This window comes from Nannobrachium achirus (assembly GCF_963921795.1).
Source record: "Nannobrachium achirus genome assembly, contig: SCAFFOLD_44, whole genome shotgun sequence".
Classification (NCBI taxonomy): domain Eukaryota; kingdom Metazoa; phylum Chordata; class Actinopteri; order Myctophiformes; family Myctophidae; genus Nannobrachium; species Nannobrachium achirus.
In genome coordinates, this window is record NW_027664878.1 from 30,088 (window position 1) to 102,176 (window position 72,089).

At 42.0% G+C, this 72,089-nt stretch overlaps 1 protein-coding gene across 1 annotated transcript; it reads left to right on the plus strand.

Moving 5' to 3' along the window:
• Positions 1 to 27,672: 27,672 nt before the first annotated feature.
• Positions 27,673 to 37,211, plus strand: LOC308280757 (E3 SUMO-protein ligase ZBED1-like; the record flags this gene model as incomplete). The annotated part of the gene is made up of 4 exons (XM_080755070.1): positions 27,673 to 29,166; positions 29,568 to 29,676; positions 29,941 to 30,125; positions 37,158 to 37,211. The coding sequence occupies 4 exons, from the start codon at positions 27,673 to 27,675 to the stop codon at positions 37,209 to 37,211; spliced, it is 1,842 nt and encodes a 613-aa protein (XP_080611196.1).
• Between the last annotated feature and the right edge of the window lie 34,878 nt (positions 37,212 to 72,089).

A 72,089-nucleotide genomic window follows, 5' to 3' on the forward strand; every position in this document is an offset into this window, starting at 1 on the left:
AGACAGACAGACAGACAGACAGACAGACAGACAGACAGACAGACAGACAGACAATAAGTCACACTGATGAACAATAACATTCTATAAATCTGCTGAACAATAAGTCACACTGATGAACAATAACATTCTATAAATCTGCTGAACATGAATGACATCGAGCGCAGCATCTAGTAAATTGGATTGTCAATTGACTGTAAATAGTTTTTATTATTCTTCAAGTCGCTCTGAAATGTTCCAATTGATTTTGTTCACCACTGTCGTTATAGTTAATTTGCACAGGTCAATTTCTCATAGCTAAAGTGAAACTCAGGATTTTACCCACCCGTTCAGATGGATCCCTCCTCAGCCACAGAGAAACACAGCTGAATTCACCACGATCGGGCGTCTTCCCCACAGTCACCCACGAGCCTCTCTTGTCGTCGTACTGCTCAATGGGACGGTGACTCCTATATCAAGAGAGACAAAACGCCATGAGATGTGTAATGTGTGAACAAGCAGCCAAACGTTCACTTTCATGGAACATCAACCTACGTGATATTTGGCCTGTTTGACCCTCCTAGTACGTAGATCTTTTTATCCATCACGACCACGCTAGGAGAGACGCGCATCATTCGCATGGACGCACAGCTGTTCCACTGGTCGGTCTGTGGGTCGTAGACCGTCACATGCGGTGACGCGCCGCAATCCACTCCACATTCACCACCTGTAGATAAAAAGGAATTAACAGGATGGCAACTGTTCCCAAACCACAGTGAAGTTGAAGTGAGTCTATTATGGAACGAAGAGCCATTGAGAACAGTTATGATACCTATGACGTAGATCCGTCCTCTGAGTGCACAGGCAGCTGAATAACGAATGCGATGATAACACGGACGAGCAGTTTCTGTCCATGCAGATGTTTGAGGGTTGTACTTGAACTTCAGGACACTTTTCCCTGGGCATCTGGCCAGCTTTCTCATGTACGTATATTCCTTTGGGTCGTTGATATGACCTGTGATAGAGCCATCCCCCATAACAGCGACACCAAGGGACCAAGAGGACACATGACAAAATACACACACACACACACACACACACACACACACACACACACACACACACACACACACACACACACACACACACACACACCTCTTCTTCCTCCAGGTGCCTCTTGGAAGGACGTTGTGCCTGTCCAAGGAGGAAAAAAACAGATATGCATTAACAACATGGGAAAAAACAGGCAGGCAGGCAGGCAGGCAGGCAGGCAGGCAGACCTGTTGCATATTTTCCAAAAGGTTGTGAAGTCTATCTTTGTAGTATGCTTTTTTGGCCCTCTACTTTGCCAGCATCCCCCTGTAAACTTCACATTGGGTACATGGTACCGAACTTGAACTGGTCCGGCCGGTCTGGCCTCCCGACGGGGCCCCTGAAGGTCCGGGCTGTTCATGGTCTTCAGGGGGGGGACCATCCTCACCCTCATCCTCAATGTCAATTGAACTTATGAGCGAATAGGCTGTCTCTGTGGTTCTTAATTCGCTCATCTGCCTCCTCGCCTCCCGCCACTGAGCTATTATTTCGTAGCTTTGTCTGATCTGCTCCTGCCTCACAGGATCAGATGAGGCTTGGGCATGGACGTTCAGGTACCTTCTGAGTTTTTTGCCTCTGTCTCCACACACGGGACATGGGCATTGATCAATGTTGATACGGCCACAGGAGAGTTTGAGGAATATATCCCTCTCCCCGGGATTGGTCATTTTATGGACCGTGCTCAGGTGGTCCGGGAGGTACTTTCGACAACCAGAACGTCTATTTGACCATGGATTTTTGTGTCCATTAGGAGGGACTTCCCTTACCCGCCTTGTTCTAACATGCCAGAGGCTGTTCACCTTGGAGACATGCTGCGGATATGGGTACGGCCTGGCGCGAGATTTACACCTTCTGGCAGTTTGAGGGCCGGGGGTCCTCTCTGGGCCTCGCGAGAGCCTCGCTGATGAGGTGGCACCGTTTTGTGCCCCAGAGCCTTCCCCCAGGGTTGGCGAGGTCTCTGTTGTTGGCGGGGTCTCAATAGTTGGCTGGGGCACCAAGGCCAAACCCGAGGTGGAAGGCTCTCCCTGGACGCCGACACCCTCAGTGATGGTGGCCTGCCTCTCCGGGCCCTTCAGCTCAAGCGCCTGGAAAAAGCAGAAGAAAGCAAAACTGTGAAAAACTACAGATATCAAAAAATAGAATCAAATAAAACATAATTATTACAAGAATGGAAACAAGGGAAAAAATTTAAACAAAATCAGACATGTATTTACGAAGGTGTGGATGGAGGACCGTATGGTGCTAAAGGTGGGTCTGCCATTGAGTCCCATCTGTCGCCACATCTCCTGCATTAGACGATTCAGGTTTCCGCTAGGCAGTTCCCCCAGAGTTGAAGAAGAAGTACTCGTTCCTAATTAATGGCGGGAGCGATTTCTTTTTTTTATATAATTTTTATCCCACGATTTTGCAACCCATTTTCACCCAGTGCCAATGTAATCCTGGGCTCTGCTCTCCCTCTGCCGCGCCTGGGGAGATAACGGACTGACCTCATGCTTCCTTCAATGCATGAGTAGTCCAAGTTGTTTCTTTTCACCTGACAGGGGGGATTTCCCCGGGATGGACTTAGCACGTGGAAGGAACACGTTATTCCAACCAGTTCCTTTCCCCTCCATCAAGCGCCCCGGCTGGCCAGGGGGAGGCATTATTGAGACCAGGATTACTGCATGTTTTTGTGAGGGTATCAACCCTAGGAGACACGGGGAGAACATGCAAACTCCACACAGAAAGGCCCTATCGCCGACCCCACCTAGGGTGTGGGCGCTGATGACGCGGAGGGAGACACACGCCCCCAGCACCCACAGCGTCCCCCGGCGGGAATCGAACCCAGGACCTTCTAGCTGTGAAGCCAAGCGCTAACCACTGAGCCACCGTGCCCCGCAGGAGCGAATTCTTGATCGCCAGGAACCTTTTCACCCAGCCAAATTCCTCGTTTGTGCAGACAATTTTGGGAGGGCCGAACCTTTAAAACTTCATACTGCCGATGACCTATAAAGTCAGAGACAGCCAGGTGGAGAAAGGGGATATAGGGAGAGAAAGCAGACAACAAACAATCAATAAATGCTATAGCAAAAAGACACAAACTCTTTTAAGGTCTTTTTGGTCAGTGGTTATCAGTTAGTACTTACATGGATAATGTATCCTGTCTCGTCGCTGCCCAGCCTTTCTGCTTCTGCCACATCCCTGTCCAGTATGTTGGCGTGGACACCGCCTTTGTTGCCAAACAGATATGCCCAGTAGAGGTTGAGATAGCCAATGAAATCTGTCGTATTCTTCCTCCATAGATGCTGTAAACAGAAGTAGAAAATGCAAGGCCTGGATACCTGAAACTGAAGCCATATGGTCCCAGTGCCCAAAGTTGATATGTTCTCACATAACTGTATCGGGCCATAAGTCAAACACCCTCACTCCCATTCCTGAGCATTTTTCCCCTGACAGATCTGTGCTCCAATCTTTCAATATGTCGTTCCCACATCCCAATGTCCCACTGTGTCCTTTTTCAACTTCAGCTATCCAGTGCCCCAAGGTGGCACTGGGTCGCTGAAGTTGAAGCTCTGCCCTTCAAAATTGGGCATTTTTATGGACTGACCCTTTGTTTTACATGTACATTGACCCTTCAGCTATTCATGGGCACTAAATATTATTTGGTATTTATTCTGTTTTTTTCCTCCCAAATGATTTAATCCTCATTTTGAGGGGGCTCGTCCCCCACGGCCCCTCCTCCACTTTCTAAAAGTTGTAGCCATGCCAACATTTTTCGGTATCTCCTCCGCCCTAGACAGGCATAGACAGAGACACAATGCGCACTGTGAGCTTGTAGATCGGCTATTTTCACCACTTCTTAAATATGCCTATTTGTTTTCTAAGATCATTTGTATTTTATTTATTCGTGAAATTAGAAAAATCATTTACTTTTTTTAGTCATGAAATGTTTCGCTTTTTTTTGGGAGGGAATGTGTTTTGAAATAATAATAAAAAACGAAATGCAGGAAAACAAAAATTAAGGGACCCATAAAAATGTGTCCACGACCCACAAATGGGTCCCGACCCAGTGTTTGGGAAACAGTGTTGTAAATCAAAGATGATTTATTTAGTGGATTCTAGGGGTGGGGCGGTATCTTCATTTTGTTATCGCGGTTACTGTTTTTAAAATGTAAACAGTGCAAATAAAACAGATAAGGGACCAACAAGCACTTTTCAGTAGAAATATGTAAAAGTTACACAACACAACAATTCTTTTTTTATTATTCTAATCAGTGCAAATAAATCAGAAAATGGAACATAATAGCAACAATAACAGAATTGTCAAGTATAAATGTCACAACATTTTATTTTAAATGTCTAATCAATCAGTGCAAATAAAATAAAAAATGGAACATAATAGCAACAAGCAAACTTTTCAGTAAAAATGTGTAAAAGTCACACAACAATTCTTTGTTTAAATTCTAACCAGTGCAAATAAATCAGAAAAGGGAACATGATAGCAACAGTAACAGAATTGTCAAGTAGAAATGTCACAAAAAATGTTAAATGTCTAATCAATGCAAATACAATAAAAAAAAAAAGCAAACTGTAGTAGAAATGTCAAGTAGAAATGTGAGTCACAACAATTTAAAATGTGTTTAATCAGTGCAAACAAAACAAAATGGAATGGAACATAATAGCAGAATGTGTAGAAGTCACACAACACTTCTTCTTTTTTATTCTAATCAGTGCAAATAAAACAGAATATGGAACATAATAATAACAATAATAAGGAAATAGGCAAATAGAAATGTGCAAGAAAATATATCTGTCTATATCCTACTCCTATATATATCTAACTAGGTAGACAAGTTAAATGCTCTTTTCCTCACTTTCAGGCTCAGGCTCAGGAACACGTTCATTTTTTAGATTTCTTGCCAGAAAAACTAACATGCTGACCTTATGTGGCTTAAGTGAGGCCCTCATTGGTGACACAATAATGCCAGCAGCAATAAATACACGCTCAGAGGTAGTGCTTGTAGCTTGTATCGTCATGTACTTCCTGGCAACCTTGGACAAGAGAGGGTACCGACTGTGATTATTTTTCCACCAGGTAAGCGGATTAGATTTTGCACCGGGGGGAGTCTGCTGGAGGTACCTTGTGAGCTCTGTGTCTGCCCGGATTCTCTTGGGGACCGGAGTGGACAGTGGAGGTCTTTTTAGTCAGGTCCCTTATGTCATTTTGTTGGATTTCTTTGAAGATTTGCTAAACTATACATTTTTTGGAAAGGTTATTGTCTAAGGAATCAGAAAATCAATGTTTCCATTTACCCAGATGTGTTTATGGTGGCCATATTGGAATATACAATTTTTGCTTTGTATATATTGTATTTTGCTTTGTTTAACAATGACAGTGAGATACTTGTTGCACTAACTAGCATTGACTGCTACGGTCTCTTTTTGTAAGACACTTTATGTATATATACTTTTATTTGCCCCCTCTATTGATGCACCTTCTCTTTATTTGTATTGTACTGCTCTTGTTTTTTCCTCTTATCTATCTTTTTTCTTACTTCTCTGTAACTTTGTAAAAAACTGTATACTGCTGTGCTACAACAGGACAACTGAATTTCCCCCTTGGGATAATAAAGGTATCTATCTATCTATCTATCTATCTATCTATCTATCTATCTATCTATACAAAATGGCCACCATAAAATTACGTTTTGTAATATCTCGGCCTCTAAATAAGCTGGAACATTGATTTTAACTGCTAAACCTACATGTTCAGGGTCAAGGAATACAATGGTGGTAGTTATAAAGCTCAACTAATTACAACATTAACCCTTAGATGCATGACTGGGTCCAAAACGGCCTGGTGTGGTTGTTTTCTTGCAATATTAGATTCACTATGTAATGTTGTTGGATTGTTTTGAAGATTTGCAAAACTATACCTTTTTGGAAAGATTATCATCTAAGGAATCAGAAAAATCAATGTTTCCATTTGCCCAGATGTGTATATGGCGGCCATATTGGACAAAATGGCAGCTGTAAAATGTATGTTTTGTCATATCTTGGCTTATAAATGAGATGGAACATTGATTCTAATGGCTAACCCACATTTTCAGGGTCAAGGAATCCAATGGTCAAAGTTATCATTTCATTTTTTTGTATCATCAATCTTGCCTGGCTCCAGCCCATGGACCCGCCCACTCTCTGAGCAGACTGGTTCTCTTGGTCCGGTGTTGTCATATGACGCTTAACTTGATATGGTATCTTGGCGTACCAGCCAATGAAATCAATGCAAGACGGAGGAGGGGGTGGGTCTAACTTCAACAGAAACAGTGGAGGGGGGAGCTCCGGCGGGTGCCGCCTAGGCTCCCGAACGGGTTCTCAACGCTGGCTTTGACATGGTTGTCTCTCGCCCTATTCGCCAGGCCGGACCTGCCACGATAAAGGCGGCGCTTCGACAAGAATCGCAGCTCGGTCCTGCCTTAGGACCGAACCGCCTCTACACATATGTTTTGAGCGCTCCAAGTGGTGCGAGCGGCCCGTTGTCCCTGTTCACGATCTCCCACACACTCTGATGCACCACCCAGCCCTCCTCGATACCTAGGTACGACTTTAACTTCGTCCCGATTCTTCGCATCAAGTATGCGCCGGATTCCGGTAGAACACCTTCACCCGTATTTCGGTCGCCGGACCGGTGATGCCCTTCTGACCGCTGCCCCGCAGGTCTCCTGCCCGCTGTCAGGACTTTTATGTGTGTCATTTTTGCCTGCAGCCAGAGATCAACACCCAACCAGCTGGGCTCCCTCTGACTTGCCTATAAGGTTTTTATTTTAGCACAATGGAAACGGTTCCTTGCCTCTAATGCTCCTGCCTCCGCAAAGCCCGTCTTAGGGGCCCACTCGCCAAGTGATACTTGCTTTCGCCCTTCGATACCTTCAATCAGCGGGAGTTTCTCCCCAACGCATTTCATCAATTCCTGATGTTTCTATTCCCAGGTGCTATCGCCTTTAAACATATAAATACATATCTATATCGGAAAAGTTAGTAATAGAAACGTACTTTTCGTGTCTGTCTTTGGTGCGGGTTAGGGTTGGTGCGGGTTGAGGATGGGTTCCAATGCTTTGTATTTTTTCCTCTTTTCTTCATACGCTTTCCAGAGTATTGTGACGTCTACTACTCTTACTTTTCCCAGCTTATGGAATACCAGGTCTGGCCTCTTGGTTCGGCCTGAGGGGAGCGTGAAACATTGCTCCTTGTAGACTTTCCATTTCTTGATTTTGGCCAACCAGGCTAGCAGATTGCAGACCTTATTGTGTCTGGCGCATCTGCTGTTTGTGACTTTTCTGCACACTCCTAGGACGTGTTGGAGCGTCTCTACCTGGGTTTTACATCTTCTGCATCTTGTCTCCTCTAGCTAATGCAGATCTTGTAGGAATCACATTTGACCTCATTTTGAGGGCAGTTCTGAACTGTCCTTGTGTGATTCCTTTTTTCTCGGGCCCTTTGAGCCAATCATTACTTATCTTGTCGCTTTGGAACTGTTTTATTCCTATACCTTGTACTGGTTTTTCGCACCAGTTCTTGAATTCTTTGTGTCGCCATTGGCATGGCCTTGGCGTTTCCCCTAAGGTCGGATCGCCTCCTGGCGTCTTATGAATTCTTTTCCTCTCGCCCCATTTGGGGACTTCCTCAGCTTTTCCTCCAGCTAAGATCCATAATTGCTTCAGTCTAGCTTCGCCATAGCAGATTTTCATTATTTCCCTTGTGACTGCATCTGATGAAGCGCTAAGCCTGTGCAGTCTTCTCACTTGTATGGCCGGTATTACTTCACTCAATCTTTGGATGGCCAGTCCTCCATCTTTTTTCTTTGAGTACAAGAGCCCATCGCAGGTGTTTGGTGGTAGAGACAGCCACCTTTTGATGTTTCTCCTGACGCTTCTGTCTGCTGCGATGAGGTCACCTGCTGCGAGCTCTGTCAGGTCTGCATGATAGTATGTTTGCGGTATCGCGTAAACTGTGAGGAGCTCGGTCTTTAGCATCGCTTTCACCCATTTATCGATATTCCCTTCATAGTCTGGGGGTGTTGTTCCACCCCATGGATCTATTCTAATACCCAGGTATTTGACCGGGTCACCTTGTTCAATCAACTTCAGTTTCTCTCCGCAAAGTGTCCAATTAATGTCCTCATTCAGTACATAGGCGCCTCCTAGATACTCCAGGAAAAAGCCATTACACTTCCTGGGTTGTACTTTTAGTCCTGTTAGTTTGCAGAAGGACTCAAGAATCGCTATATTCTTTTCCATGCCCGCTTTTGTAGCACTCACGAGCACCAAGTCATCTGCGAAGGCCATGGTGATGACCTTTTGTTCCCCTATTCTTACCCCTTCTCCTTTGCTTTCCAGAGTCACCAGGAGGGGGTTTATGGCGGTATTAAATAATAGGGGCGACAGGGGGCATCCCTGTTTAACTCCTACTTTGAGAGGAATTTTTGGGGTCGCTGTGTCTCCGCTTTTCACAATCGTGTAACTGTCGTCATACATGCTTTGGATTAATTTGATGATGTGATCATCCACTTCCCTCCTTCTGAGCGCTTCCCATAGGTGCTTGTGTGACACGGAGTCAAAGGCTTTGGCGAAATCTATAAATATGACTCCCAAAGACCTCTTGTCTTTTTTGCAGATTTTAATGAGGCTATTCAATATCATTATATTTTCTGCGCACCCCTTCAGCCTCTATAAACCCTCTTTGTCTGACATTAATCTCGCATGCCTTTGCCAGACGTTTATGTAACGTTTTTGCAAATAAGCGTATGAACAGTGAGCCAATAGTTATTGGCCTCCAGTTGTTCACATCCTCTAGTTTACTCTTCTCGACTGTTTTTGGGATAAGAGTGGTTCGGTTTGCTATGAAGCATTCTGGGACAAAGCCTGACACCATCCAGGTGTTGAACATGGAGGTGTTGAACAGGAGGTCCAGACATGATGTTGTACCTCTATGAACATCTACCCTTGTGCCTTGTCCATCATTAAGACATTAGTGATCTTTCCTCCAATAGCTCTTCTATTGAGGTGCTGTTGTGCAGTCAGAGGTGCTGTTGGGCTGTCAGAGTGAGACGTTGACGCAGAGAATTCTGTCGAGTCGCTCTGAACTACTTCCAACCCGGCCACACTGCCGGCGGACCGGACCGGCTCCGGTGGTCCGCGGTCCACCACCGCTATACTGCCCTACAAAGGCAGAACGCAGTAACTACATTTTTGGAAAAAATTGAGTTAGAATAAAAAATGAACTCCTTGATGTCTGTTTTATCTTGTGATAAAGTTTCAGAGTGAAATTTTGTTTAGTTTTAGAGAAAAAACGTTATAAAAATTGCAGTAACTACAAAACATGCACCAAAACCAAGGCAGAACGCAGTAAGTGTAGTTACTGCGTTCTGCCTTGGGAATGGGAACACTTTTTTTTCTCCCCCATTTCGCGCCGTAGCCTGCATCCCCGCGAAAAACTTTTTTTTTCCCCATTTCGCGCTGTAGCCTATATCCCCGCGAAACTCTCCTTGAGCATAAATAACCTACTACACATCCATCAAGAAAGATGTCACTATCCAGGGGACAGATAATGGTGGAACTGGCATTAAAGAGAAAATATCCAGGTAGGTTTAACATGACATTACTTCATTTAGTTATATTTTAGAACCAATCATTCACATCACATGCTCGAATGGTGTTTTACAATACCTGTTAGTGATGATCTGCTCCATGAAAGCTGTGGCATAATCCTGTGTAGCCTTTAATGCAGTGGTTCCATTTGGTTCTATTTGTACACACTCTGAGTTACAGACCCAGGGTCCATTTGGTTCCTAACTATCATTTAGCTCGGGACCCCTGGAACTCCCTTAAGGACCCTGGGGGTCCCCCGACCCCACTTTGAGAAACAATGCTTTAACGTGATCATTGATCGGCCGATGCCGTCATCTTTGTTGTTTGTCCACTTGTTAATTAAGTTAATCCAACCGGTCTCGAAGGGTTTCATGTAATGATCACACAAAAAAGCAAGTAGCAAGAATGATCTCTGTTGGTCTGTTGATTTGTCTGCTGCTGTACAGAATGTCACTCTCCCCAGCTAGCAATAAGGCAGCGTTGCTACTGACGTGACGCTGGTGTTTAAAGACGTGAAGTGACATTCAAATGCCATTACAGAATTGGCAGGCCAACGATCTATTCTGTGAAAAATCCATTCGTTTAAATTCTTCCGGTTTCACCATACTTTGTCCGTCAGCTTTCTGAAGTTAGTCTTGAGGTATATTTTTCCCTTGAATTACTAGTTAGGCATAATGCATTTTCCTCATGGTACACCACGGGAAACACAGCACATGCCTAACAGTTTTACTGTAGGTAAAAATGTACCTTTGTCAAGACAACGAATGCAGTGTAGCTTTTCAAAATGTTAACCCTTCACTGACACATTCAGAAAACATAATGTTTCAGGCACAGTGGTGTAAAGTAACCAAGTAGATTTACTCAAAACATGTAATTGAGTAGTTTTGAGGTTAATGGTACTTGAAATTTCCAATACTTTTACCTCTACTCCTGTCCTACTCCTCTACTCCTCTAGACCATAACTAATCCTCTACTCCTGTCCTACTCTACTCCTAAACTAGATAATATATATATATATATATATTATCTAGAAGTAACTATGTCTCACTATGTCATCCTTGGATGAGTCATACAGCAACTTGAGAAAAAGGTTCAATTCAATTATATTAAGACTGAAATATGGCATCACTATTAAAATATACATTTGTCTAGACTTAAACAAATATGCACAATTCATAAGTATAGTTGATACATACTATTAAATATGATCAGAACAACACCAAAAACAACAATATTGTAGTTACTGCACTTTGCCTTTGCATTGGTATCAGAGCCATGTAGGCAATGCAAAGGCAGAGTGCAGTAACTACGTTTTGGGGGTCAAAGGTCAAATCAGCCATTTTGATTTTTGGCCATGAGAATTACCTCATGAATACATGCATAATTAAAGTAATATCACTTGTATACCTATAACCCATTTTGCTGGCCAGTTGAAAAACTTTGAAGTCAATTATCTCAGTTTCACCTTGAGCGTAGTTACTGCGTTCTGCCTTTGTAGGGCAGTATAGTTCCAAGGTTCCACCGAACGAACGCAAGCCAGAAACAGCGGCTCGTGGAGCAGCAAAGATCCGGTAGCACCGCAACAAACAATTGTGCTACCAGGCTAAGGCAACAGGGAGGAACAATAGCAGGGCCATAGTCTACTCTTGATCAAAGCCACTGTAACTACAACGGCATAAAAATGCCAAGACCAAAGAATGCAACAGAGGAGGATTTGGATGAGATACGGAATTCATTGAACTTCATGACTGAGGAGATAAGCACCGTGAAAGCACAGCAAACGAAGCTGCTGGCGCTTATGGGGGAGGTACGGCAGCTAAAAATCCAAAGCATGGAGAAAGACAAGAAGATTTGCGACTTAGAGCGGAGAGTCGACGATTTGGAACAATACTCACGTATTGAAGATGTGATCATCAGTGGGTTGGAAACTAAACACCAATCCTATTCTAGGGCCGTGTCGGGAGACAAGGACGGAGAGGATTCCCCACAAGAAGAACTGGAATCACTGGAAACCCAAGTCGTCCAATTCTTTGTGAAAAAAGGATTGAAACTAAAAAGTGAGGATATTGCAGCGTGCCACACGCTGCCACGAAAAGATGCCAAACTCAAGCCTGCAATCATAATTCGGTTTCAAAATCGAAAATCAAAAAATGCACTAATGAAGCAGGCCAAAATGCTGAAGGGGACGAACGTCTATCTAAATGAGCATCTCACTAATAGTCCAGTCATTATATGAAAAAACCTAAAACAAATTGCAATAGTAGCAAACTCAACTGATTCTGTATCCTCATTATGTCCTTAGTGAGGGAAAAAAAGTCCCAAGGAATCCCATCGGGACAAAGTTTTGAAAACGACCTACCTACCTTCACTTACTATACACTACACTATAAAGGAAAAATGATTCCCAAAAAAATCTGCTTTAAGTGGGATGTGAGGGGTCAAACTAGGGGTTTTTAATTATTCTGAATCCATTGCAAGCATTTGTTTTGCATGAAAAACATTCCTTGGGCTAAAAACGGACCCCAAAAGACTGTGAAAATTGATGACTCATCACTAAACCATCATTTTGAGGCAATGGTGGATGTGAATTATGAAGAAACAACACGAATATGGTGGAGAACGAATATAACAGAGACTGGATGACAGAACTAAGCAGTGACTATACATTCCCGTTTGGAAATGTGGAGGATGAGGAGTTTATAGTCAACACAAACCCCTATGAAGAGGGGGACAGTCTTTACAACTCTCTTCATGAAGGGGTGGACAAACAGCGCATATTACCAACATGTGAAAAGTTCAACTTTAAGTCTTGTGATCATTCAGAACACAATTTTTATGGGATGGAGAGCAATATTGATCCAGATAACCACTTCTATAATGACATCACTATTAACTGTGAGTTCTACACTGACGACCAGCTGCAGAGAAATGTGAAGCGAGAAAGAGCCTTATCATTAATACATTTTAATAGTAGAAGTCTCTACAGAAATTTTAGTAAGATTAAAGAATATGTGATGAATTTTGATACCAGATTTAATATAATCGCAATTACAGAGACGTGGCTCAACGAGACGAAAGAAGCCGAATTGGAAATGGAAGGGTATGAAATGTATTCAGTCAATAGGACCAATAGAAGAGCAGGCGGAGTTGCCCTTTATGTTGATATAAATCTTAAATGCAAAGTGTTACACAAGATGACAACAACAATAGAAAATGTAATGGAATGCCTAACTGTCGAAATTGATGTGAAAAGGGGTAAAAAATATAATTATAACCTGCATCTATAGAACACCGGGATCTGACATAAAACAGTTCAAGGATATTATAGCTGGGTTGTATGACAATCTAAATAATAGTAAGGCGGCCTTCCTGTGTGGTGATACCAACATTGATCTGCTAAATTCGCATGGAAATAATAAAATATCTGAATTTATTGACACAATGTTTGGAATAGGTCTGCATCCCATGATTACGAAACCAAGCAGAATAACGTCAAAAAGTGCAACTTTAATAGATAACATCTTTACAAATGGAAGCTGTTGGAAATTAATAGAACTAACATTAAAGGGACGTGGAAAGTGATAAATAGTATTATAAAAAAAAGAAAGGGAAATGTTGAACTTCCACACTATTTTGTAAATAACCAAGATGAAATTGTAAACAACAGAAAAGAGGTCACGGAGGAATTTAACAACTATTTTGTAAACGTAGGTCCCAATTTAGCTAAAGACATTAGTGAACCAAGTGATACGGGAGGTTTTGAGGTGGACAACAAGGATAGAAATGCATATTCCATGTTTTTAAACAAAGTAAGTGAGAAGGAGATTATTGACAATGTGAATGAATTTAAAAACAAAAAAATCAACTGATTATAATGAAATTGACATGTCCCTAATTAAGTCTGTAATTGAACATATTGCCAAACCCATAACACATATTTGCAATCAGTCTTTTCTGACAGGTATATTTCCAGATGGTACGAAGGTTGCCAAAGTCATTCCTATCTATAAGAATGGTGATAAACACTCATGTTCTAATTACAGACCCGTTTCCTTACTTCCCCAATTCTCCAAGATTTTAGAAAGGATATTTGTAAAAAGACTTGATAACTTCATTGAAACATATAGTCTATTAAGTGACCATCAGTATGGTTTCCGTGCCAAACGATCAACCTCACTAGCAGTCAACGAACTAGTAGAGAATATAGCAACTGCGGTGGAAAATAACGAGTATACAGTAGGGGTTTTTATTGATTTACGTAAGGCTTTTGACACAGTCCACCACAAAATATTATTAAAAAAACTAGAGAATTACGGAATTAGAGGTGTGGCATACAATTGGGTCAGAAGTTATCTTGAAAATAGATATCAGTATGTGAATGTCAACAATGCAAAATCAGAACTAGGGAGAGTCCCCCCCAAGGTTCAGTGGTGGGGCCTAAGCTTTTCATTCTCTATATCAATGACCTAGGTAGAGCACTGAATCAGTTACACTTTGTCAATTTTGCTGACGATACAACGTTATATTGCTCTGGAAAGAAATTGAGGGAACTTTTGGAAAAATGTAAAGAAATGGTTCGACATAAACAAACTTTCATTGAATGTAAGCAAAACAAAATGTATGGTGTTTGGAAACAAGAAGACAAACGAGGAAATTTCACTAAAGATTGATGAAGTAGAGATTGAGAAGGTGCTGCAAAATACATTTCTGGGAGTGATTATAGACAACAAATTAAATTGGAAATCTCATATAAACTATATAAAGTCAAAAATATCTAAATCTATTGCAATTCTTTACAAAACTAAAAACATCCTAGATCAAAAGTAATTATATCTATTGTATAGTTCACTTATAACGCCTTATCTGACATATTGTGCCGAAATTTGGGGAAATACATTTAAAACAACTACTAATTGTATAACTTTATTACAAAAAAAATGCCTTAAGGATTGTCTATGGAGTCGATTATGTACACCCAACCAATGGATTATTTATAACATGCCTTATAACGTGCCTTGAAATTTAGGGATTTGGTTGAACTAAAAACGCTAGAGATACTGTTCAGAGCTAAATGCAAATCACTTCCCGACTGTATCCAGGGGTTGTTCTAAATGCGAGAGAGCCGGTATTTACTGAGAGGAAAATTTATATTCAAACAAAAAAAGGAACGGATAAATGTCCGAAGTAGATGTGTTACGGTCAAGGGAGCCAAGTTGTGGAACAAATGTGATGATGAATTAAAAGAGTGTACAAATATGGCGAAGTTTAAGAAACTCTTTAAAAACAAAACCATAGATAGATATGCAGACTTGCAGAGTAAAAAGGACGATCCTATCTTAGTGGAGAGTCTTACATTTTAATTTGCTAGTGGTACTATTTTGTGATTACCAGATTTATGGATTTATGAAATTAGGGAGAAATAAAATGTTTATTTTTATTTTTTATACTTTTGTATCTTAATATTTTTTGAATGCTGTATTAATGAGTGGAATCATGTTATAATTGAATTTGTTATACTATAAATGATGTTTTACATGTTTTTTAAAAACAACTTTAGGGTAGACGTAATAAGCTTAGGCTTCAGTCTATTCCTTTTTTTTCCAGGGAAATGTATATGAAATGTGATTATGAAATGTGTTTATGAAATTAAATGTTTCTTTACATGGACAAAAATAAATAAATAAACTACACTACACTAAACTAAACATCTTGGCAACTAAGGTGCCATAATCGTCATATTCTTTCAATCGACTTAGGTCTACTCCATCTGGGCCTGGAGCGGAACTTTTCTTAATTGTCCTCCTCAGTTCCCAAATCTCTTCTGCGCTTATTAGCGTCTTGAAATGGCTGTTATCTGCTGGGGGACCACGCTTAAATCCTCTCAGTCCCTTATATTCCTCCATAGTGCTCCACTTTTTGCCATACACTTCCATTATATGGTTCGGAGATATGAGACAGTCCATTTCTTCCACATTGTCTAATACGAATTTTGCCAGTTTCTTTTACCCTTTTAGCAAGAGTCTTTTTACCATTCGCTTTAAGACTAATATCTTGCACGTCTCGTTTCTTTTTCTTTTCAAGGGGCGCTTTGCCACCCTCTTTTTTCTGACCTCTCCGGGTCTGATGTTCTTGTACATTTCTTGGATTTTGTGTAAGATACTCTCCTTATTGCAGTCGGAGAGTCTCAATCTTACATCCTTATCTCTTTTGTTCACGCACCAACCTCTGCGGCCCTTACTTATGATGGTTCGTCTCAGGGCTGTCTTCACTCCTTGCGAGGTGTTGACAGCTTTCTTCTCTCGTTTCTCGATATTCTCATTTCAGGGGTCTCATCTTGGAGGTGTTATTGGGTTCAAAAAGCGATGTCGTTTTTAAAGCTTTGTTGAGGAGGCGAGGCCGAAGTGCTACCTTTTTACCACCTCCCTCCTCTTCACTTGTTGACCTTGGTTTCGCGGTTAGCTGCTACTCACAGGGAACTCCTCTTGGCGGCGGTCAACTTGTTCCCCTGAGCTCCTAAGAGCCCTAATACCCCAAGAATGTCTCAGGATTGAAAATATTATACAGGTGTGTCCGTGATCACCCATATTTCTGATGTTCTTAGTTTGATTTTGTGAGTGCAGCATCTTTACTTGCTTCTTGTGTCCCCCTGTGAAGAAAAGAGGGGAGGGGCGACAAGGAGCGGTATGGTTAGCACAGCTCAACCTCTGGTAGCACTACACAATTCGAAATATGATTTCCTAGGTGTTTGTTTGCACCCCGGAGAAGGGATAATCCCTCTGTGCATTCTACCCCACTATCTCCGGGGGCATGCCCCCAACACCCGTCGAGGGCCATCGCGATGCTCTGTTTTAATTAAACAGTCGGATTCCCCTGGTCCGCACCAGTTCTTCCGGGGCGGCCGCCCCCCGAGGGGAGCGGGACCGCGGCGAGTACCGTAGCTGAGGAGATCCGCGGGTAGGGCCCGGCGCGCGTCCAGAGTCGCCGCCGGCTCGCGGCACCCGCCCCCGCCGACCGACGGCCTTCCCGGGCGAGTGAGGCCGGCCGGCGGCAGCCCGCCACGGCGGCGGCGCCCCGAGAGGCACTTCGCCCGGCGCCGGAGCGGCCGGGATCCCACCCGGGGCGGCGAGCGCCGCCTTTCACTTTCATTGCGCCACGGGGTTTCTGAGTACCCTCTGACTCGCGCGCGCGTTAGACTCCTTGGTCCCCGAGATCGTTTGGGGTGTGCAATAGGATGCTACAGATGTTCTACCAGTCTGTCATGGCAAGTGTCCTCTTTTTTGGTATAACATGCTGGGGTGGCAACAACAGAGCAGGTGACACGTTTAACCTAAACAGACTGGTGAGGAAAGCAGGCTCTGTCGTTGGGTCCTCTCTATAGGGGGTGGAGGAAGTAACCAGGGTGCGCACAGCGAGGAAGCTAGATTCCATCTTGGAGAACTCCTCCCACCCCCTCCATCTAGAGATCACCAGTTACTGGAGTAAGAGAGGAAACGACCGCTTTGCCTACCCAGGACGGAGATGTGAGAGATTAGGAAAATCTTTTGTACCGGCTGCCCTTAAGCTGTACAACGAGACACATAACGGATGCTTGAAAAGGTCTCCCTTCCTAACTTAGACTGACGGAACTATTGCTGTATTGACTTTGACCTCTAAGGAACTATTGCTGTATTGACTTTGACCTCTAAGGACCTTCCGGGGAGAGTGCTCATGTGCGTCTTGCGGTGACACGCTTCCTAGTTTCTTCTTCTCTGAGCTGTCTTTTTGTTTTTTGTTTCGCACTGATTTTTGACATTGCACTATTAGGTTGTGTTGGTAGTTTCTGAGTATTTTGCTTTGTTTAACAATGACAGTGAGATACTTGTTTGCACTAACTAGCATTGACTGCTATGGTCTCTTTTGTAAGACACTTTTTGTATATACTTATATAAAAATATATACAAATGCATGGAAGGCTGGCAAAGCCTTTGTTCTTTCTTTACCTAGAGCTCGCCACAGTGGTTCAGTCTACACCAGAGGCCATAGAAATGGATGTGTTCTTCAGCAAGAGGTTAGTTTGCTTTGACCTGCACTAAAATGTCCTTATCTGGGTAGGGAGATACCAACTGTGTATTAGGTGGGGTTTGCTGTGAAGCCAGCACAGCCTGGTGGATCAGCAGTGTGTCTGCTTCTTCGTGGTTATTGTCTTCAAAGACCAGGTCTTTGTTGCTCCAAATGTATCTAGAAGCAAATGTGATGATCAGCTTGGAAGATCCCCTGTTGTACTCTAGAGTTTTGGCAGCAAGATAGTCAGTCAGATCAGCCTTAGTCTGACACCAACATCAGACACATAACACATATGTGTTTGATGTTGGTGTCATCTCTGATACTTAATAGAAGTTTCTCCTTGTCTTTGTTCATCTCTGGTTGCACTCTTCAGATAATCTTTAATCATAATCTTGTGTTAGTTGCATCAGTCTGTCATTGAAGAAGCCACTCAGATCCTTGACTGTCACTACAGTTGCTGTTTTTTTTGCTCAGCTTCTGCACAAGCACCATGCCATCCACTAGTGCTGTCTAATGACTAATGTATCTGTTGCATCTTGGTGGGTAACATTTCCAGCTTGAGTTGGCTGGTCTTCATGGGGCATATCTTCTCTTGTCACACAGGGAGGTTCTCCTGTATAGGCAAGGCAACCTAGCTGCAGAGTCTACCTCAAAACAGATGAAGATGTTAACAATGCTCTGCAGATTGGATGAAGCTGAAATGCTGTCAACACTGGAGTCCTTTGTATGTGCATCAAGATAATCCAAGATAATTGTTCTGCAAACATAGGGCAGAAAGTGACAAGCCCCCTCCAACACCTGTAGCTCTGAAGCAGAACATCTTGAGAATCCATGTCCAAACAAAGGCATGGGTGTCGTATCCTGTGAAACCATACCCACCAAATATTACCATGAATTAGATATTGTTCTACAAGCTCATCAAATGTTTTACAGTCTGGAGTTGAGCTGCCGGCCTGTCTCATCCATTCAGGCATGGAGTGTTGCCATCATTAACATTCCCTTTGTTAAACTGGTATTTCTATTCTAGACTCTTTGTCTAGTGGGATATTTCATGGGCACAAGCAGCCATTGCTCTGAAGGATCGACAGCTGGATCCCCTACAATAAAAATAACTCAAGAGTTAGTATCTGTTAGGCTGACTGCCTGAGCTGTGCCATTTTTGGAGCGGTGAAAGCGCTCCCAATAGACAGGTATGTCCGTGGGTATGTGGCTGGGTGGCTGGCTGGGTGGCTGGCTGGGTGGCTGGCTGGCTGGCCGTGTCCGTAGCCTGGCAATACCTTGAGTGGCCACACACAACACACTAGTTAAAGGAGGGGCGCTGTTTTGTGCAGGCCAGGCACACTCACCACTCACTCACAGGCACAGTTTACTCACTCACTCACTCACTCACTCACATAGGGTACAGCTGCTCAAATTCACCGCTCCACTTCGAACCGAGGTTTGATTTTTTACCCATATGGTGGATTATGCATTTCAATGGGATGAAATTATAAATGAAATTATAACTTGAACCATTGGATTCCATTGAAATCAATGTTCTGTGTTATTCAGAAGTCAAGATATTACAAAACATACATTTTACGGTGGCCATTTTGTCAATTCCAATATTCGCCGCCACAGACATCTGGGCTAATGGGAAAATTGATTTTCTTATTCCTTAGACAATATCCTTTCCAAAATTGTATAGTTTTGCAAACCTTCAAAAAAAAAATCTAACAAAATGACATAGTGAAACTAATATTGCAAGAAAACAACCACACCAGGCCGTTTTGGACCCAGTCATGCATCTAAGCGTTAATGAAATATTTGAGCTTTATAACTGCCACCATTGGATTCCTTGACCCTGGAAATGTAGGTTTGGCAGTTCAAATCAACGTTCCAGCTTATTTAGAGGCAGAGATATTACAAAAAGCAATTTTATGGTGGCCATTTTGTACATTCAATATGGTCGCCATAAACACATCTGGGCAAATGGAAACATTGATTTTCTGATTCCTTAGACAATAACCTTTCCAAAAATGTATAGTTTTGCAAATCTTCACAAAAGTCCAACAAAAGTATAAATCAAAGCATAAGGGACCTGACTATTTCTTGGCATTTGCCCAGCATGTCAGCCAGATTCATCTTTTTTTTTTTGGGAGGAGGTGGTTGAGGTAGTGCACTTGCTGCTGCTGCTGATGCTCCTCCATCTTCCTCAGATGGTCCTGAGGCAGCACCATCATCATCACGCCTCTCATTCTCTTCAGGCAATGCCAGGATCTCCTCCAGTAGCACATTTCTTACTGCATCTACTGGGCTGCTGTTATTATACCCATGCATGTGTTTTACTGTGTAGATTAGCTCACCTTGTGGTTTTACAAAATTTCTGTTATATTTTAACACATATGGTGCCAATCCTGAGTTTCCCGAGTTTGTATTGGTACCACCGCTGTGCCAACCCCGAGTTTCCCGAGTTTGGGCCGTTTTTGAAGAAATTTTAAGTTTTTCTTTTTCAAAAATGTTTTTTGGACCTCCAGAAATGTGTTAGGCATGATCGCGATCGCGAAATTGCATGTTTAACCCCCATACCACCCCATTCTTTCAAACATGGCAGCCATGTTTGTTTACATCTGAAGAAAACATAATGGCTGATAAATCATGAATGCCTGAACGGATTTCCAAGCGGATTTTTTTGTTTGAAAGCTGTGAACAGTGGGCACACACGTGGTGCATCATCTAGGCATGGGCGTGCACGATCCGTGCACTATAAATTACATGGAAGTCTATGGAGACCATGGCATCGCGGGACATTGAAGAGAAAAATCACAACCAAACACAGACCAAATCAAACCTTTTTTCGTGAACGTTCTAACTCTGACTCTTCTCATCAGAGATATCTCCATTTAACCATGTTTCAGACACTGTGATAACATTAGGTTTGTGAAGCATGACCCAAGATTTTAACTAGGTTGTAATGTAAGTGCATGGAGGTCATTGCTTCTTGCCTAACAATGTGTTATAATTGTGACCAACTGTGCTGTATACAAATCATCTGTGCAGGAGTACTCCAGCTATCAGTAAGAACCAAATGGACCATTACAGGTCTGTAGCCTACAGTCAGTGTAAAAATAGAACTAGCCTTAATTGGGTGTTGTGAGTAAAATGGTTTAATAACACAAAACATATATAAAAACATCACAGCCAAACCAATGCAAATTACTTAAAATGGGTGCAATTCACAGCAAGTCCAGTGCAAAATATATAGACAAAAAATTACAATAAACTATGTAGCTGTTCTGAAGTCCTGTGTGTAGCAAATACAGTTTACATCAAACGGCTGCTTAAAACATTAGTCGCCTTTAAGATGATGCAAATGACTCCAGCATGTGTCACAAACGGTAAGACATTTGCCACAAAGTGTACAGGTATCTCTTCTGTATGAGTTCTCATATGTTTGTTTATGTTACTTGTGTCAATAAACCCTTTGCCAAAGGCTGTGCAAGTAATGTGTATTTTCATGTCACCCCTTTGACTGCAGCCTTTGCCACAAACCGTACAAGAAAATCACAATAAACTATGTAGCTGTTCTGAAGTCCTGTGTGTAGTAAATACAGTTTACTTCAAACAGCTGCTTAAAAATAAGTTGTCTTTAAGATGATGCAAATGACTACAGCATGTGTCACTGCCACAAAGTGTACAGTTATCTCTTCTGTATGAGTTCTCATATGTTTGTTTGTTACTTGTGTCACTAAACCCTTTGCCACAGACTGAAGTAGAGGGTGTTTCTGCTGTATGGGTCCTCATGTGTATTTTCACATCACCCCTCTGACTGCAGCCATTGCCACAAACCGTACAAGAAGACATGTTATCTCCTGTATGAATCATTATGTGTCTGTTTAGTTTACTTTCAATATTAAAGGTTTTATATTCAATTTTATATAACAATTCAAGTGTTGTTGTTTGGAGTGAAGTGTTATCTGCACATTTCTAAAGTAACAATGTAAGGACTTTTTACCTCTAAAATGCCAAATTAAACATTGGCCACATTGCCAAATATTAGAGGCAGAAATTGTGAAAATAGCCGATCTACATCCTCACAACGCGAGGTGTTGTGATCTGCTATTTTCACAATAGAACTGTGTTATTTAAAATGGAATGCCTCAACTCTTAGTGCTTGTCAGTGTGGTTGGGGAGCATTCCTTAAAATATGATTATTTTTTTTGTGGCCCTCACTGGTCGCGTCCCCTTGCTCGAGAGTCTGCTCTTCGCTAGGCCCGAGGGGGTGTCGTATTGCCCGCTGCACCGTCGTGCAGTACACTCGGATGTTGCCTTGCGTTCCCCGGCCGCTCTGGCGCGGTGCTACCCCTGTCTCGGGGGGTCAGAGTGTCAGCTGCGCCGTCGCTTCTTGCACTCCAGCTTTTGCCTTGCGCCTCTGCACGGTCTTTCTTGCCTGACCCTTGTCCTCAACATGGGGGAACCGGCCCGCTTCCCGGTTCTCTAGAGACGATCTATGCCCGGGTACCGACAGTCCGTGGTGCTGCCCAAGCGCTGGACGAGAGGGGCTGGGCCTTCGTGGCCTGGTCCCACTTTTCCAATTCTATGCTCTTCCTGTGGCTTATTACTCTACCATAAAGCCGGCCATAGTCATAGAAGGAGACTTTTTTAGCACCCATCAGGTAGCCTATTTCGAAGGTTAGTGGTTTATAGTAGTCCACCTTCTCTTTGGCTGCTTTTGCCAAAGTTTCCCCATCTCTGACGTTTTTCACTGTTACGTCAACGACCAGTGCTTCTTCTTCCTTGATAAAGATCAAGTCTGGCCTAAAGGGTCTTCCATCCCCGTCCGGTATGACCGGTTCTGAGAAGCATCTCCACTCCAACTTTTCAGCAATCTTTTTCAGCTCTATGCAGATTGCATTGTGCCTTTTGATCCTGCTCGACTTTATGCTCCAACAGGAACTGAGGATGTGTCCGATGGTTTCAGATCTCTTTCCATCCATGCATCTCCTGCATTCTTTGATAGCCAGTGGCCTGCCCCTGGACAGGGTTACCCTTGTTGGGTAGGTGTACGTCCTAAGTTGCAGGGCCGCTATGTACGTTTTTTCGTTAGAATTGGCTGCAGAGGGACTTCTGAGCCAGCTGTTGCTAATCTTGTCATCGTAGAGTACTTTGACTCCTTTCCCTTGGGCTCTTAATCTGGCCCATTTGTCAAATTCTCGTTTCCTCCAGTTTATTGGTGCTGGACATCTTATGGGATTCGGCTTGTCCGTCCCATTTCAATCCCTTTCTGTCCCAACTTCCCATGTAGGTGCCGCTCCCAATCTTCCGCCTGCTTTCAACCACATCTTCAGGAAGATTCTTCTATTGAATTTCCTGCTTATCACTTCACGAGTGATCTTGTCCGTGGAGTGTCTCGGTCGATAGATTCTTTGCAGTCTGAGCTGTTGAATCGTATCACTGAGTTTGGGTATTCCCAGTCCACCGTCCTTATGCCTAGAGTAGAAGAGGCCAAGGCTTGTACTATTGGCCAGGTGGAACCACGTTTTCACTGCATTCCTGACCAATTGGTCTATGTGCTTCAGGGCACCCAGGCTGGTGTCCGCCAGGTCTGCTTGGTAGTAGATCCTTGGCAGAGCCCATTTGGCAAGCAGTTCGAGCTTGAACTCCCCGCTAAGGGGAGTTGTATCAATGTCGTGAATCCATTTCACGACCTTCTCCGCCCATGGCACATCCACTATCCCTTTCCAAGGGTTAATGGGCATACCGAGGTATTGTGCCGTTTCGTCTCCTCCGATCAACTTTAGCGGTAGACCCCCCAGTTGCCAATTCACGTTGGCGTTTAGCGTCATGGTCTTCCTCGATCTGCTTAGGAAGAAGCCATTACACTTTTTGGGCTGGACACTTAGCCCTGTTACCCTGCAGAACTCCTCCAGAATCTGGAGGTTTAGCTGCATGCCTTCCGCTGAGTTGCTCAGCAGGGTTAGATCGTCTGCGAAGGCCATGCAGCAAAGTTCTGTGCCACCCACTCTGACTCCTTCGCCCTTGGCTTCCAGCGTTTGGAGTAGGGGGTCAATGGCGATGTTGAAGAGAAGCGGCGATAGTGGGCAACCCTGTTTCACGCCCACTTTCATTGCAATTGGTTCCGTAGAACCTTCTTTGCATTTCACCTTCGTTTCACATCCCTCATATAGGTTCTTGAGTAGGTGGATAATCCACTCATCTACTCCTCTTTGCACAAGCGCAGCCCATAAGTGTTCATGCGATACTGTATCAAACGCTTTCGCAAAGTCTATGAACACTACGCCCAGCGGTTGTTTCGCTGCAATCTTGTTTTGTATTATGGTATGTAATAGCGTGGTGTTCTCATGACACCCAGAGGCTTTTCCAATGAAGCCTCTTTGCCTTGGATTTATATCACATGCCAGCGCTAGCCTGTCCAAGGTTAGCTTCGAAAAAGTCCTCATGACTATTGACCCGATCGTTATGTGGAACAAAGCATAGTAAATAGTGGCCTACCTCTATCTAGCCTCGCGTAGCCAGGCTTACTCATCTCCGAAGAGAAAAGCCTGGTGACAATAGAAGGCAGAAAGCGTTCAACTTCCGCCGTAGGAATTTCACCGGAAGCGGTATTTTTTTCACGGTGCGGTGCTCCTGCAAACGTATTCCCTGCACGAAATTAACTGGTCTACGTCTCCTGCTCCGTCGGTTGTGCTCGCAATAAACAATATACAAACAAAACATTGATTCAAGGAACGTTACACCTATTTAAGAGTGAGTTAAGAGCTACAATCTATTTTAGTTTTTTCGCTGAGGAATGTAAACAGACCCGCACCGCATGACGTAACGTCCGTTAAACGCAGACTTCCGCTAGAAATCTTGGAACACACCGGAAGGCATATTGTCTACAGGGTGACCTCTATCTGTTTAGCCTGTCTTAAGCGTGTGGCCCTGGGGTAACTGGACTGGCTTGTTGCTTTTTATGGAGACACCAGTCTGTTGGTGCTGTAGGCATGGAGACGTACGTGGACCTTTTTGTGGATGCATGCGAACATGGCCCTAGCCGCGGAGGATCGTGGCGTGGACCGGAGGATGTGTCGCTGTGGAGGTCCGTAACATACGTGGGCCAAAACGGCGGAGGAGACGCTGTACTATCGAGGCTCGGAAGGACGATTGCAACGCGCACACAACTCCACTCCTGTATTGCAGAGGCATCTATCTGCGTTTTTTTCTTTTTCTTTGTTGTGACTCGAGACTTAGTCACTTCTTTTTTTGCACATACTTTTGGACACTTTTTTGGCTCTGCACTTTTTCTTTTATTTTAGGCTAAGCATTATTATTATTGTCTTGGTGCAAACACTTATGCATACTGTATATATGTGTATATTTTTTGTGTTGCACTACGTTGAGAAGTAGTTCCTAATGTTTGAATGAATGGACCATTGTAAGTTCTTTGAGTTTGCATTATGCTTAGAAAAGTCCCTTAAAATTGCAATCCTTTACAGAAACGTTGGTACTACTTTTTTGTTGTTGTGTTGTGTTCTGTCTCGACACTTAATGCAACTTAATTGCTCTTTATGGTTGATTCTCCTGTATTGTTGATTCTTCTTGTTTGCTTTTGTTGCTCGGCTGTACACAACAGTCCTTTTTTTATTTTCTTATTGTCCTGCCAATGACGTCTTTTGACGTTTTTTAAAGATGTCAAAATGACCTGAGATCAGAGAGATGCTTTTCTCTGTTTGTGTGTTGGCTCCCTCGTTTAGCTGATTGAGAAAATGTGTGTCCATTCTAGTGGATGGACCCTTTTTTTTATTTCAGTTCATTCAGCTCTATCTCTGGAACCATTTGCCTGATTGACAAAATTATTTTTGCCACTGAATCACAACAACTGTGTCTGTTTCTGTGGGGAGAAAAACAAAACAAGCACTGGTTTAGGGTCCTTGTCATGCCAAGGACCCTTGATTTAACATGAATTTGGCCGCAGACTTCCATCTGAAAATATGCTGTGCCAGGGACCCCATACAAGATTTCTAATAAAATAAAATAAATCATTTTCCTCGTTTTGCTGGGGACCCCCTGGAACCTCCTTTGAGAAACAACAGATTATTAGGCTTGTCCTTCAAAGTCAAATGGTGAACACATCTCAGGGAATGCCCACGGCACTTCTGCAATACAAGATGGAAAACTTGGTTGACTGTAGGCCACAACCATAAAGTTGTTTTATTTGTTCCCCAAATCACACATTGTTGATTTATATTTCATATATTCATGGTTCATCCAATGTTGACAACCCTGCTCATTGGCGAGGTGTCCTAGCAAGTTGATTTGGCGAGTTGGATTTTTGGCAAAGTGACTGGTATTCGTTTTAAGTACCCACCGAAAACGTCACGCGATGCGCGTGCACATTGAAGTGCGTGCACGTGCGTGCGTCAGTGCGTGCCCACACTTCCAAATGGAGCACTACAACACTGCTGAAAACCATACAAATGTTATGTTTTGGTGCCTTACATTGCTGTGTTTTTATAAGGAACACAGGTTTCCAATGCACTGAATCATTGAATGTTTTATGATGTACCTAATCAGACCTATTATCATTCACATGTATACTATTTCTATTGGGAACACAACCATGGCTCTTTAGCCTTTGTAAAGTGTCTTGAGATAACTTGTTATGATTTGACACTTTAATAAAATGGAATTGAATTGAATTGAACTGGCCTGTTAATGTAAATAACTACAGCTGGAAATACCCAGGGGGCAAAGGAAGGTGTGCTGCATTTGCCCCGACATAAAAGGTTGTCCACCAGAAATATTATCTATGACCCAGTAGGATCACAACCTATATGGACAACCCGGTCAATTTGTACGGCAAAGTTCCAATATGGCCGCCTCAATATTAGCCCCTATTAGTTTTAATGGGGGGTGAATAGGGAACATTTTTAAACTGAGGGATATTTCCACGAAACTTCACAGGTTGATCAATGGTATACATATGAACATTTTTTGTATTGCAAGTTTCCATGAAATCCAATATGGCCGCCACAATATGGCCGCCAGAATGTAAGGACCCAGAAAATAGGTTTTGCCTCTAACTTCTGTACCAGATGAGCTAGAAACGCAAACTTGGTGTCTATTTCATGGTGTCTGACCATGGGAGACTCAATGGAATAGCTAATTTTATTATTGGGTGTGTCTGGACCTTTATTGTGCATATTTGCAAGATGGTGGACTCCCAAAATAGAGCTTTAACATAATTTCTACCATGATTGTTGACTGCTTTTGCAAATACAAGCAATATGAATCCATTTGCTAAGATTTATGGCACAGAAGGGACTTATACCTGTATTATTCTTGAGTTTGCATGTTGTCAAAATGGCTGTAAACGAGATATTATATTTCCTGTCCGATTCTACTGTATGTAGTTGTAGCAATGACTTCAGATAAAATCAGAGACCAAAACAATGTATCTTAGAAATTATTTTTTTATTTAAAAAATTAATAAAAAAAGAGAGAGATTATCTCAATGAAATGAATGCAACTGCCTTTTTGGGTCTTTCACACATAGACATGCACATGCTTTCCAACAACTTCAGCTTCAGGGAAATTATAATGAACACATGATTAAAACAGGCTGCATTATAATGCAAATAATTGCTAGTCACTATCACTGTCATGTGTACCTATTAGGGATGCGAAGATATACCGGTACGGATCGTAAGCGCGATACAAACGTGCGCGATACGAGTGAATCGGTTCAGTCAGTCTGTACCGGTACAATAGCCGGCTGAAATCGTGATGGATCGTTCGCGGAGTGTCTGGATCGGTACATTTCACGATTGTATCGGTTTTTCATGTAATATTTTATTATATCATGTGTTTTCCGAGGCGTCTTGAACACATCATCATTCGCGGACGGAAGCCGTTAGGCGCATTTCCAACGCGAGATTACAACACAACAAAAATGGCGGCGGCCAGCAGCAACGCTGAGTTGGAGGAGATTTTTAACGCACCTACTAATAAGTTCAAATCTAGCGTTTGGAAACACTTCGGATTTTACAAGAAAGAAGATGGTAAACTTGACATGACGCAGGTCATTTGTAAAAAGTGCCGTGCTTCTAAACCTTACAATGGCAGCACGACAAACATGAGCGTTCACTTGAAAAGAAAACATGGCATCGATACAACCACAGCCGCTACACCCGTCTCTTCCTCGAATTCCACCGGAGCGGAGGCTAACCCGACTCCGAGTACCAGCAAAAGTGGTGAGATCACAAGTTATTATGGCAAAGGCTGTGTTCTGGCAGCAAACTCTACCCGTGCTAAAGCAATAACTGAGGCCATCTCCTATTTCATCTGTAAAGACATCCAGCCTTACAGTGTTGTAGCAAACGAGGGCTTCATGTATCTAATGGACACAATGGACCCCAGGTACAAAATACCAGATAGGGAGCTTTTCACCAACACGAAAATCCCTGCTCTGTACAATAAAGTGAAACGTGAGATAATTCTGACGCTGCGCATTACTGAAAGAGTTGCACTCACAGCGGATGGCTGGACGTCTTGCGCCACTCAATCGTACATCACAGTGACGGCACACTACATCGATGGGCAGTGGGTATTGCACAACCTTGTTCTACAGACCAGAGTGTTCCACGGTAGCCACACAGGAGCACATCTAGCCGAGTTACTGCACGATGTTTGCCGCGAGTGGCAGATTCTTGACAAGAACCCTGCGTTGGTCACAGACAATGCACGAAATATGATACTGGCTGGAACGGGTGCAGAAATGAAGCCGCATGTGAAGTGCATCGCGCACACACTGAATCTGTCCTCGAAGCAAGCTCTTACTGTGGATGCAGTGAAAACACTCCTGGTGAAAATAAGGAAAGTGGTAACCTTTTTTCACAAAAGCCCCAACGCCAATGATGCTCTCCATGAAAAGCAGACCGACTTGCGCCTGCCACAACACAAGCTAGAGCATGACGTTGCCACAAGGTGGAATAGTTCCCTGGAGATGCTGGAGCGTTACTATGAGCAGGAGCCTGCTGTGGAACTGGCAATAAGGAAAGTCAGACCAACCCGGGCACAGAGGGAGAGCCTGCCTTGCCTCACAGAGGAAGAAATGACACTGATCCCAGAAATCATCAAACTGATGAGCCCCCTGAAGCTGTGCACCGTGCTCCTCAGCGAGGCAAAAAAACCCACTCTCTCCATCATTGCCCCAATGCTGGCCAAACTGCGGGTGGATTTTAAGGCAGATGACAGCGATCTACCAGTCATTGCGGAGATGAAGGGGACATTCAGACAAGACTTTGAACCCCGCTACACCTATATCCAAGACCTCCTCCACATCGCCACAGCGCTTGATCCCCGCTTCAAAGACCTGGAATTCCTGGATGACAACAATGGGAGGGACATGGTATTCCTGACGATAACCGGAGAGGCGGTGGAAATGGTGAGTAATTGACAATGCTCATTCCTCAGTATATTGTTGTTAGTGTATCAGTCTCACTGTTATATTTTCTGTCTCACCTTTTAGTTTGAAAAAATGTTATGTTATGTATCTTTGTTTATTTTACACAACAATTACATTGGACAAACCAGATGTGTTGCTTAAAGCAGTGGTTCTCAAAGTGAATTTCAGGGACTGCATTTAACTCTGAGTGTAGAAATGGAACCAAATGAACCACATTTGTCTCCATTTGTACCCTGTCAGAGTTGACTTTGACATTTGAAGTTTGAGAAACACTGGCTTAAAGTTTAGGACAGGCCTATAGCAGGAGTGCTAGTTTTCAACACCTAAATACTAAAATAATGTACTAATAATTATACCTTATCTCTGCTGATAATTGTCAGGCAGAGGATGCCCCAGACCCACTGAATGAGGCACCTCAAGCAGAAGATGAGGGCCACCACAGAGAGGAGGGGGGAAATGAAGAGGAGGAGATGGAAGAAGAGGAGACAGGTTTGTTGTGATTCTGACTTAGAACTTAACTATAGTTTATAATAATGTGTTAATGTGGGTATGATATTATCATAGACATATTGTAATTATAGCTTACAATAGTGTGTTAATGTGGATGTGATATTATCATAGACATTGTAATTATAGCTTACAATATTGTGTTAATGTGGATGTGATATTATCAGACACATTGTAAGTTAATTCATGTCTCTTCCTTTGTCTTGTCTTGTCTTGTCTTGTCTTGTCTTATCTTGTCTACCCTAGATGACCTACATGACCCAGAGCCTCCCAAGAAGAGGTCAGCCTTGGACCAGCTGTTTGGAGGTTTCCTCAGTCCGAGAGCTCCAATCAAGACTCTGAGGGAGAAAGTTAAGGAGGAAATAGTGAAATACAGGGGGAGGGATACTCCAGGTCTAGAGGAAGATGTGTTGCAGTGGTGGAAAAAACAAGTAGATCTCCCATTGCTATCAAAATTGGCCAGGAGCTACTTATGCATCCCTGCAACAAGTGTGCCGTCTGAAAGAGTGTTCAGCACAGCCGGTGACATAGTCACAGCAGAGCGCAGCAGGCTGCTTCCTGAACACGTGGACCAACTACTCTTCCTGAAAATAAACCTGAAATTAAGCCATTTGAAATAAATCACTAGGTGATGTGTTGGCACTTGGCAGTGAGAGTGGCATTTACTATTTAGTTTGCTAAAGTATATTTTATTTTAAATGTTTTGTTTGTCTCATGGACACTGCACATAAGACACTCAGTCAGAGTGGTCTGTTTACAGCAGTTGACACTGCCAAATAATAGTTTACATTTTTCTTTTATGGGCATTGCAAAAAAAGTTTGCAGTTTGCAAAGTATATTCTATTTTAAATATATTTGTGTTTGTCTCATGGACATTGATTGCACTTAAGACACTCAGTGAGAGTGGTCTGTTACAGCAGCTGTCACTGCCAAATAATAGTTTAATTTCTTTACCAGGCAGTTGTGATTTGTGAAAAAACTAATTGTGAAAGGTTATTATTTGTAGTTCATATTAGTATTTGTCTGGCAGACAGGGATATTATGGACATTGAACATTTTCTTTTAAAAAAAAGTCACTCATTGAGAGTATTGTGTGAGTGAGATAGGATGGGAAATTCAGCATCTAGGATAATTCTGTTTCACAGAAACCAAGGGCTTTGGGGCTCCATCCCCCATTGTGCTGCTTGTCTGTCCTCAACATAAAACTGTCTCTCCTTTGGCTAACACTTGATTTGCTTGGAGCGTTCATAATCAACTAGTGTGGTGGTTTTTCAATTGAAAACGACAGGTGCTTTCCCCATTAGCTTCTTGTTCCAACAAGTTAAGTATTTTGAGATAAAATGGAGCTGTTTGTAAGCAGCATATAAAGCCTGATTAGTGTTACTGTACCGTTTACAGCAGCTGTGACAGCCAGTAATTGTTTACATTTTATTTTACTCTTTTATTGTTTCATGTTCATTTCATTCCAATGGTATTGTTATTGTATAGCAGATGTGAAGTCCACATACAAGTTCTGACAGTGTGATAAAATTGGTTCCAAATGTTAAGAGAGAGATTTCTTGTTCCTTTCTGCTTTATAAGGAATAAAACCAAATCTATTGTAAAATACTGAATTGCATCTTATTATTATTATTAATATATATATTTTAACATTTTTATTTGTATCATGTTGAATCGCATTGGGTAGAACTAAAGCTTAATTAAATCGCAATAAATTCGGGACCAGGAGTGTATCGCAAAGTATCGTGAATCGTATCGCATCGTAAGGACCAGGGGTGTATCGCAAAGTATCGTGAATCGTATCGTATCGCATCGGGGTCAGGGGTGAATCGTGATGTATCGTATCGGCAGGATTTCAATGTATCGCAATTATATCGTATCGCTGGTAGTGTATCGTGATGCGTATCGTATCGCCTCAGTGGCCGAGATTCGCATCCCTAGTACCTATCCTGCTGCATCTTGTCTCCAGTCCTTGGCAACGACACCCCAAGTAGCATGCAATTCCCTTCTTCGCACATGAACAGTTTTTCTGGCAGCCTTTGATACAGCTACATGATATTGCCTTGTCCATTGATATAGGCCAGGCTGGCTCTGTAGATGGACAGGGGACTGCCTTCCCATGGCGGCAGCATGATATAGGCATCTATATCATGCTGCCACCCACCTCCTAGACCTTCCAGAGCTGTGGGTGAGAACAGAGCAGGATGCATATCTTCCTATCCATCACATGGTCTCAGCCCTTGGACTCGCACAGTGTCGTGCCCTGCCCTTTATTCACAGCCTGAGTGGCAGAGATACCACCAGCTATCCCTTTTTCACTGGAAAGAAGGCTAGAGACCTCACAATAGCTGTATATGCATCAAAAGCTGACCATTCGGAGGACTTTGACCTGGCAAAGCTGAGAGTGTACAAGTTCCTAAATAACCGATCAACCCTGTTGAAGCTGCTGCCACCTACAGAAAATGCCTTTGGCCTGCACCTGAAAAGAGCTGCTCTTGCAGCCATAATAGATAAAACTGCACACATCGCGAAGCCAGACATCCCTTGCTTCACTGAATATGGATGGTCTCTCAGTGATGGGAAGGCAGTCCCCTGTCCATCTACAGAGCCAGCCTGGCCTATATCAATGGACAAGGCAATATCATGTAGCTGTATCAAAGGCTGCCAGAAAAACTGTTCATGTGCCATCCATCCATCCATCCATCTTCAACCGCTTATCCGGAATCGGGTCGCGGGGTAGCGGTTCCAACTGAGACTTCCAGATTTCCTTATCCTGCGTAACTTCCTCCACTCCCTCTGGGAGTATACCGAGGCGTTCCCAGGCCAGTCTGGAGATATAATCCTTCCATCTGGTCTTAGGTCTGCCACGGGGTCTCCTCCCAGTGGGACGTGCATCGAGGACCTTCCTAGGAAGGCGCTCGGGGGGCATCCGTACTAGATGCCCGAACCACCTAAGCTGACTCCTTTCCAAGTGAAGGAGCAGCGGTTCTACTCCAAGTCTCTCTCGGGTGATTGAACTTCATGTGCGAAGAAGGGAATTGCATGCTACTTGGGGTGTCGTTGCCAAGGACTGGAGACAAGATGCAGCAGGATAGGTACACATGACAGTGATAGTGACTAGCAATTATTTGCATTATAATGCAGCCTGTTTTAATCATGTGTTCATTATAATTTCCCTGAAGCTGAAGTTGTTGGAAAGCATGTGCATGTCTATGTGTGAAAGACCCAAAAAGGCAGTTGCATTCATTTCATTGAGATAATCTCTCTCTTTTTTCATTAATTTTTTTAATAAAAAAAAAATTCTAAGATACATTGTTTTGGTCTCTGATTTTATCTGAAGTCATTGCTACAACTACATACAGTAGAATCGGACAGGAAATATAATATCTCGTTTACAGCCATTTTGACAACATGCAAACTCAAGAATAATACAGGTATAAGTCCCTTCTGTGCCATAAATCTTAGCAAATGGATTCATATTGCTTGTATTTGCAAAAGCAGTCAACAATCATGGTAGAAATTATGTTAAAGCTCTATTTTGGGAATCCACCATCTTGCAAATATGCACAATAAAGGTCCAGACACACCCAATAATAAATTAGCTATTCCATTGAGTCTCCCATGGTCAGACACCATGAAATAGACACCAAGTTTGCGTTTCTAGCTCATCTGGTTCAGAAGTTAGAGGCAAAACCTATTTTCTGGGTCCTTACATTATGGCGGCCATATTGTGGCGGCCATATTGGATTTTGCAATACAAAAAATGTTCATATGTATACCATTGATCAACCTGTGAAGTTTCGTGGAAATATCAGTTTAACATTTTTCCCTATTCACCCCCCATTAAAACTAATAGGGGCTAATATTGAGGCGGCCATATTGGAACTTTGCCGTACAAATTGACCGGGTTGTCCATATAGGTTGTGATCCTACTGGGTCATAGATAATATTTCTGGTGGACAACCTTTTATGTCGGGGCAAATGCAGGTTTCCTAAAAAAAGGCTGGTTTGCCCCCTGGGTAAAAACTGTATTCATATTCATATCAAAAGATATATTTTCTCTAAATGATGTAATCAAGTCAAAATGAAAGAAAATAACTTGATCTGTATGACAATGACGTGCAAGAAATGTATAAAATAATGCAAACTGAGTGAACATCAACTTTATTTTGTATTAAGGTGCGTACCATAACAATCATTCAGTCGCTCAGTGGCTGAATCATTTAAGGCAGAACAACTTCAGACCACAATGAGATACAGTATTTACATAAACTCTTTTCTTAAAGTCTTTTTTTTTTATATATATTTTTTTTACACCTCGGGAAGTCAAAATTCGTCCCAGCAGTTGTCAAAGTCATTGGATTGGTTTAAAGATGGGGAGTTAAGATTTCAGAATCTCAACAAAAGACACTGGTGTATACGTGAAAAGAAAGAGTCACTAGTGTCTACTGTCCACATATTAATAACAAGAAAGAAACAAAGGAAGTATAATCAGCTGGGGCATTAAGGCCACACATTCCTGTGTGTGTGTGTGTGTGTGTGTGTGTGTGTGTGTGTGTGTGTGTGTGTGTGTGTGTGTGTGTGTGTGTGTGTTAGAGGGAGAGGAGTGTCCGTTCTCTTCATGCTGGTCTCAACCACCTCACTTTTTTAAGCGTTTCTTGATTCAAATATATTATTATTTTTTTGGTTGCCATGCCATCTCAACGACACCTTCCCGCGACCCCACTTTGGGACCCATAGTTTGAGCACCGCTGGGGGACATTAATGTGGACCTCCTTGCTGGATGTGATCCTGGTGGTCTGCGTCAATGATGCAATCCACTTTGATCAGGTCCCTGGGGGAGGCAACACACACACACACACACACACACACACACACACACACACACACACACACACACACCCACACACACACACACACACACACACACACACAAATGTATTCATTTATTTGTTTGTTTATTGTGATTTTCTTTAGTGTGGGGGTAAATTTACTAAAATCTTTTTGTCCTAGGAATGTCTCCATGGTGTGACTAATCAATAGGGAGAAAAAAAAAGTCATTTTGGGGGTGAACTACTCCTTTAATGTCTGACTGTACCTGTGTTTATTTGTGACTGATAAAGTATTGTGTTATCCCTTTAGCCTCAATGTCTGACTGTACCTCTGTTTACATTTATGACTGATAAAGTAGTGTGTTAACCTTTTAGCCTCAATGTCTGACTGTGCCTCTGTTTACATTTATGACTGATAAAGTATTGTGTTAGGCGCCGTACAGACATCTGCGTCACGCATCATCATCGTCTGAGAATGGCCACTGGGAGCGCCGTACTAATGCATTCTCAATGCAAGGTTGTTTGGTGTTTTGTCGTTGCCGTGTCTCTTCAAGAGCGTACAGGCTGCGGTTGAGCTAGAGACACGGCAACGACAAAAAACCAAACAACCTTCCATTGACAATGCATTAGTACGGCGCCCCCAGTGGCCATTCTCAGACGATAAGATGATGATGCGTGACACATATGTGTGAGCGCGGCCTTAACGTTTTAGCCTTAATGTCTGACTGTGCCTCTGTTTACATTTATGACTGATAAAGTATTTTGTTATCCTTTTAGCCTCAATGTCTGACTGTACCTCTGTTTACATTTATGACTGATAAAGTATTTTGTTATCCTCTTAGCCTCAATGTCTGACTGTACCTCTGTTTACATTTATGACTGATAAAGTATTTTGTTATCCTTTTAGCCTCAATGTCTGACTGTACCTCTGTTTACATTTATGACTGATATAGTATTGTGTTAACCTTTTAGCCTTAATGCAGGGCTGCCAAGTTCCAGAATTTTTTTAGAGTGAGACATTCTCGGGGGGGAGGTCGTGCCAACATTTTTTGGCCTTTTTAACGTCGATTTAGAGCGATTTCGTGGCGTGTGGGGCTTAAGTTGGTTGGCGCAGACAGGGTCACTACCTCATGCTTATAAAGCATTCAAACTGAGTGACCAGCACAAGTAGAAATAAACTTGTAACAAGAATGACCAATAAATATACATTAGTAAAATGTCAACCAATAGCACCTTATTCAGTTCAAGTTTCAAAATTATGACCAGAACAAAACAATACAAAAGAAAAGGTGCAAGGGAAATTGCAAGTGTGGTTGCACTGAGTCACAAGGAAGGAATCTACTGGGGACTGAATTCCACTTTACCATTTATTTTAGTGCAATGTCATGTGAATCCTGACCAAAATCTTCACTTGTTGTGCAAACAACAAACAACAGCCTTACAAACCAGATAACATTACACAGGTTCAATTTGCTGGCAAAACAATACATTCATAAAATGTCAACTATATACAGTAGCAGCTTTTTGCTTCAGTGCAATTTTCTTTTTTCAAAGAAAACAAAATTAGAGGTGCAATTCTGGGAAACTGCCAGTGTGGTTGCACCGAACCTAAAATTTTAGGCTACTCCTTCACATTTCAGTAGCAATTGCAGGGCTCTGTTACTTACAGTACATGACTGACTAAGACCTTTGACAAGAAATACAAAATTAACAGCGACATTTCTGATGCAAACATTGCAAAGGCTCTGGATAGGGTCCCTATAGGCTCATGGGCCCCAGGGCCTGGTAGACCTGTGCATTAATAAACCATGGCCCTTATTAGGGGGAACATCTGCAGAAAATAGCTGATCCACAAGTAAATTCACACATTAATAAACCGGTTGCAGAGGAAAACATGTACCAGGATCAACTGAGGCTCAGTGTTTCTCAAGGACTCTTCAACACTAACTCTGGGGGAGCCCGGGATCAAACTGGGAACCCTCCATGTTCTAATGATCGTTTCTCTACCCCTGAGCTACTGCCGCCTTGTGTGAACAGATAGAAACGTATTTTTCTCCTCCCTTCATATATTTACCACTTGACCATACCTTTACCATTACCATATTCTGAGAACTTTAGCCAAAAATAGCAGAACTACAAGCTCACAACACCTCGCAGCGCAAGGCGTACACAGGTTTGGTGTAGAGGGGAAAAAGATCAGATTAAGTACATAGTGAAAGGTCAAGTTTATTAAGTATTGACGGTTCAAGTGTTTAAATATCTGAAAACAAATTTACATGAATTCAAAATACACTGATGATTGTGCTGTCAAACGATGAAACTATATGGAATCTATGAAAAGGTTGTGGGGGCCCTGCTTCATCCCCCTCTCAACTAAGGGGTCCTTGGCCTGAACACGTTGAAGACCCCTGCAATAGTGCATGTCTGTGACAGTGACAAAGTCTGTGTCTTTTGCTTTACTACTGGATGTGTCTCTTGTTGTACAAGTTTGTGGCAGACTTCGATGCTTTGATGAGAGGTTGGGGGCTCCCACTTAAAACAGTCTGGCTCAAGGCTCGCCATCTTCACAGTCATGATGGAGGAGAGAGTTCCCTCAAGAGCCAAACTGTTTCTTGTTTTTGTTTTGTTCAGCCCCACTGCAGAGAACACTCGCTCAGCATCAGCATTGGAATGCGGAAGGACTAACACCAACTTGGCAATATGAGAGAGCCTCCCAAATCTGCTCATACCGGTCACCTTTGAAAAATGTACATAGGAAGCCAAATTACACTCAAGTATTTCTGTAGTATTACGTTTATTGCATCAATACTGTAGGTATTCCAAAGGGTGCAGAATAATTCTTACCTTATTCTTCGCTGATGCCATGTCCCCCCAAAACGTCTCAACGTTGAACATGGATGATCCTCGGGCATGGCAATGTCCATGGACTGGTAGTCCAGAAACTCCTCGCTGAGTTGGTCACGCTCCTCAGGTCCATTGTAAGGGAGAAGTTCAGGAAACCTGAAAAATACACAATGTGCATTGATGACTGTAATGAAGCTGAAACAGGGGTTGTATTAATCTATTAAGGAAGGAAAAGAGCCTGGTCTTAAACCTGCTCTACTTGTAAAGCATATTGAGATAATGTGTGTTGTGATCTGGCACTATAAATAATGTACTTGACTTGAATCCCTGACTAACCTGTCGACAAAGTACAAAGCATCCTCCACGTCACACGCTACCCTCTGCTGGACATCAAGAAACATGGCGTGTTTCAACAGGGGCTCTCCCATGGGCAGTTTTTTCATGGCGTATTCCACAGCATTCACCAGGAAAGCCACTGCTGCCTGCTGGAACCTCTGGACTTGATGTGGTGTTATGTCTCCAGCATCGAGTAGCCTATTCAGTGTAGCCCGAATCGTGAAGCCAATCACCAGCTTCTCTCCTACAAGAGTGACAATAAAATAAACAAAGTCAGGTCATTAAGGTGTTGTATGAGATTCTGGAGATAGATTGGGATTGGTGCAATGTTTTCTCATTCGCAACACCAACTCAACATGTCAGTATGGGACTGGGAATAGCAATATACAACAGCCAACTTAAAAGCACCTCTTTAAGTATTACTAGTGGTACTTTAGACAGAAATTCAAAATGTACAGTCACACATTTTGGCTTAAAAGGATAACAAAACAAAGTCCTGGGGACTTCCATTGTGGTCCTGTGTGATGAGATCAAACTCATAACTTGTCTGCAGCCCAACCGTCTGTTGTGCAAGATAAGATCAGTGAGTGGGGCGAATGGTGTATGTCCATCTGCTGATGTGAAACTTGAGAGAATTACCTGGTAGTTGGTTTGATGGCTCCTTGAAGAGGATTTCATGCAGTTGCTGTTGCTGCAGAGCTTCAGACTTCAGAAACTTTGCCAGCAACTTGCGGATGAAACTTCTTATCTAAAGTTTTTAGAAAAGATTTACAAAAACATTAACCTAGAAGTAGAGCTCAATTGAAAAAAAGGAACAAACATAGTACATTACAACATTATTACTAGCATAGGCCTACTGTATGTGGACGTTGACAATTTACCTCGTCGTGTAAAAGGAAGATCGACGGCTTCTCTCTCTGGAGGAGGAGGTTGAAGGTAGTGAAGGCTGGCAACGTTGCCTGATAGAAGAGAAGGTTCACCTCCGTCATCGGGTCAGAGAACGCTTCCAGCAGCCTCCTGAACCGTGGCTGCTTCTCATCTGTGAATAAATAAAAGGTTGTTCATATTACATACATATACGTTTCAGGCTGTTATAATAATCATGCATTTGGATCACTGAAATATCATGCCTACTTGATGACTTGAAGTAGCTGACTAGTGGCCCATACTGCTGCAGGATACGAGTCAAGTACTTCCATGTACTCACTTCCATGGAGATCGCAGAATTCTATGACAAGAATGGGACATCTTAATTTCTCTCTTTTTTCAATTTGATGAAACAGTTCAGGATTTAATTTGTACTAAAGCAGGACCTGCTCATACCTGTCAGATAACCTTTCCGGTTAGTGCTTCCCTTAAACCAGTATCCCACAGCCACAGTCAGATCCTCTGGATCGAATCCACACACCTGCAACACATGATTTATAATCACATGACATGTTTTACATTCATGACAGCACAGCCCAACAACCTGTTTGACTTTACATGAGGCATAACGGATATGGTAGGACAGGTAGTCATAGAAAGCAAACGTTATTCAACTCACCTCCAAGAAGCCCACGCCAGCCTGTTTGGCAGTGTTGTGGATGATGTGACAGGGACACCCATGGATGTAGATTCTGGCATGTTCTTTAAGTATTCTGGAAGCGATGGAATTCCTTGCTCCAGTATTGACAGGTGCATTGTCGACAGACAGACTCACACAGTTTCGCCATGGAATGCCATTCTTCTGCACGGCCTCATCCATCTTCCGATAGATGACTTCAGCTGTGCCGCAGCTCGGTCCACTGGTAGGGCACATGTCCAGGAACCTGTGGACAACCTTCTTGGTGTCACTGTCATAGACCCGCACAGTGAGTGGGTTCATCTTCTCTCTTCCTGCAATGATAAAGTACATATGTCACATTAAGGTACACATCTGTGTATGTGCGTTCTATGACAGAGAGAGAGTGTGTGTTATTTAATCAATATAAAATTTGTGGTGGAAGTGTGGAACATATATAATATATGACCTGTGTCATTTGATCCATCTGTGATCAATGTGAAAGGACCGTTCTTCATCTTCATGACGAGTTCCTTTTGAAAATGAGGGGCCACTGCTTCATTTATTATGCATGTTGACTTTGTGCGGGCACACTTGTAGTTCTGTGCTGTAGGGGAATCTTTGAAGCATTCCTTGAGCAATGGGCTGAAGTGATCAGCTACAGCAAATGGCACGTTGTGTTCCACCATTGACACTGCCACTTTCACCTCAGCTCTCCTTGTCTGCAACAGAAAGGGAGTCATTTGGTCTCAATAGTCCGACTTAGGGTTAGGTTTAGGCATAGTTTTACTGAGGTTAGGTTTAGGCATAGTTTTACTGATGTTAGGGTTGGGGTTAAGGTTAGGAAGTCTAACCAATGGGTTAGGGTTAACTTAAAGACCAACTCAGAAAACACAAATACATAAACTTCAAATAAAAACCATTCCATATGAGCATTACATCAGGCATGCAACATAAGTTCCCCAAGTTGACCAAATTCAGCTACTACCAGTGTTTATGGTATGATACTATGAACACTGGTAGTAGCTGAATTACATGTACCTTGGCTTCTTGTGCTGTCATGCCACCTACAGAGGCTGGGGCATAATATGGTGCAATCCTGCTTGTTGACTGTATGGCCTGCTCTTTGGTATGATGCGCTTTGCTTTTTGTATGCCTGACGACATCTGCCCTTCCTTGATGGGCGCAGCTGTTTTCTCGTCTGCATATGGAGCACCAAAAGTAGGCGATGGTGGTCCCTACAGTGATAAATGGCCATGTTGCTGTCCACTCCCTATTAAAAGTACACCTGTAGGAGGCTGCTCCTCTCTTAGCTCTGTGCTTTTTCCCTGTCTCTACCCTCATCTCCTCTTCCTCTGCTGTCTCATCCTCTGTGTCTTCTGGAGCCTCAATCTCTTCTACTACTGAAACTTCATCTTCTGTCTCCTCTGCTGTCTCATCTTCTGTGCCTGTCTCATCTTCTGTGCCATCTGGACTCTCATTTGCTTCCTCTCTGTCATTCACTGTGAGATCCAGAGCAGTCTCTTCCACCATCTCCTCCTCCTCCTCCTCCTCCTCCTCCACCACCACCGTTTCCTCTGACCTGGCACGTTTGGGAGGGGGTGCTTGACCCTTCACTGCCCAGAAGGACAGCAGATCTCTCTGCTGCTTCTTCCTACCAGACATCTTTTAAAAAATAGCTTCATGTTACTGTTTGAATACTTTAGAGTAAACCAGTGGTTCTAGGTTACTTTAGGGGGGTATAAATTGACCCATACAAATCTGTAACTCTGACAGTATACAAATGGAACCAAATGGACCTGTTTGGGTCCATTTGGCTCCATTTGTATGCTGTCAGAGTTAAGGAAAGACATTAACATTTTAAAGTTTGAGAACCACTGCTTTAGACAGAAATGCAAACAGCACAGGTCGAGTACTGCAAATCCCCTTAGCTCAAGTAAGCCTATCCATTAGCTCAAAGCCACACACATGCGAATACAATGTCATAGCACTGCTATTAGTCACGGTTGTTTGTTGTTAACCCACCACAGCAACCTGCCAAGCTGTTCACCAGCAGTGCCTGTGTAACGCCAAGTCTCATGTAGACAGACCCACGTCGACTTCTTAAAAAAAGGAAAATATTAGAATTTTGAATGATCAAAATTAGGTTGTTACCTTGGCACAGCCCACGTCCGCTGGATGCAGCTGGGTCCAGCAGCGGCTGATCGAGGCTCTTGTTGGACAGCTGGAGCGTTTCCCGTCTCGAGGGTTGGCCACAGGTCCACCAGAGAGTTCCAAGCTCTTAGGTGGAGAGTTCTCGGCTCTGAGTCTTCTGAACGGCGGCTCGTTAGACAGCTGGAGCGTTCCCCGTCTCGTGGGTCAGGTCAGCCACAGGTCCAACAGAGGGTTCCAAGCTCTTAGGTGGAGAGTTCTCGGCTCTGAGTCTCCTTAACCCTGCAATGGCCACTGTCGCTTTTTGGACACATTTATATTTAATTAAAAAAAAGAGAGGGGGGGGGGGGGGGGGGACGTTTAAATAATGTTCTTTTTTCACCTACACATCACCATTGGTCACGATATTTGCATATAATCCCCCCCCCACAGAGGCTGACATTCACACAACTTATCTCACTTTTTCACTGAAACTACCCCACAAATACATACAGGCATTTAATGCCTGTAATATTTTTTGTTGGTGATCATTGGAATGTCTAGAACAGTTGTCAACCTTTTCAAGCTGCGACCCCCAAAATAATTAACTGGGGACCACCCACCCTGATGAGCACTAGGAGCTGAGGCATTACATTTTGTATAACACGGTTCTATTGTGAAAATAGCAGATCTACATGCTTACAACACCTCGCAAAACAAGGCGTTGTGAGCATGTAGATCTGCTATTTTCACAAATTCTGCCTCTAATATTTGACCATTTGGCCAATGCTTAATTTGTCATCTTAGAAGTTGCATTTAGAGGTATTAAAAAGTCCTTAAATTGTCACTTTAGAAATGTGCATATACCCTCTACAGTCTACACACTTAAACTTTGCTGGTTTGCTTACTGTTGAGTGAGAAACCAATGTAGCATATTAAGTTAATCATCTGGAGACCCCCCAAAATAATGTGGGGACCCCCATGGGGTCCCGACCCACAGGTTGAGAACCACTGGTCTAGAACATGTACATAGCCTATGTTATTATTGTGAATAATATCCCCCAAATGTAAATTAGAGCATGATTTGTGGCTTTAAAAACGTACAAAAAACATTACATTTTCCTCTCCAAAGTATCCTACCATCTGAAAGGTTTTTTTGAGATTTGAAATGAATAATTCGGTCCTTGCTTACTGGGTTAACGGCGGCTCTTGTTGGACAGCAGGAGGGTTCCCCGTCTCGTGGGTCGGCCACAGGTCCCACAGAGGGTTCCAAGGTGAAGAATTCTCGGCTCTGTGTCTTCTTAAATGTTGGCGACCGCGGTAATTCAGCGGTTTTCATCCAGGCTGACCAAGCTCTGGACTAGTACAGCATGCAATGTTGTTAGCCTCCTTGCGTGCTAACGCTAAACCTGGGACAGTCACAGCGTGGCTTAAACTAAAAGGCTTGCCCGGCGCAGCAGGACAATACATTACAATACTCGACGTCCCGTATACTCCTGTCTAGTGACTAATACTACCTTGTCTTATAGCAATGGCATAAATACTACTAAAATGTACTAAAACACGAAGTTACAACTTAAGTTCAACTCGAACTGGTAAAAACAAACCGCTCAACCTCTGTTGCGCGACTCAGCTGCAGCACAGACACACCATACCACACCATCACAAGCCCTAACTTGCTTGTGATTGGTCTAAAATACATGGTGCCAGGCTTTCGTTGGTTAGATTTTCAGTCAATCAGGTCTAGAATAGGGTGACTGTTCCTGAATACGGCAAGCCGCAAACAACAAGAGACGTTATTGAAATTTCATAGGGGAGGGGAAAATATGCGTGAGAAATAGCAAGTGTGGCGTGTGGCGTGAGAAGAGGTTAAATTGCGTGACTCTCACGCTCAAAGCGTGAGACTTGGCAGCCCTGCTTAATGTCTGACTGTACCTCCATTTACGTTCATAACTAACACAGTATTGTATTATCCTTTTAGCCTTAAAGCAGTTATGACATGCTGTCTTTAAAAACACTTATAATGTTAAAACTGAAAACTCTACTCCAGTGAGCCATAGCAGTTCCAGCAAGAGCCGTTGGCCGCCGCGTCCACGTCCATGGACGCGGCCGTGGACGCGTCCATGGACGCGGCCGCGAAAAAAACGTCCGTGGACGCGAGGCCGCGTCCACGGACGCAAACGGCCGGCCGTCCCGGCCGTGGACGCGGCCGTGGACGCAGACGGCCGGGGACGCGGCCGTGGACGCGGCCGTGGACGAGGCCGCGGCCGTGGACGCAAACGGCCGGCCGTGGACGCAAACGGCCGGCCGTGGACGGGTCCATGGACGAGGCCGCGAAAAAAAGGCAGCGAAAAAGAAAAAAAAAGGTGGCTATTGTATGTATTTTTTGATGGAGATTTCAAATATGACCTTCTTTTTTGCATAGGACAACTCTAACCTGCATCAATTGGTATTTTATAATTGCCAATTGTACCCCATCCATCTAAAAAACAAATTGGATGTCTATTGTATGTATTTTTTGATGGAGAATTCAAATATTAATTTCTTTTTGGGATAGGACAACTCTAACCTGCATCAATTGGTATTTTATAATTGCCAATTGTACCCTATCCATCTCAAAAACAAATTGGATGTCTATTGTATGTATTTTTTGATGGGGAATTCAAATGTTACCTTCTTTTTTAGATATGACAACTCTAACCTAAATCAATTGGTGCATCAACCTACTTACTATCTATCTATCTATCTGTCTATCTATCTATCTATCTATCTATCTATCTATCTATCTATCTATCTATCTATCTATCTATCTATCTATCTATACTTCACCTTTAGTCCAGAAGAGAGTTCAGCCTCAGGAACTTGCACACATGGAACTGTGTCATGACTGTGTCATGGAGCTAAAACAGAGCTATGTTAAATACTCACAATGACTCTGATGGACCAATCAGGGTGGTGGTGGGGGGAGGGATCAACAATAGACAGAAACTGGATAATGCTTTGTTAACTGTCCCACCTAAGTCCCTGCTAGTCTGAACAAACATCACCTTCCCTCTCATAACACTACTACTACTACATTTATATAAAGCTGCTCTTGCATTTGAATTCAAGTCTGACACAAGTTAAGGTTAACTTAGGTAGTATTTCATTTCGCTGGCTTTTAGGGTCTGTGTGAGTGTGTAGGCTCACAAATTATTATAATTGTCATTAAGTGACTCTGAGATCTATCCATCCATCCATCCATCCATCCATCTATTTATTTATACTTACTGTTTACATTTTCTATAAATATTTATTTCTATATAAAACTCAGTTGTGTGGAGTTATTGTGTGCCCTTTCTTGTTGCTAAAGAGTCCATTTGTTCACTAGACATTAAGTCAAGGTTACTATTTTGAGTTGAAGCTAAGTGTTTTATTGCTTTGTGGTTTAACATGATTTAAAAGGCAAATTCATTGTTATGGTTACTTTAGAAGACTGCTTTTGCATTCATGAGTTAAGAGAGCCAAGCTAATTCAAAGAGTTAGGTTAAAGGAACACAAAACATGACCTAACTCACAGCTGCCATTGGACAGACAGTTACAACATACTCTTATCTTTCACAGAACAGACAATTATCATTTATTTTATCTACTTGAGACTATGTAGCTGCTCTAGGGGAAATAGAGCATTATATCAGCCTATTCAATTGATAATGACCAATGGGTGCCAGTTTCTAAGTAGTTAAAGCATATTAACATAACAATGTGGCCTAGACATGGATATTGCCCAATCAACTCGTAATCTACAGAAATGTCCACCACATCACACAGTATAAAACCTAGTAGGCTTAGTGGATTACCTATGTTAAATCATGTCAGGTTAGTTTGGTTCAAGGTTCAAGTATAATAATTTATGAGCCAAAAATGTGCACAAATGTACAATCACATCTAGGCTAGAATGATAACATAAAGTCCTGACTACTCCTTGTTATTGTGGTCCTAAATACTACAATGATTAGTTTGGATGCATTGCTTCTATCATGTCCAATTAAAAATAAATACATTACATATACAGAAATCTGCCTTCTCCTGTATTGTATTAGTGACATTCATTATAAATAGTAAAATAACAGGACAGAGCAAAAAAGGCCTCTGCAAAAAAGGCCTCTGCAACTAACCTAACCTAACACACACTATGTGTTAATGTTGATCAATATAATAATGTAAAAATACAAAGTTAAGTAGACCTAAGTAAGAAATAGTAAATACATTGTAATAATACATTGAAGGGGAAATGTAGGAAAACAAATGCAACTCAGCATTGAATTTATGGCAAACATTTTGCTACTCAACCCTTTCCAAATAATATACAATTAAGAAGTGGGATGTTCCACTTAGTAAGAGAAAGAATTAATGACATATATTTTTTTTTAAAGCTAGAAGACTCACCTATTATAGTAACCATGTGAATTGCTAATAATGTTATGGGTCAGATGTGTAAAGATCTATCACATTGTATTGTTCTTTTCAGACTCAACAATAATAATGATGATGTTACTTAAATGCTGATCAATGTGTGAATCTGGCTCTTATCAGGTGTGTGTTTTCTCTCCCTGTCCTGTGCTGTCCTCAGTTAAACCAAGACAGTACTGTTGTGACCAATGTGGAAAAAGCCTTCAGCTCAATTTATTATCTCAAAGTAGACCAGAGAATTCATACCGGAGTGAAGCCATTCAGCTGTGAACAATGTGGGAAGTATTTTGCTCGTCTGGACAATTAAAAGATCATAAGCGTTCACATACTGGAGAGAAACCTTATTGTTGTGACCAGTGTGGGAAAAGATTTGTTCAAAAGGGGATTTTAAAAGAACACCAGAGAATTCACACTAGAGAGAAGCCCTATTGCTGTGACCAGTGTGGGAAAAGCTTTACTCGATTGTCTTATCTCAAAATACATGAACGAATTCACACAGGAGAGAAACCGTACAGCTGTGTCCAATGTGGGGAAAAGTTCAGTTTAACGGCTGCTCTGAAAGTACACCAGAGATTTCACACCGAAGAAAAGCCTTACTGCTGTGAACACTGTGGCAAACGTTTCACTGTAAAATCTAGCCTCGTACAACACAAGAAGATTCACACTTGAGAGAGACCTTACTGCTGTCACCAATGTGGGAAAAGGTTCACTCTGAAGACGGCTCTGAAAAGACACCTGAAAATCCACACTGGTGAGAAGCCATATACTGCTGTGTCCAGTGTGAGAAAAGGTTCAGTGATATTCATCATCTCAAAGCACACCAGAAAAATCACACTGGAAAGAAACCTTATTGCTGTGACCAGTGTGGAAAGAGCTTTCCTAGACTGGAACATATCAAAATACACCAACAAATTCACACCGGAGAGAAACCTTATATCTGTAACCAATGTGGGGAAAACTCTGTCAGGTACATGTCTACCGTTAGAGGCCACTGGCATGAGTGCCTTTTTAGCTCTGTTGGGGCTTGGTGAATGTACTCTGTTGTTGTTTTTTTAATTATTATCTTTGTAATGTATGGTCTTCTTACCCTGTGGGCCTTGAGCCTGTAATAAAGTATTGCTGTGCAGTGTGAGTGTCTGATTGCATGTGATCAGATAAAGACACAACAGAGGCCTTTTTTGCTCTGTCCTGTTATTTTACTATTTATAATGAATGTCACTAATACAATACAGGAGAAGGCAGATTTCTGTATGTATGTAATGTATTTATTTTTAATTGGACATGATAGAAGCAATGCATCCAAACTAATCATTGTAGTATTTAGGACCACAATAACAAGGAGTAGTCAGGACTTTATGTTATCATTCTAGCCTAGATGTGATTGTACATTTGTGCTGTTTACATTTTTGTCTCATAAATTATTATACTTGAATCTTGAACCAAACTAACCTGACATGATTTAACATAGGTAATCCACTAAGCCTACTAGGTTTTATACTGTGTGATGTGGTGGACATTTCTGTAGATTACGAGTTGATTGGGCAATGTCCATGTCTAGGCCACATATATTGTTATGTTAATATGCTTTAACTACTTAGAAACTGGCACCCATTGGTCATTATCAATTGAATAGGCTGATATAATGCTCTATTTCCGCTAGAGCAGCTACATAGTCTCAAATAGATCAAATAAATGATAATTGTCTGTTCTGTGAAAGATAAGAGTATGTTGTAACTGTCTGTCCAATGGCAGCTGTGAGTTAGGTCATGTTTTGTGTTCCTTTAACCTAACTCTTTGAATTAGCTTGGCTCTCTTAACTCATGAATGCAAAAGCAGTCTTCTAAAGTAACCATAACAATGAATTTGCCTTTTAAATCATGTTAAACCACAAAGCAATAAAACACTTAGCTTCAACTCAAAATAGTAACCTTGACTTAATGTCTAGTGAACAAATGGACTCTTTAGCAACAAGAAAAGGCACACAATAAAGTTTTATATAGAAATAAATATTTATAGAAAATGTAAACAGTAAGTATAAATAAATGGATGGATGGATGGATGGATGGATGGATGGATGGATAGATCTCAGAGTCACTTAATGACAATTATAATAATTTGTGAGCCTACACACTCACACAGACCCTAAAAGCCAGCAAAATGAAATACTACCTAAGTTAACCTTAACTTGTGTCAGACTTGAATTCAAATGCAAGAGCAGCTTTATATAAATGTAGTTGTAGTAGTGTTATGAGAGGGAAGGTGATGTTTGTTCAGACTAGCAGGGACTTAGGTGGGACAGTTAACAAAGCATTATCCAGTTTCTGTCTATTGTTGATCCCTCCCCCCACCACCACCCTGATTGGTCCATCAGAGTCATTGTGAGTATTTAACATGGCTCTGTTTTAGCTCCATGACACAGTCATGACACAGTTCCATGTGTGCAAGTTCCTGAGGCTGAACTCTCTTCTGGACTAAAGGTGAAGTATAAATAAATAGATGGATAGATAGATGGATAGATGGATGGATTTTATAATTGCCAATTGTACCCCATCCATCTAAAAAACAAATTGGATGTCTATTGTATGTATTTTTTGATGGAGAATTCAAATATTAATTTCTTTTTGGGATAGGACAACTCTAACCTGCATCAATTGGTATTTTATAATTGCCAATTGTACCCTATCCATCTCAAAAACAAATTGGATGTCTATTGTATGTATTTTTTGATGGGGAATTCAAATGTTACCTTCTTTTTTAGATATGACAACTCTAACCTAAATCAATTGGTGCATCAACCTACTTACTATCTATCTATCTATCTGTCTATCTATCTATCTATCTATCTATCTATCTATCTATCTATCTATCTATCTATCTATACTTCACCTTTAGTCCAGAAGAGAGTTCAGCCTCAGGAACTTGCACACATGGAACTGTGTCATGACTGTGTCATGGAGCTAAAACAGAGCTATGTTAAATACTCACAATGACTCTGATGGACCAATCAGGGTGGTGGTGGGGGGAGGGATCAACAATAGACAGAAACTGGATAATGCTTTGTTAACTGTCCCACCTAAGTCCCTGCTAGTCTGAACAAACATCACCTTCCCTCTCATAACACTACTACTACTACATTTATATAAAGCTGCTCTTGCATTTGAATTCAAGTCTGACACAAGTTAAGGTTAACTTAGGTAGTATTTCATTTCGCTGGCTTTTAGGGTCTGTGTGAGTGTGTAGGCTCACAAATTATTATAATTGTCATTAAGTGACTCTGAGATCTATCCATCCATCCATCCATCCATCCATCTATTTATTTATACTTACTGTTTACATTTTCTATAAATATTTATTTCTATATAAAACTCAGTTGTGTGGAGTTATTGTGTGCCCTTTCTTGTTGCTAAAGAGTCCATTTGTTCACTAGACATTAAGTCAAGGTTACTATTTTGAGTTGAAGCTAAGTGTTTTATTGCTTTGTGGTTTAACATGATTTAAAAGGCAAATTCATTGTTATGGTTACTTTAGAAGACTGCTTTTGCATTCATGAGTTAAGAGAGCCAAGCTAATTCAAAGAGTTAGGTTAAAGGAACACAAAACATGACCTAACTCACAGCTGCCATTGGACAGACAGTTACAACATACTCTTATCTTTCACAGAACAGACAATTATCATTTATTTTATCTACTTGAGACTATGTAGCTGCTCTAGGGGAAATAGAGCATTATATCAGCCTATTCAATTGATAATGACCAATGGGTGCCAGTTTCTAAGTAGTTAAAGCATATTAACATAACAATGTGGCCTAGACATGGATATTGCCCAATCAACTCGTAATCTACAGAAATGTCCACCACATCACACAGTATAAAACCTAGTAGGCTTAGTGGATTACCTATGTTAAATCATGTCAGGTTAGTTTGGTTCAAGGTTCAAGTATAATAATTTATGAGCCAAAAATGTGCACAAATGTACAATCACATCTAGGCTAGAATGATAACATAAAGTCCTGACTACTCCTTGTTATTGTGGTCCTAAATACTACAATGATTAGTTTGGATGCATTGCTTCTATCATGTCCAATTAAAAATAAATACATTACATATACAGAAATCTGCCTTCTCCTGTATTGTATTAGTGACATTCATTATAAATAGTAAAATAACAGGACAGAGCAAAAAAGGCCTCTGCAAAAAAGGCCTCTGCAACTAACCTAACCTAACACACACTATGTGTTAATGTTGATCAATATAATAATGTAAAAATACAAAGTTAAGTAGACCTAAGTAAGAAATAGTAAATACATTGTAATAATACATTGAAGGGGAAATGTAGGAAAACAAATGCAACTCAGCATTGAATTTATGGCAAACATTTTGCTACTCAACCCTTTCCAAATAATATACAATTAAGAAGTGGGATGTTCCACTTAGTAAGAGAAAGAATTAATGACATATATTTTTTTTTAAAGCTAGAAGACTCACCTATTATAGTAACCATGTGAATTGCTAATAATGTTATGGGTCAGATGTGTAAAGATCTATCACATTGTATTGTTCTTTTCAGACTCAACAATAATAATGATGATGTTACTTAAATGCTGATCAATGTGTGAATCTGGCTCTTATCAGGTGTGTGTTTTCTCTCCCTGTCCTGTGCTGTCCTCAGTTAAACCAAGACAGTACTGTTGTGACCAATGTGGAAAAAGCCTTCAGCTCAATTTATTATCTCAAAGTAGACCAGAGAATTCATACCGGAGTGAAGCCATTCAGCTGTGAACAATGTGGGAAGTATTTTGCTCGTCTGGACAATTAAAAGATCATAAGCGTTCACATACTGGAGAGAAACCTTATTGTTGTGACCAGTGTGGGAAAAGATTTGTTCAAAAGGGGATTTTAAAAGAACACCAGAGAATTCACACTAGAGAGAAGCCCTATTGCTGTGACCAGTGTGGGAAAAGCTTTACTCGATTGTCTTATCTCAAAATACATGAACGAATTCACACAGGAGAGAAACCGTACAGCTGTGTCCAATGTGGGGAAAAGTTCAGTTTAACGGCTGCTCTGAAAGTACACCAGAGATTTCACACCGAAGAAAAGCCTTACTGCTGTGAACACTGTGGCAAACGTTTCACTGTAAAATCTAGCCTCGTACAACACAAGAAGATTCACACTTGAGAGAGACCTTACTGCTGTCACCAATGTGGGAAAAGGTTCACTCTGAAGACGGCTCTGAAAAGACACCTGAAAATCCACACTGGTGAGAAGCCATATACTGCTGTGTCCAGTGTGAGAAAAGGTTCAGTGATATTCATCATCTCAAAGCACACCAGAAAAATCACACTGGAAAGAAACCTTATTGCTGTGACCAGTGTGGAAAGAGCTTTCCTAGACTGGAACATATCAAAATACACCAACAAATTCACACCGGAGAGAAACCTTATATCTGTAACCAATGTGGGGAAAACTCTGTCAGGTACATGTCTACCGTTAGAGGCCACTGGCATGAGTGCCTTTTTAGCTCTGTTGGGGCTTGGTGAATGTACTCTGTTGTTGTTTTTTTAATTATTATCTTTGTAATGTATGGTCTTCTTACCCTGTGGGCCTTGAGCCTGTAATAAAGTATTGCTGTGCAGTGTGAGTGTCTGATTGCATGTGATCAGATAAAGACACAACAGAGGCCTTTTTTGCTCTGTCCTGTTATTTTACTATTTATAATGAATGTCACTAATACAATACAGGAGAAGGCAGATTTCTGTATGTATGTAATGTATTTATTTTTAATTGGACATGATAGAAGCAATGCATCCAAACTAATCATTGTAGTATTTAGGACCACAATAACAAGGAGTAGTCAGGACTTTATGTTATCATTCTAGCTTAGATGTGATTGTACATTTGTGCTGTTTACATTTTTGTCTCATAAATTATTATACTTGAATCTTGAACCAAACTAACCTGACATGATTTAACATAGGTAATCCACTAAGCCTACTAGGTTTTATACTGTGTGATGTGGTGGACATTTCTGTAGATTACGAGTTGATTGGGCAATGTCCATGTCTAGGCCACATATATTGTTATGTTAATATGCTTTAACTACTTAGAAACTGGCACCCATTGGTCATTATCAATTGAATAGGCTGATATAATGCTCTATTTCCGCTAGAGCAGCTACATAGTCTCAAATAGATCAAATAAATGATAATTGTCTGTTCTGTGAAAGATAAGAGTATGTTGTAACTGTCTGTCCAATGGCAGCTGTGAGTTAGGTCATGTTTTGTGTTCCTTTAACCTAACTCTTTGAATTAGCTTGGCTCTCTTAACTCATGAATGCAAAAGCAGTCTTCTAAAGTAACCATAACAATGAATTTGCCTTTTAAATCATGTTAAACCACAAAGCAATAAAACACTTAGCTTCAACTCAAAATAGTAACCTTGACTTAATGTCTAGTGAACAAATGGACTCTTTAGCAACAAGAAAAGGCACACAATAAAGTTTTATATAGAAATAAATATTTATAGAAAATGTAAACAGTAAGTATAAATAAATGGATGGATGGATGGATGGATGGATGGATGGATGGATGGATAGATCTCAGAGTCACTTAATGACAATTATAATAATTTGTGAGCCTACACACTCACACAGACCCTAAAAGCCAGCAAAATGAAATACTACCTAAGTTAACCTTAACTTGTGTCAGACTTGAATTCAAATGCAAGAGCAGCTTTATATAAATGTAGTTGTAGTAGTGTTATGAGAGGGAAGGTGATGTTTGTTCAGACTAGCAGGGACTTAGGTGGGACAGTTAACAAAGCATTATCCAGTTTCTGTCTATTGTTGATCCCTCCCCCCACCACCACCCTGATTGGTCCATCAGAGTCATTGTGAGTATTTAACATGGCTCTGTTTTAGCTCCATGACACAGTCATGACACAGTTCCATGTGTGCAAGTTCCTGAGGCTGAACTCTCTTCTGGACTAAAGGTGAAGTATAAATAAATAGATGGATAGATAGATGGATAGATGGATGGATAGATAGATAGATAGATAGATAGATGGATGGATAGATAGATAGATAGATAGATAGATAGATAGATAGATAGATAGATAGATAGATAGATAGATAGATAGATAGATAGATAGATAGATAGTAAGTAGGTTGATGCACCAATTGATGCAGGTCAGAGTTGTCATATCTAAAAAAGAAGGTAACATTTGAATTCCCCATCAAAAAATACATACAATAGACATCCAATTTGTTTTTGAGATGGATAGGGTACAATTGGCAATTATAAAATACCAATTGATGCAGGTTAGAGTTGTCCTATCCCAAAAAGAAGGTAATATTTGAATTCTCCATCAAAAAATACATACAATAGACATCCAATTTGTTTTTTAGATGGATAGGGTACAATTGGCAATTATAAAATACCAATTGATGCAGGTTAGAGTTGTCCTATGCAAAAAAGAAGGTCATATTTGAATTCTCCATCAAAAAATACATACAATAGACACCTTTTTTTTTCTTTTTCGCTGCCTTTTTTTCGCGACCTCGTCCATGGACCCGTCCACGGCCGGCCGTTTGCGTCCACGGCCGGCCGTTTGCGTCCACGGCCGCGGCCTCGTCCACGGCCGCGTCCACGGCCGCGTCCCCGGCCGTCTGCGTCCACGGCCGCGTCCACGGCCGCGTCCACGGCCGGGACGGCCGGCCGTTTGCGTCCGTGGACGCGGCCTCGCGTCCACGGACGTTTTTTTCGCGGCCGCGTCCATGGACGCGTCCACGGTCGCGTCCATGGACGTGGACGCGGCGGCCAGCGGCTGTCTCTCAGCAGTTCTCTCTCTCTCTCTCTCTCTCTCTCTCTCTCTCTCTCTCTCTCTCTCTCTCTGTGTGTGTGTGTTCTCTTGGATTTTGACTTGCAAAGATAATATAGGCTACCTAGATTCCTGTAGGTGTCGTTGTTCAGAACTTTCCTGATAATCGTAAAAATGGTGCATTGGAACGATCTAAACACAGTGGAAAGTAACAGCAACGGTGCAACCACACACTCCCCTGGACGAAATGTGTTCGTCCAGAGGCCAATGAACTCACTTTTCTGAGCCTAATTATTCAAAAAAATCTAGATTACAGATTGCATCGCACATCTGATCTAGGAAGCATCTGTCCGTGGGCGTGTTGTTGCTATTTCCCTAAAATTGGTATTTTGGCAACACTGATTTAGGAAAGTTCTATTTAATCCTTTTGGGGATGTTGATGTTATCATCTGCCCATTTGTCAATTTGGTCAAAAGATTGGTTGAACAGAGCTCATATTTTGAGACCATCGCTCCATTGTTTACATGGTTGGATGAAAGGCTTCCACCCCATGTGGTCATGTGATCAAAGATGGCCGCGGTATGAATAAGGTCTATTGCTCTTATTTGCTTTGTTTTTAACCTTATTGTGTATACTTTTGTCCAGCACTTTGTAACCTAATTTCCAAAGAAGCTTCATAAGTAAAATGTATTTACATACTTACAAAGCTATCATTAGCTAAATTAAATAAGCAGCTTGATAAGTTAGTTAGCTAGCAAATCTTAGCTTAATGAAAGTAGCACTTTCTAAATTTAGTTCAAGCAAACGTTAGCCTATTAATGTTTAAAAGTTGTACCTTAATATTATGTGAGCATTAGTTGTTGCAGGAGCAGCAGACCTGGTGCAAATTTAGCAGGAGCAGAGAATTAAGGAGCAAGAAGAGCAGTCTTGGAGCAGTACTGCTGCAGAGTGATGCAAGATGGCTGCCGCTGCACAATTCAAAATTCCTTTCAACCCGCCTCCCACTCTTACTGATTGGGCAGGTGCAAGGACCAATGAAATTGAATGCTGCCCTCAGAACACTATTCCAGGTCACATCTGCTCACAGCGACTTGGACTCCCAGACACATCCATCGAAGGAGATAGCCCAAGCTCCCAGAACGGCTTGTAAACATTGAAGCGGCCGCCCTACTGGCCAAAGTTGGAATTTCAGGCGGGGTGAAACATACATGCACGAGCATAATACAATAGGGTTCAATGGACGTCGACGTCGTTCGTGACGTCATTACGTCTCGACGTCAAACATTTTGGTCTCTAGGTAGAGACCAATTTCCCCCAGAATGCACCTGGATTAGCTACTTCCGCATGCTTCAAAACGCCACTGAGCACTTGGATTGAAATGATAGCTGGGGGTGGGGCTGGCTGGTCCGCTCTCTATTATTGCGACCGTCAGGGAGCAGTTTACTATGAAAACCTCCACCGGCCGTCCGTCCGTCCGTCCGTCGGTCACATGTCACACGTCACACCTTTGCCCTGCTCATATCTCCGCATCAGTATGACATCACACCACATGTGTACACAAACCTTTGTGTACGTTGCTGTGGCAACAGTCTGTTGTTGCTGGTCTGTTAGTGTACGTTAGCAACCACCTTAGCAACCATGGTTTTACCCTAGCAACCAACTGTTTACCCTAGCAACCAACTGTTTACCATAGCAACCATGTTTTTTTACCCTAGCAAGTAGCAACCAACTGTTTACCATAGCAACCAGATACGCAGAGCAGGGATCTCCATATATGGGCATAAACAGGTGACATCACACTGATGTCAGATACTCAGAGCAGGGATTTCTCCATAATATATGGGCATAAAAGGGATTCTGTTAGGGATCTCCATATATGGGCATAAAAGGGATTCTGTTAGGGATCTCCATATATGGGCATACAAGGGATTCTGTTAGGGATCTCCATATATGGGCATAAAAGGGATTATGTTAGGGATCTCCATATATGGGCATAAAAGGGATTATGTTAGGGATCTCCATATATGGGCATACAAGGGATCCTGTTAGGGATCTCCATATATGGGCATAAAAGGGATTCTGTTAGTGATCTCCATATATGGGCATAAAAGGGATTCTGTTAGGGATCTCCATATATGGGCATAAAAGGGATTCTGTTAGGGATCTCCATATATGGGCATGAAAGGGATTCTGTTAGGGATCTCCATATATGGGCATAAAAGGGATTGTATCCCAGATGATGCCCTGTTAGGAGATCCACACTAACAGAATCCATATATGGTCCTACCGACAGCTGCTATAAGCCAACCCTGGCGATAAGGTCTGAGTCGAAGAAATACTTCTTTCCTGGCAAGAATTGCCCCTTTATACTGTAGGGCTCGTTTGTGTATTGTATGACATCACGCCACATCATCGGCTGAGGACTGTACTGTGTGATGTCATCATATCTCCATATATGGAGACATAAGTTGCTCATGCCCAAATATGGGCTGGTGAGGTCAGACTTAGTGTGATGCGTAGGTTATCTCCATATATGGAGATTCAACTTCAATGAGTAACCATGGCAAACTGTCAACTGCCCGTATGTCTTGATAATTGGTAAAACAAACTTTTGGCCTATTTGTAAAACGGTCGCTTATCTCCCGATTAGGGAGTCTTACTGGTATATACTGTATGAGACAGCCTCACAGGGATTTGTATGACATTTAGCACCTTTCTCCCAGGTACAACGCACTAACTTTTGTGTATTTGTGTGTGTATTTTCCTAGTACCTTAACTAACATCCATTACTGTATATAATTCACAGTTCACACCTGCTACTATGCTCACACACCTTTGTTTCCTTGTTTAATCTCCTATCCCACGTTTTTCAGCTTGGCCCCTTTATCACTGCTTGCAGCTATATTCTTTATTTATTTTTTCCTACATTTTTAAGTAGCCAATATTTGTGACATTTGACAGACGGACTGGAGCCGTTCATCACATCAGAGCACTTCATTCTCATTCAAAGCATCAACGATAATCCTTTCCCCTTTTGTTCTCAGTCAGTCAGTCAGTCAAGCTCTGCCTGTTTCTGTCAGATGACATGCAGACTCTGTGAGTGAACAATAATTAGTGATTCATTGTCAAATGTTCTGATCATGTTGTAGACTATACTTTAATTTAGTTTGCTTAAAGTAACTGCAGCCAACGAAGACTAAAGCCATTGCATAGGTTGAATGTGCATGCGTGCATGCGATAATTAATGAGCGTGTTCCACTAGTGGAAAAAGTAATAGAGTTCTTAATGGGTTAACACTGAAGAGGTTATTTTCAAAGCACTATGAATACACCAGTTTGTGAAATTCCTCTGCTTTTAAAATGGCTTGTTCATAATTTGTTTAAATTCCAAATAATCTTGTATAGACAGGTTTCACATTTCCACGTCTTATATCACACTTTGGTTTTACAGTTGTGTGGAGCAGTGCTTCTCAAATCTACCACCCCCTGTAGTAACTCTGTATACCACTTCATTTTATTTTGAAGTATGGACTTGGTGTTTCCTGTTGGGACGCTTGTAGCAGTTGTCTGTCTTGTCACAACCACCCTGTGTGACTGGCTATCATCTTCACCTGTGTGTCCTATAACTGTTAGCCAATCATGTTTGTCCTATTAGACTCATAGCCAATCACATGTTGATTGTCCATGCCGTTCACCTGTGTCCTGTTTGTCCCTGGCTGTATTTATACTCCAGTGTCCCACTTCAGTTTGGTTTGACAGTCAGGGAGGGACACAGTCTCTTGCAGTGTGTGAAGTTGTTTGTTATTTTGAGTAAAGGTTACTGACCGATGGCCTTTTTAATTTTACATGTTAGGTATTAGGTCTAGTATGACAGACATGGACCAGAGGGAGTTAGACTTGGGTCTGATTTGCCTATAAATGCATCCTGTGATATGTTAACCCAGAGGCCCATACGGCACTGATCCATTTCATTTGACAAAAAATGAACCAAAACAATTCACAAACTATTATCAATCTAAATGAGAAACTAAGCATTATAGGCCTACTGCACACAGGGCAAATTAAACTCTTATAATTATGGTCTTGTTAATTCACATATTGGCAGCAGACCTGGCATGAACCTACTTGAAAGGGGGGGGGGGGCACTCTGCACTGCACTGCACTGAAAACAACTAATAGACACCTCAACATAAACTTAATGTAAATTTCTAAAAAGCCAAATTCATGGCAGTACATTTTTTTAACTGAACATTTTGAATTGTGTCCTGTAGTTGAGCTGGCCACTCAACAGCTAATTAGTTCCAACTGGGGGCAAAAATGTTTGGTGGTTATCAGGATGGCACTCAATAAATATATCTTCTGGTTGCAACCTACTAGTTGGCTCTGTACTGATTCCAGCCTCACACTAGTCATGGTGAAGTCATAGGCCTTTTATGTGGCTGTCAGTGTTGGTTTGTGGACGCTTAAAAAAAACAGGAGTTGACATACATTACGTTGAGCACACATTTCTCTTTTTTTATGTGAACTGTCAGCAGTAGTTTGCCTATTGGCATGTGTAAATAACTTTTTTTGTTGTTGTTACTACCGTGCTCTGACTTCTCATGTGCGACATCCTCTTAGATCAACAAAATGTATAATAGGCAATGGGTCGCACACAGTGGCAAGAATGAGTTCTTGTTCTATTCCATCTTTACATTTGAAAAACAATATTGGCACACAGACATTTAAAACCAACTAGGAACAGTGGTTAACGTTAACATCCATTGTTATACAATTTACAAATAATACACTTTGGACACTGCAGGGCAGCCAAGGGCAAAGTAAAAGATTGAAATCTAATAGTGACATCCGTTACACGAAACCATAAGACTTAAAGGATCGTTGACAGAACATTACAGCACAATATGGGCTGTCAATAGTGTTATGCTTTGCTTTTATAGAGCATCGCAGCCGAAGTCGATTACTGGTGCCACTTAAAATCTCCCATTCATTTTCCCCATAGACTTTCACAAAAATATTTATAACAATTATGTTAAGCCTTGAACCAAGCCATCCAGAATTGCAGTGAATCATGATCATACAACCTTTGATCCTATGTGAAAACATATTTTAATAGTACATTATTTGATATACTACATTTAATAACTACACTTTGTTTAGCGATTTTTAAAATGTTCTTTTCATAGAAACAAAGGTTATATGGCCATTTGTCAATTTGGTCATAAGAAATTGGTTGAACAGAACTCATATTTGGGACCACTCCATTGTTTACAATGGTTTGTAATGCAGGCTGCTATCCCATGTGGCACCAGTAATCCACTTCATCTGCCATGCTCTATGGCTCAATAAATAAATACCTGTTTTAACCACTAGATGGCAATAGCTGCCTACTTTCTCATCAGTGAAATGAAAACATTTACAAACTTTATTGGCAGTTCGCATAAGAAAAAAAAAAACGCACAGTACCATTTGCAATAGGATTTAAACCCAAGAAAGCACAATGGCTTGTTCACATTGGTGTCTTTTTGTACTCAATTCATAGACATAAAATGACAGATGATGCACAGTCAGAAAATAGGAATATAGAGACGGCCCTAGCCTTAACTCTTTTACTGCCACAGAATTTAACAAAAAGCTCCATCCACTGCCAGCTAAATTTGAGAATTGTCGCTCATCTTTGAAGGCCTACTGGAGAAAATTGGCTTTGACTATAAAGACAACAATTATATGGCAACGAAGAATAGAATGTCTACTTTGCAACAGAAAAAGATTTCGTGTTTTTATCATGTTCTATTCATTAGCTAGAAGCTGCTGAATATGGCCTAAAAAACAGCTCTTTGAGAACATAAAGCTGAGAAAAATGCATTTTTGTGAAGGAGACATTTTCAGGCAGAAATCTCTCTTTATCCTTTAGTGTTGGCAGTAACATCACACAGTAACATCACACCTATGCTCAGTGGTTGTTTACAAACAAATTCAAAAAAAATAAAAACAAGTGCTTTTTACACACTTTGTGTGTAAGAGAAGTAAGAGCAGTAGTAAGGAGCAGTGCAGAACATTGACACAGTGACATGAGATTCAGCCTGAATCCTGCTTCTGCTTTCAGGGTTCTCTTTATTTCACACTTTTTAGGTTGAAGTACAGTACAAATGATTGATGAAAATGAAAATAAAATATAAAACAACATTTTAGACACTAGAACTCAATTGTAATACTGCAAATGGAAAAAGGTTGTGGCCTACCTGCACTTACACAGGCCTCAACCACTACATGTCTACAGAGTGTATATGTGTGCGTGCGTGCGTGCGTGCGTGCGTGCGGGTGTGCGTGCGTGCGTGTGTGCGTGTGTGCGTGTGTGTGTGTGTGTGTGTGTGTGTGTGCGTGTGTGTGTGTGTGTGTGTGTGTGTGTCAGGGGTGGAAAAAACACATTGTAAGGCAATTTAGTTGCGACCGTCAGGTCACCTCCACCGGCTGTCTGTCTGTCTGTCTGTCTGTCTGTCTGTCTGTCTGTCTGTCTGTCTGTCTGTCCGTCTGTCACACGTCACACGTCACACTTTTCCCCTGCTCATATCTCCGCAACCGTTGCCCCGATCCAAGCCAAATTTAGCACACACACTCCTTGCCTGCCAAACCACAACCTCCACCCATCAATTCTCACATGGCCCTCTTCTAGCGCCACCATGAGGCCGATTCTTGCCAAACACATTTTTGGACACTGCTCCTACAATTTTTGCCCTAAAATCACGCAAATCAGTACACAGTATGTGTACACTCATCTCGTCAACATGGATCTGTCCCATTTAGCGCCACCTTCAGGCCGATTTTTTAAATCACATTTTTGGACACTACTCCTACAGAATTTGCCCTAAAATCACGCAAATCGCTACACAGTATGTCTACACTCATCTCATCAACATGGATCTGTCCCATATAGCGCCACCGTCAGGCCGATTTTTTCAAACACATTTTTGGACACTGCTCCTACTTATTTTGGCCTAAAATCACGCTCCCGATTAGGGAGTCTTACTGGTACCTACTCTGCAGTCATACCAGGTAAGATCAGCTCTGTGTGATAAACTGGGAAACAGTCACGGTGTAAGGGCATCCTACAGATCGGGCAATAGTAGCGTGTCTCGCTCCGCACTTTGTTGAGCTGACAAAGCCTACATTTCTTGGTTGGTCTAGTTTTACGGGGGGTGGGCTGTAAGGTCGCAAGTGAATGACCCAGCTTTTCATTCAGCCTGCACAGGGCCTGACCGCGTGGTGCCCTTGGATCTGGTTCAGGTGGAGGGGCATCGCTCTCCCCTTCAGTATCCCCACTCCCCCCATCCGCAACCCTTCTCCTCACTCTCCCAGCCGCACGCCTAGCACGTTCTGGGCCGGTCCAAGACCGTATGACCGACATCACAAAGTCGAGAAAAACTCTATACTTGCCCTTGGGATTTTTGGCCACGTAAATGACAAAAGCATTGAACATGCAAATTTGAAACAAGTAGGCCACAAATTTGTTTGTCCACTTGTTGGACTTCCTCACCCAGGGGTAATAACAAATTCGTTGGTCCAATCTGTCGACGCCATTCATTTTTTGATTGTATTCTACAATGCAGGCAGGCTTCTTTTTATCCACTTTTTGCCTCTGACCTCATTGCCATACCTGCACTTCTCCCATGTTTCCCTGGTGGAAAGTCGACACCATACGGACAATGGTTTTATCCCTCCATGCTAACACCATGACTGTGTCATTGTGCCTCAAAATCGTATCCCCAACTCCCAGGTCAGCGTTGGTAAGGTGTCGAATGGATGCTGGTTCCCCCCTGTTCTTTCTCAGCGTTCCACATACATGTGTATTCAGCTCAAGCATACGGTTACACATCTTTACCGAGTTGTAAAAGTTATCCATAAATAATCGATATCCAAAACCTGCTAGCCCATCAAGGAGGAATTCAACCGTCACAAGCAGGGAAACAGATTCTCCACAGTAGGGTTTCATATTGAAACAGTAACCTGTACCTGAATCACAGAGAATATAAGATTTTATCCCATATTTCACTGGTTTCTGTGGATTGTATACCTTGAAATTTAGGCGCCCTTTGAATAAAAGTGTACCTTCATCAATGGAAATATCTTGGTTTGGTTTGTACAGTTCACGGAATTCGGAGACAAGATAATCTAGAACTGGGCGTATTTTGAACATCCTGTCACCACTCTTTGCATCTGGACCTGTGTTATCTGCGAAATGAAGATACCTCCAAATCAATTGAAAACGGTTTCTGGCCATGGTTTTATTGAAATAAGGGGTCTCAATCATATCGTCTGTTGACCAGTACATTTCTATTTCTGGTTTATGCACTATGCCAGTGAGAAAGTGGAGCCCGAGATAGGCTTGCAGCTCTGTGACATGGGTCGGTACCCATGCATTTGCCCTACCATGTGGTGTACGCTCACTCTCTTGTATGCACTGTTCAGCATACAAATTAGTCTGCTCAACAATCAGCTCCATCAGCTCACGTGTGAGGAACAGTTCCAGGTAGTCCACTGGATCTTGGGACTGGAGAGCAGCTGCGGCACCAGCAGGTCCAGGGACTGCAGTGAATTCAATGTCTCTGGGGCTCCATTCTGTTTCACTCCAGCCAGGCTCCTCCGGAAGGGCTCCACCGGGTCTGCTGAACTCTGCACCCCTACCCCTACCACGTACACGAGCCCATGGTCGATCTGTAAATTATACAAATACATAATTACTACGAGTAAGCAGTGTTGTTTTTGACAGCAAATTTTGATTTTGTTTCAGTCGTAGTCTTTTGAATAAAATGTCTTTTAGTTTTAGTCTAGTTTTAGTTGACTGATCATCATAAGATTTTAGGCAACTAAATCTACAGTTGATTTAGTCGACTAAAATCTATTTTGGCAGGCCTTGATGGCATCGTAATGACTGATTTTACACTTGGTTGTGTGCTGAAAATAGCCGATCTACAAGCTCACATGGTTCCGCTAGATGAGACAGATGCATTTTGATGACATGACTGTAGAGATACTGTGTACCGGTTTGTGTGATTTTAGGGCAAAATCTGTAGGAGCAGTGTCCAAAAATGTGTCTTGCAAGAATCGGTCTCATGGTGGCGCTAGAAGTGGGACATGTGAGAAATGAGGGGTGGGGGTTGTGCTTTGGCAGCAAAGGAGTGTGTGTACAAAGTTTGGCAAGGATCGGGGCAACGGTGGCGGAGATATGAGTAGGGGGAAAGTGTGACGTGTGACGAGTGACGTGACGGAGGGACTGACGGACTGACAGCCGGTGGAGGGTTGGATAGTATAAGTGTAAGTAACTGCGACCTAGCGGTCGCAATAAAATACATGAAAAATAGTACACCTCCAAGCTCACAACGCGTCACAGCAGAATGCGTGGAGGTTGGGGGCCTACTATTTTCATCAAAAGGCTGTTTTAGACATTTCAGCCCCTGCCTCTCTAACATTCTATACAGTATATAGTAATTATGTAAAAACAGAATTCATGGTCTGGAGAGGGCACTTTTTACAGATGGATAAAGGGCATGGGCTCAAGCCCCCTTTGATGTCTATGTGAGCATGTGCCTGGTGATAAGTCTGATTTATAGAAAAAAGGTTTTTGTTCTTTACCTATCCTTGTCCTTGGACGACCACGATGTGGCAATGAAGAAGTAGGCTGCGCCGCACTCGACTCTTCTGAAATCACAGTAGTAAAATATAAACTAGTAAACATGATGTGCACAAAATGAAATCAATTATTTACACACCCAGAATGTCTCAGACAGGTCCATGACATTATGATGTAAATGATAAAAGCATTGAACAAACAGATAGCTGTATCTACTCTAAAAGGTCATGGCCTACCTGTCCTCAACCACTACATGTCCACAGAGTGTGTGTGTGTGTGTGTGTGTGTGTGTGTGTGTGTGTGTGTGTGTGTGTGTGTGTGTGTGTGTGTGTGTGTGTGTGTGTTGCACGCGTGCATGCGTGTCAGAGGTGGAAAAAACACATTGTAAAGATATTTAGTACTGCAAATGGAAAGGTCATGGCCTACCTGACCTTACACAGGCCTCAACCACTACATGTCTACAGAGTGTATATGTGTGTGCGTGCGTGCGTGCATGCGTGCGTGCGTGTGTGTTTCAGGGGTGGAAAAAACACATTGTAAGGCCATTTAGTACCTACTCTGCAGTCATACTAGGTAAGATCAGCTCTGTGTGATAAACTGGGAAACAGTCACGGTCTAAGGGCATCCTACAGACCGGGCAATAGTAGCGTGTCTCGCTCCACACTTTGTTGAGCTGACAAAGCCTACATACTGTAAAGGGCATGGGCTCAAGCCCCCTTTGATGTCTATGTGAGCACGTGCCTGGTGATAAGTCTGATTTACAGAAAAAAGGTTTTTGTTCTTTACCTATCCTTGTCCTTGGACGACCACGACGTGGCAATGAAGAAGTAGGCTGTGCCGCACTCGACTCTTCTGAAATCACAGTAGTAAAATATAAACTAGTAAACATGATGTGCACAAAATGAAATCAATTATTTACACACCCAGCATGTCTCAGACAGGTCCATGACATTATGATGTAAATGATAAAAGCATTGAACAAACAGATAGCTGTATCTACTCTAAAAGGTCATGGCCTACCTGTCCTCAACCACTACATGTCTACAGAGTGTGTGTGTGTGTGTGTGTGTGTGTGTGTGTGTGTGTGTGTGTGTGTGTGTGTGTGTGTGTGTGTGTGTGTGTGTGTGTGCGCTCGCGCGCACGCGTGCATGCGTGTCAGGGGTGGAAAAAACACATTGTAAGGATATTTAGTACTGCAAATGGAAAGGTCATGGCCTACCTGACCTTACACAGGCCTCAACCACTACATGTCTACAGAGTGTATATGTGTGTGCGTGCGTGCGTGCGTGTGTGTTTCAGGGGTGGAAAAAACATATTGTAAGGCCATTTAGTACCTACTCTGCAGTCATACTAGGTAAGATCAGCTCTGTGTGATAAACTGGGAAACAGACACGGTCTAAGGGCATCCTACAGACCGGGCAATAGTAGCATGTCTCGCTCCACACTTTGTTGAGCTGACAAAGCCTACATACTGTAAAGGGCATGGGCTCAAGCCCCCTTTGATGTCTATGTGAGCATGTGCCTGGTGATTTACAGAAGAAGTAGGCTGTGCCACACTCGACTCTTCTGAAATCACAGTAGTAAAATATAAACTAGTAAACATGATGTGCACAAAATGAAATCAATTATTTACACACCCAGCATGTCTCAGACAGGTCCATGACATTATGATGTAAATGATAAAAGCATTGAACAAACAGATAGCTGTATCTACTCTAAAATGCTATAGAATTATACAAAATGCATCAGTTTTTTTTTCTCCTTACCTCTATTACCTCCAAACGGTATAGACCTAAGAACACAAGGAGTCCCCGACACCTCTCCATCCGACTCATCATCTAAAATCATAGCCAGGAAAATATCAAATAGTTTATATGTAAACAAATCAATTTACAATTTTGACATTAGCAAATATGAGTGACTTACAATAAGTTCATATGTAATACATAAAATGCAGATATAGTAAATAGTTACCATGCATTTACTGTCACAGTGAAATGCCCTTTATACCCTGTATATAAAATGTCACAATGCAACATAGCTCTGTTTACACAAAGCTGTACTTCCTCCAACTGTTTTCATTTATAACACTTGCTTTGGCAATGTAAACTATATTTTCTCATGCCAATAAAGCTCCTTTGAATTGAATTGAAAGGCTACCGTCATCATCAGAGATGTAGGCCTACTGCCTACTGATGATGATGACGACATAGCGACAACACTACACGCGGTACGTGCACGCGCCCAGAGCCCTAGAATGGAGAGTTGCGTCACTCCCGTTCACTTCATGGGGCCAGGTCTTCTACGCACACATCTATTGGCGTATAGTGACAAACGGCCAAATGCATTGAGGTCTATGAGGTGTAAAGTGACAATGAACCACGTGACCAGCGCTGTTTCTGACCCCGCGGTGACACCACTCTCTGATTATACTGCTCTGGCACGCGCGTAATAGGAAATCTACAGCGTCCTGTGTGGCGACAAAAACAAATGCATGCATGCTGATCCGGTCCGGATACGGAAACGTTTTTTGCATGTATGTGTGCGTGTAAATAACCGGATGCAGTAGGCGGGCTCTAGACCGGATCCCTATTATTCACAATAGACAGGCTTCCACACGGATGCGGTGGAAAGCCTGGTGATGTTATACAGTACAGTAGCCTATACACACATGCACTGGATAAGTCTTACCACTTTGGAGAGTAGAAACATGGCCTCTGTTCTCCGAGGGGTCTCTCGCGGGAAGCCATTCTCTGTCGACACAATCGTCCAGTGAGTCTGTCGATGTATGCTCGGATTCGGACGTCTGGCTGCTGAATGGGCTCTCTTCAACTTGGTCGCGGCGGAGGCGGTGATCTCTCCCGCTTCGGCGGAGCAGTGTGCCGGGCGGTGTGCCCACTGTGCCGGGCGGGGATAAATCCAGCACGGGGCTTTCACTCTCACTAACGGCGGGCGCGTCAGGAACGGCGCTGGCCTCCTCGTCCGAGTCCAGCTCCGAGTCAGTTTCGGGATCGGTTTCCACAATATCCGGAGGCTCTTCATCCACTTGTGGACCGGGTTCTTCGCGACCACTGGCATCATCTTCATCACGACCAATGGCGCCAGGAAATTGTATCTTTTTATCTTCAATAGCAACGGCTACAGGGATCTTTTTCTCGTCAATACCAACAGCAGGGATATTTTTTTTTTCATCAAGACCAACGGCACCAGGCAATGGAATATGTATTTCTTTCTTCACGGCTACAGGGATCTTTTTCTCTTCTTCTTCTTCTTCATCATCATCATCACCATCACGACGACCACCACCACCACCACCACCATCATTCGTGCGCGCTGGTCCTGGGTCACCAACACGGGTAGGTGGTTGTAATCCGAATTCTAACAAGGTTTGTTGTCGAAGCTTTCCTTCCGTAGATCTGCTGCTGCTAGTGCTGGTTCTACCCCGGCCCCGGGCCGTGGGGTGGTGGGGGATGGGTCGCTTGCGCTTCTTCGGCGGCATGTTACAAACAAGCTGAGGCTGAGCAGGGCCTACTAGTTGGCCTAATACATCTCAATACTACAATTACAATACTACTAGTACTTGAAAACAACTGATTTCTGACAAAATGATCGCTTTTACCAACGTTTCTCTCTCTCTCTCTCTCTACTAACAGTCTGATGCAAAAAACAATATAATCCCTCAAGGCTAGCAGCTATAGGCAGGTGGAGCCAGGACAGTCTGTTTACTTTTTTTTTCATGACGCGGTTTCCGGCTGTCCTCAAAACGACCCCGACGACCAATTATACATTCAAAAGTTGCGCAAGGACGTCTTTTATCATAATCCATAAAAAACATCAAACGAACGAACGGCCGTATTGGCTGTCCCCACTCTCTAGAATTGGGGCGAACAGGAACGTCCAAAGCAGTATAAGAGTTAATGGTGCCCTAGGCGAAATTAATAATTCCCCCCACCCCCAAGTGTAAAAAAATTGTTAATCTGAAAATAAATAAATGTATTTATTGAAAAAAATAACCAGAAAATAGACAGCCTAATTTGAAAAAGAAAAAGAAAATGTTTATACTATTGGAATATTGCTTAAATAATTAATTACATCATGCCATCAAAAGACACTTATGAAAAGACAGATAATTATCCGGGTCAAATCAATTAACTCCAGCGTAGCTGGTGTGTGAGTGTGACTGGACTACAGTAGCTCAGCTATACTCACCTCAAAGTTACATTAAACCATATGGTATTACATTATCAAGCCATTTATGATTAAGCCTATACTCTGCATTCTCCATTCTCACCTGAGGTTTTTGACATTTTGGAAGTAGGCTATGTACAAGTATTGGACATACTCCAGTAAAGTACAATTACCTCAAAATTGTAAAATACCTGTGTAAATTACCTCAAAATTGTAAAGCACCTGAGTAAATGTACTTCATTACTTTCCACCACTAGCTATTGCAACAGCCATTCCCTTCCCATAGAACATATTATGGCATATCCCCTTATCAGTTTTATTTATACTCTTTCGTATGACTGAGTCACTTGCCGACAAGAACAGAACTACAACAAGCTAAAAACATGTTAACTTGGGTGATTGTCAGCAAGCAACTCGTACAAGGGAGTATAAATTAGGCTTGACTTAAACTGTCCACATGCATGTGATGATGCTAACATGGATTAGCCAACAAGTTGAAACTACTGAATGGACAGGCTAGAAAATTGGCCGGACGAGTATCATGGGGATGCGGCACAGACCGACGAAACATCGAGCCTGCCCCTCTCCGCCACTGGGTTCTTGGGTGACCGTCATATTCCATTCGATCCGTGTACGAATTGGCAGTTCGCCTTTCTCGCGTCGCTCAAAGACGGGAGGCGCTCAATTCAGTTCAATCTCTCAGCCTCTCTGCCGGGTTCGGCCAGGCGGTGGGCTGAAGACAAGTGACAGCTCTCAGCCTCTCTGCTGAGTTGCGAGAGGCGGTAGGCTGAAGACGAGTCTAGTTGCCAGAGGCGGTAGGCTGAAGACAAGTCAGCTTTCAGCCTCTCTGTTGAGTTGCGAGAGGCGGTAGGCTGAAGACAAGTCAGCTCTCAGCCTCTCTGTTGAGTTGCGAAAGGCGGTAGGCTGAAGAGCCGACTCTATCCGAGCGGAGCCGAGGAGTGCCGAGACGCGTTTCTCTTCCGCCCTACGTACGTTACGCATGACTTTACGTCACCTTACGTTGTTTTGAGTGAAAACTGTCATGGCGGCTCGTCTCGCATCTTTTTAGAAACGTTGCCTTATATTGCTGTTCAGTTTTGATTCACTTTTAAACTAACGTATGCATGTAAACCCTGTTTTATGCCTAGGAGGCTGTTTAGGGAAAAACAAAAAAAAAGCAGTTTAACAAGCTCACATCGATGTGTTGCGAGCAGATCTGCTATTGTCAGTACCAGTTAGTACCACACGGTGGTGCACTGCTTCCATTTGTTCTCTAATGTTCACACATTGTGAGCGTGCGTGTGTAGCAGCATTAACTGTATATACTAACCACTCAGGCACTCACACAGCTTTATAGAAATAACCCTAACACAAGATTCTGATGACTTATACGTTCAAGTATTGTAATACTTAATAGTTAGACGATCTTGTTTAAAAGAATAGTGTGATCATAGGTACTGCTATGAATTAATGCCTGCATATTTACTTTAATTACAGCATAATTTAAAACAAGTGTGATATGCTGTATGTGACATCATTATGTCTGAGGATTTTTAATTAGTGCTATAAGGAGATTGTGTGGTGGAGAACAGATGTTCATAATGCATTAAACCTCTGGGTACAAGTGGTTTGCAAGATTAATTCTAGCCTGGTGTGAAATCTTCAGGTGAAGGAGTTGCTACATTCTTGATAAATAAAAGTTAAAAAGGGCATTCCTTGTCATTTTGACAGTTTGTGAATCGTTGTCAATTTGGTCTCATGAACCAAAACCACATTTTGCCCTCGCAAGCACGCTCTGCCCTCCAACTCACCGTTTTCTATGTATGGTCCTCCAGTTGTATCCAGACTTCTGATTCATAAGTCGATTTAATCAAGTCTGCCACTAATCTTTTTGACATGAGAAGCCTCTGCATATCAAATACTTGAACATTCATGATATAAACATTTCACAAGGCATTTGAGCTGGCTCAAATTATCATACAAAACAGTAAACTTGAACAAATATGACCCATCAGAGTAAGCCTAGCAAAGGAAAATAATTATTAAGGATACTACAACATTAAGGTTTTGGATGATGCAAGTCAACTCAATACAAGTATAAATGTAAAAGTCAAGAGTCATGTCATATAAAGCATTTTTTATTACCACCACCACCCTTTAAATACCCTTTTAAATTTTTAGTACCCTGTTTAGTACCACTTTCACACCACTCTACCCAGGTCCTTGTAGTGGAAAACCTGGCACAAGTGGGCGGTGTGGTGTGGTGTGGAGTGGAGTTGGGCCAGTGGAAAATGGGCTTTTAGTGAAGTACACACACACACACACACACGCACGCACGCACCACGCAAGCATGCGCGCGCATTTAAGGCTAACAAGCTATTTTGTTTAAGCTTACTCTTACTGAGTCCAGTTATCAAAAGATTATTCAAACGATTATTCAAACTACCACGACTTCAATCTCTCCCACCTTGTTTTAACATGGGTGGATTGTTTAGCTGTGCTAGGGTACACACACACACACACACACACACTCACACACACACGTTTTCGCGGGCAACCGTTCCGACACGGAAAAAAACAACTTTAACATCAACAAATGACAAAAACAACTATTGTATTCATGTTTAACATACTTACCGTTGACGTGGTGGATTGAGGACTCGTGGAAAGTGTGCAAAGTATGGAAAGCGAACTTTAACTTTCTGAAAAGGTCACAGCGAGTGTTGAGGGAACGCCGGCCATTACAGAAAGACTTTTAGAGATCCTAAACTCCGCCCTTTGAACAACTACGTCATGACGCAATGTGACGTTGTTCTTGTACATGATAGGCCGTGACTTAAAAAATAAGAAGGCTGAAAAAACTATTCTTTTGGGTTCACATTTTAATATTTTCGTTTAGTAATTCCCCCTGGCTATGATTTGTTTTATATTGATGTATTGATAAATTGTCTTTTTTGTTTGGGTTGTACTGTACTGTACTGTACTGTATTGTCTGTTTCGTATTGTCTTGTTAATTGGATGTCATAATGTTTGAATAAAGATTTATAAAATGTTTAAAAAAAAGTACATGATAGGCCAGTGCAAAGCGTTGTATGGGCTGAAGTATATAGGTTTTAGTGGCTTGCTGATTTGTATGCACATTACACATTTTATTCCAATACATGTGTGACATTACAGTAAGGTGTCTCAGATGCTGCATTAATAAAACTGCTCAGTGACAGTGATTGATTGACTGTTTTAGCATTGCAGAGATGTTTTTTCTAACCAAATTACTGTATGTGAGATATGAATGGCTCCTATAGGCCTAGTCTTATGTACATGATAGGTGAGATATGTAACTATGTGTTCTATTTGTTCTCATCCACTTGTGTTAGTGGTTCTCTTAACACTTTGACTGCCACAATGTTAAGGGTTTTAAGGGTAAAACCCTTGCCACCATAGACGGCCATTCATTTTTGACGGAATAAATTGAAAATGGTAGGATGTACGAAAATTTACAAAAATTTCAGAGAATATAGAGTCGGAACCTTAGCTTTCACCATAAAAATTTCGTCCTGCTGTGGTGTTCTGCTGTGGAGAAACCTGAGGGAGAGCGAAAGCTGTACAGATGAAAAAGGAGCATCAGAAATTTACTTTCTGAGATAATTGAGGTCAAAGGAAAAAAACTTTCAGAAGCCCTAGAAACAAATTGGTAAATGGTACAAGAACACACAGTACCTCTAAATGAAGAACAGGGTGTCGGCCATAATGCTGTAAAAAAAAGTTAAAAAAAGTTGTACCGTGGTCTAGTTATAAGGCAGGAAAGTGGAAGAAGCCAGGAGACTGACAGAGGCTCTTTTTTCATCTTCCCAGGATGAAGGAGAGACAGAGTAGAATCCACTGTGTTTTGACCTGGGATTTTTTATTCAAGCCTTCAGTTAGACATCAGACATCTCAAAAATAAAGATAAAAACTCTGATAAAGATTAAAAAAAAACTTTACATTGCTGTTTCACTTCAGTATAGTTGTAGATGTGTTCCATTGCAATCATCATTTTAGTCACTTCAAACTAAAACGGTCAAACTACCCTGAGCAATTCAAAGTCATAATACATAAAATTCAATAAAAATTGATGTACATTCATATGGAAATGTTTGTATTGACAAAGTCAAGCCAACTGCGACAAACTTCACCATGTTAGAATCCAGACCAGGCAACTGCAAGTAAGAGTAATTATGAAAAAAAAAAACATAATTACCATAAGGTATATATAATTATTTGCTATACATTTTATATACACAGGTACATATATTTCCAAAATAGCAGATCTACAAGCTCATAGCCCGGCACCGCGCTATGAGCTTGTAGATCTGCCATTTACATATGATGCCTAATAGCCGATCTACAAGCTCATAGCCCAGCAAGGCACTATGAGCTTAGTATTTTCATGGCTCTCCTTTTAGTAGACCTTGTACCAGTGAACTGTACCGTCATGAAACTGTACCTTTTCCTATGCAAACTTCTAATAAAGTCTTCAATCAATCAATCAATCCCTTCTTTGTATTTACCTACTGTATGTTTTTATACTGTTTTTTATTTCCCCCTTTTTTCCTGACTATGATCTACTGCATAGTACTGTGTTCTAT